General features: G+C 50.6%; 2 protein-coding genes across 2 annotated transcripts in view; one reads left to right on the top strand and one right to left on the bottom strand.

Moving 5' to 3' along the window:
• The window catches only part of ARHGAP32 (Rho GTPase activating protein 32), a 106,597-nt gene extending 83,072 nt beyond the window's left edge, over nucleotides 1-23,525 (top strand). Inside the window, 16 exon segments of the mRNA XM_006098869.3 lie at nucleotides 481-630; nucleotides 6,679-6,781; nucleotides 8,120-8,264; nucleotides 8,723-8,805; nucleotides 10,068-10,175; nucleotides 10,599-10,744; nucleotides 11,823-12,018; nucleotides 12,844-12,989; nucleotides 13,591-13,662; nucleotides 15,957-16,413; nucleotides 16,415-16,570; nucleotides 16,606-16,889; nucleotides 17,548-18,506; nucleotides 19,694-19,840; nucleotides 19,842-19,916; nucleotides 19,918-23,525. Coding sequence (XP_006098931.1) covers nucleotides 481-630; nucleotides 6,679-6,781; nucleotides 8,120-8,264; nucleotides 8,723-8,805; nucleotides 10,068-10,175; nucleotides 10,599-10,744; nucleotides 11,823-12,018; nucleotides 12,844-12,989; nucleotides 13,591-13,662; nucleotides 15,957-16,413; nucleotides 16,415-16,570; nucleotides 16,606-16,889; nucleotides 17,548-18,506; nucleotides 19,694-19,840; nucleotides 19,842-19,916; nucleotides 19,918-21,942 — 5,252 coding nt within the window. The 3' untranslated portion in view covers nucleotides 21,943-23,525.
• Nucleotides 23,526-46,698: 23,173 nt separating this feature from the next.
• On the bottom strand, nucleotides 46,699-51,797 carry KCNJ5 (potassium voltage-gated channel subfamily J member 5). Its single transcript, XM_023762551.1, has 2 exons — nucleotides 50,795-51,797; nucleotides 46,699-47,125 (listed from the first exon to the last, which is right to left on the bottom strand). Exons 1-2 carry the CDS (start codon nucleotides 51,729-51,731, stop codon nucleotides 46,803-46,805), a joined length of 1,260 nt encoding a protein of 419 aa, XP_023618319.1. The 5' UTR covers nucleotides 51,732-51,797; the 3' UTR covers nucleotides 46,699-46,802.
• Between the last annotated feature and the right edge of the window lie 18,882 nt (nucleotides 51,798-70,679).

Here is a 70,679-nt window from a genome sequence, read left to right as displayed (position 1 = left end):
GTTTTAATTTCCAGATTATAAATGCCATGACAATTTCTAACCACCAAGTAAAATATTTTAGAAATTGACTAGAAAGTAAAACCACATTCACAACGTTTCCAGGCTCAGTTATTATGAAGGTCTCCAAAGTGACATATTAGAGTAAAGCTCAGATACCAGTCATAATCCTGGGGCATCCGTAGGTATGCATTGGGGAAATGCCTGGTTTACCATTTGATTTAGAAGTCACGGATTACAAGACTTACAGTTGCTCACAGTCCCATCAAGTAAAATCACAGACTGGTGAGAAGACAGTGCAAAATTGTGATTTTATAAATAACTGTTTCCTAAACTTGTGCTGAAAATTTCCATAGAATATAAAGTGTACTTTAATACATGATTTTGCAGTCAACCTGTTAAGACCTCCATTTCTTTTCATACTAAGTAAAAATGTAGCCTCTTGCCACACTAAGATGTTTTTCCCTTATCCCTGTTTTTTAGTGTCTAAGAAGCACGGCAAGCTCATCACTTTCTTACGCACATTCATGAAGTCTCGACCAACAAAACAGAAGCTGAAGCAGCGGGGGATCTTGAAAGAGAGGGTGTTTGGTTGTGACCTGGGGGAGCACCTTCTCAATTCTGGTTTTGAAGGTAAACATACATTCTCTACTCTTATCATTCTAGTTTCTAACCTCTGCATATTGATTTTCTAGAACCAATTGTGCAATAGATTAGGCAAGTAACTTCTGTTCCATTTAAGTTCGGCAGCAGGTATTGAACATTCTTGGGTCCTTATCTTAGTTCTGGGGTTGCTGAGAATAAAGACGGGTCTAAGGATGTACTTTGAATCAGATTACTTCTGATCTGTTTAGGAAGAGCAAGACATTCGCAGAAAGCACGGTCTGTTGGCATTATTTTTATATCTGTCCAGATAGCTTTCTCAGCCAGATTTCCCCTCCCACATTTTATTCTAAAATATTTACTTAATTTCTTGTTTGAAAAATATAGCCATAGTTTTGAGGCTATAAAATACCAAGCCCAGTCTTCCAACTTTTATAGCTAAAATTTTTAATTTCGTTCCCTGTAAATCAAGTTCTGACTCAAGCTTTTAGTGGGTGGTGAATGGATAGAGGGGAATGAATAGATAAGAAGAAAGAAAAATGGGGTTTTCTTTTGATTTAAAAAAAATGCACTTCCCTCTACCAGTTCTTGTAGAGATGCTAGAGCAGTGGTTCTCAACCTTCTGGCCCTTTAAATACAGTTCCTCATGTTGTGACCCAACCATAAATTGTTTTCGTTGCTACTTCATAACTGTAATGTTACTACTGTTATGAATCGTAATGTAAATATCTGATATGCAGGATGGTCTTAGGCGACCCCTGTGAAAGGGTCGTTTGACTGCCAAAGGGGTCGCGACCCACAGGTTGAGAACTGCTGTGCTAGAGTATTAAAGTAGTATCCAAAGTACCTATAATGTTGATAAGTACCAGAAATAGATGATTTATAAAATTCTAAATCCTGATGGAAAATACCCATTGTACTTTTTAAGACCACTGATGAAAAGTAGGGTAAATATCAATACAGTAAACAAAATACAGAAAAGTGTTTATGCTCATCTGTAGTCATGAAAATGTATTTTCAAGCCATTTTGAGATATCATTTTATATTGACAAACATTATTAATATAATAAAGCTGCTTTTCTAAATTATGATCATATTAACTGTAATCAAGTGGACAGGTATATATTTCTCCAGCAAAATGTGTTTATTCAGGAACAAGAAAGAATTGCAATTTAGGACATGTAGTCTAACCGAGAACCATGCCCAAGTCCAGGGAAACAAAGGAGAGAATGCCTTTTTAATGGATTGGGGGCGGGGCTATTGTAAACCTAGTGCCCATTGGAGGATACTGAAAGTACGAAGTATAGTGACTTTGCATTGGCTGAGTTTTGGCAATCTCCCATTGGCTGAGCTGTTCCTGGGAAAGGAGGAGTCTTCTTCCTCCTGCTGAGGTGATCAAGTATCACTTCCTGTGACAAAAAATCACTTTCTGTTGGAGGTGAAAGGTATGTTTCTTGTTGGGGTCAGGAGTGTGTGTTAAGTGACAGGTGCATAAAAGTTCTCTCTTCTAGCCTCCTGACTGACTTTTAAATAAGATTTCTGTTTATTAATTTTCACAATATCCAATACCAGTAAGGCAGCAGCAATTTTATCAATAGACAAAAGCTGCTGGTTTCGGGTAGCTTGGTGTATTATTAATTTTTTGAAAAACATTTTGGTACTTCACAGCAAGAAACTTTTTTTTATAGTGTTCTTTTCATGTAGCAGTTCCCCTTAGGGATTTATCCTAAGGTTATATTTCAATATAAACAAAAATATTCATTATAGCAGTAAGTATGAGAGCAAAAAACTTGAGTACTCACTTTTGAACCATAAATTGAAGGTGTTAAAATTGTAAATTTGAGTACAGTGTGGAAATTTGAAAAATCGATAAATATATATATATAAAGGCCTGTCCGACCGTCCGACCAGTAGCTATGATGCGCAATGAACACCAGGAGGCAGATGCTCAATGCAGGAGCTACCGAGCTGCGGTGACTTGGCAGCTGCGGTTCTCAGGTAATGCACCCAGAACCAGAGAAGAGGGAGCCCAATTCCAGGGTGCATTACCCGAGAACTGCCCTCTTGCAATCCAGAACCCCTCAGGGGATGTTGGAGAGCCGGTTTTGGCCCAATCCCCACAGGCCAGGCCAAGGGACCCCACCAGTATTCATGCTCCAAGCCTCTAGTGTTATATATAAACAGTAAGTTTACCTTTTTTTTAAAAAAAATATATTTTATTGATTTTTTACAGAGAGAAAGGGAGAGAGATAGAGAGTTAGAAACATCGGTAAGACAGAAACATCGATCAGCTGCCTCCTACACACTCCCCACTGGGTATGTGGCCGCAACCAAGGTACATGCCCTTGACCGGAATCGAACCTGGGGCCCTTGAGTCTGCAGGCCGACGCTCTATCCACTGAGCCAAACCGGTTAGGGCAAGTTTACCTTTTTAAATGTATGGATACTTAGAAGATATATAAAATGAATATAATTGTGGTGGCATATTAAATGTGGAAACTTTGTAATTTTTTTTCTTAGTTTTCCTGCCTTTTTAATTAAAAAGAAGAAAAAATACTAGTAGAATGTTAGAAATTAATTTAATAGTCATGGAAGAGAATTCTGCTATAGGCTGATCCAGAGGAGAAAGTCTGTTCAAGTGATTAGAAAAACAAAAAAGAAAACAAAGTTAATTTGTGACATTAGAGTGTAATTGTAATTTAATAAATCTTGAAGACTGAGGTCACATACATTCTAGCTCAGTGGTCGGCAAACTGCGGCCCCTTGAGTGTGGCTCTTCCACAAAATATCATGTGCAGGCGCGCACGTACAGTGTGATTGAAACTTTGTGGCCACACTCAAGGGGCCAAAGAGCCACATGTGGCTCACGAGCCGCAGTTTGCCAACCACTGTTCTAGCTGGTATTTTAGAATAATTTCCTCTTTATTGGGGATGATGACAATGATGAATAAATATTCATATGACGGAAATAATTTGAATATTTAATAAAGACTAAACACAGAGAGAAACCTTTGAAGTTTATCAACTAAAATTTTAATTAGGAAAGAAAATGGTTTTTAATATTAAATTGATTTATTAATTTGTCTTTGATTTAATAAATGTGTGAGGAATTAAAGTTAAGATTTTGAGACTTTATATGTACTGTATATAGTCTATAACTAGTCATAACATAAGTGCATAGATAGATAGAGAGAGAGAGACTATTTCAAAGCTTAAATTAAAACAAGGAGAATTGAATATATATCATATGTAACTAGAGGCCCGGTGCATGAAATTCATGCACTGCGGGGGGGGGGGGGTGTCCCTCCCCGGCCTGCACCCTCTTGCAGTCCAGGAGCCTTGGGGGATGTCCAACTGACAGCTTAAGCCCATTCCCGCTGGCAGTCAGATATCCTTAGTGCTGCTGCGGAAGCAGGAGAGGCTCCCCCCACCGCTGCTCCACTCGCTAGCCATGAGCCCGGCTTCTGGCTGAGCAGTGCTCCCCCTGTGGTAGTGTACTGACCACCAGGGGGCAGCTCCTACATTGAGCGTCTACCCGCTGGTGGTCAGTGCACATCATAGTGACCAGTCTTTCTGCCGTTCGGTCAATTTGCATATTAGTCTTTTATTAAATAGGATATTTAAAGTCTAAGTGAAAACAGAATAACCCTGAGGAGGAAGAATGATATGTTGATATTTTGTATATGTAATTGTGAGGAGAGAGGAGATACAACTATGGATAGCTATATAATATGTATGATCATTCTTCCTCATGATTACCCTATTAGTTGGGACTTTAAAATATATAAAATATAAAACATAAATATATAAAATAGATTATGCACCAGATTTTTCTAAGAAGGAAGCCCATATCCGTAGAATGTTTTGCTACGTGACTCATTCTCTGGATTGTATTCCTAGTGAATAATCGACTTTATGGAGAGCTTATCCTGTTAACACTTTCTGAACTTTTGAGCACCTCCCTGTGGGATCAAGAGAAAAGCCTGACCTGTTTCTCCTGTAGCAGGGTGTTGTAAGAATTCGAGTAGGAGCCTGACAAGGTCTTTCAAAAATTCTTTTTTTGTGATCCCTGGTGTCAGAATTCACTCAGGATGATCTTACAGTTTCAGCTCCCACAAACCACAATACTTATAATTGAGTTAATTAAAGGTTATGGCACAGTTACTCACAGAACCGGTTTTTTAAAAAAAAATCTCCCCACATGGTACTTTTTTTGGATAGATCAAACTAATTTGTCATTTACTGTTGCACCCTGAGTGATGGAGTCAGATGTTTTTTTGTTTCTTTTTCTTTTTGTATTTCTTTTTGTTGTTGTTCAAGCTTGCTTGAATGTGATCGTTAATATGAGGGAGTGTTTTCCAGTTTGTTTGCCATGCTCATTAGCTTTCACACATCGATTCAGCACGTTTTAGTTGTACTTAGAAGTTTCTGGTGTGTTTTCATTCTTAATAAGTACGATAGGAGAGGATGGTTGCCAACATTTAAGAAGGCAGCAAACAGGTTTAATAACTATAGTGTTCATTCATTCCGTAACTGTGATAAAATCTATTCTAGTGGAACAGTTTTCAAACGTCATCAGTTTCGAATAGGACTTGTTTTATTTGCTGCACATATCTGAAACTGAATTTCCTTACAGTGAAATTTCAAATGAGATTTCTTTAAACAAAAAAGCAAGAACTTGGTAGGACGCTCGGTAAAATGATATTTGGCACAAAATATAAAATCTATTTTAAAACTCAAGGTGAGGAAACTCTGTAGTCTGAACTTACTTCTGTGTTTGAGTTTTTTTCCAACGATTTTTTACAATAGTTAGAAAAAACAAACAGGAATTTTATAATCAGAGCACACTTGGGGGGAAAAAACAAACAAACAAGATCCAAATAACTCTGAAATTAATTCCTTAGTTAATCATATTTCCCCAACAAAAAGTCACGATGCATTTTCTAATAACGCTGCACAGATGCTGCTGGAAGCCGCCACCCCGAGATGAAACAACTTTTTCATAGGATTTCCATGAGATTTAAGTGAGGGTGTCCATTATAAAGCATGTAGCCTGGCACATATTACATATTCAGTAATATAGCTGCTTAAAAAACTCATTTAAAGCTAAGGAGCTTGTTTCAGGAAAACCAAGGAAAAGTCTGCAGGTATAATCATGATGTACAGCAAGTCCTGGAATAACATCATTTCTTTCAGCATCATTTTGTTATAATGTGGGTGAGATGCCAGTGTAGGAACTCTTGTTTGGATCAATCAGCCTATGGTAAAACTGATTCCATTATATGTCATTTCACTTACAGTTTCAGAATCCTTAACAACGTTAAGTGAGGACTTACTGTGTACTATACGTGCAATACATTACCTAAAAGTATCTTCTTAAATATCATTTCATTCACCACTCCTGTGTGTTTCATCCCTAGTATAGTCGTTCATTGCAACCAAATAGTGTTCGTCCAAGCACTGCTTTTCAGGGATTTGAACTAAAACTATCAAATGAAAGTTACTAAAAATTTACCAGTCTGTATTGCAAAACAAAGTTCAATTTCAGCTGCTGTACATGTTTGAATGGTTATAAAAAGAGCTTTATCATATAGTTGGAACGTCCTTTTTTACAGTGTAGGCCCCAAATAGTTGGCCATTTGTGTCAGATATTCAGTGAAGTAACCAGACAGACCCCATCTTTTCTTTCAACTTATTGTTGGGGTGCACTTTATAAGGAGCTGATAATATTAAGTCAAAAGGTCAGTATTTATAATGTAAAGATAGGCAGGAAATTAAGGTCTTATCTACTTGAAATTGCCTTGACCTTTGTGTTATGTTGGTGTTTTATTTATTAGATAAAAATAGAATTAGCATTAACTATGAAAAGATTAAAAAAAACTCTTAAAAGTGAAAAATTGCAGTTATCTGTTGAGACATGAAATTAAGTAAACATGCCCTCTTCATTTTTTTGTAGTAGATTAAAATTCCACCCCTATAACTTTAACTCGCATTTTATTTTGCTGATGAGAACTAAGGTATTCTCATTTTCTGTGGAGTCCTTCCCATCTAACCCACGTCTTTAACATTACTCTTCAGTCCCCCAGGTTCTTCAGAGCTGTACGGCATTCATCGAGAGATATGGCATTGTGGACGGAATATATCGCCTCTCTGGTGTTGCCTCCAATATCCAGAGGCTACGGTAAAACCTGCTATGGCATTTCCTTTTTCATTCCTATTGTAATTCATTAAAATGAAATTCAGAATTAAATCTCTTACATTGATAACCATAATTCAATAAGATAGTTTAGAAAAAATAGGCAACTCTAACGTATTGTTCTCTGTGTGTATTTTCCTAAATGCCATTTACAGTATCAGAACACCATGCCCCCTTCACCTTGTCAGTCCTTGTGTTTTCCCTTTACAATAGTTGATGATTTTCGCTATTGAACTTGAACCCATGACAACCATGGCAGATGAAGTTTACATTATCAGAATAGAATTAATAGAATTAGTCTTTCATTCCTAATTAAAATTGACGAGGGAAACTTTCTGATCTCCTTGGATACCTGTTCTGTATTCTATGCTCAGGTGTGCACGTGTTACGTATTTCACATCCGCTCTCATCATCTTCCCCAAAATCACGGTGTCCTTTACACCAGCAATAGAGATTTTATTTTTGCTCAATCTCTTAGCTTCTGGTCTATTCTTAATGTGTTATTTTTCTTTCATTTTCACTGTGGTGCATGGAAATGCCGTTTACTCTACGGGGGTTTTAATATCCTAATTGACCGCAGAGCTCACCTCTGTTTTCAGGAATACATATTGGAAAGTACTTCACCTGATTCTGGTACTAAGACAGTTTCAGTCTTTCACGTGCAGCAAACCTCATATTCACTAATAAATCCACAAACACTAATCCTCTGGGTTGATGAGTGGTCTCGTGCCTGTAGATTAATATTAATTAACCTCCTGGAGAGTGAGCGTAACCTGCCCTCGCTTTCTGAACGCAACTTTTATTCCATTCACTTCATTGCTACGGATTTTACCGTCTGTTACAATGTGGTGTTGGCTGGGGATTGGTTGATGTTGTCTCTGGCTTTCTTATCCGTCTTTAATAAACCACTCCTGGGCCATACTTCCTGTAGCTGAGGGGTTTCTGGGCACGGTTATTCATGGACCAGCTGCCACTCAGTCCTAGTCTCCAGAATTGCCAAAATCTCACAGATTCAAACCATGAGGAACTGAGTCCCGTTTTTAGATCTGTGTATTAAGAGCTGCTCATTCATAAGCATTTCAGAGATCGTTGTCCATCTTTATATTAAAGCTATGCCCTTAATTTTCACATAGAAAAACACTTATGATCAAACATCCAATTACTGCTGGAAAAAAAACAATTCACTGAGGTAAAAATATCAATTCACATTTATCCATACATTTATATTTATTTGTCTATATATTTTATTTGGGTTCGTGCTTTCCCAAATATTCTTGCTTTTCCTTTAATAAAATAATTTTGTCACTCTGCTGTCTTTGTTAGCCATGAATTTGACTCTGAACATGTCCCCGACTTGACAAAAGAACCCTATGTTCAGGACATCCATTCCGTGGGCTCCCTCTGCAAGCTGTATTTCCGAGAGCTTCCAAACCCTCTGCTCACCTACCAGCTGTATGAGAAATTTTCAGTGAGTACCAGTCACTTTTTAAATCAAGTCCTCTTTGGAGTTTTGTTCAAAATGTGTCAAAATTGTTTTGGCCAGGTAAGAAATAGTTCCATGCCTAAAAATGACTCCTTTAAAGGAAAAAACAACAACAACAAAACAGTCATTGCTACTGGTTCCTAGTTTTGGCTGATTTCACATTTTCATTCTTTTTGTTTCTGACTTTGAGCCACTACTCTTATCACACTTAATGTTGGTGACCATAAAGTTTTTTAAAAAATTATCTTTTAATAGATTTCAATGTCCACATAGTATGGGGGGAGGTTTACTTCCTTGATGCTACATGGTGTTTCCTCATCGCTCAGCGCCAAAGAGTAGATAGAATGATTTACCTGAGAGTGAAAAAAGCTAAATTGTAAGTGGAGAACTTTGATTTTTACCAACAAAGTCCACTGGTTGATGTCGCATTATGATGGTTGCAGGATGCTGTCTCAGCAGCAACAGATGAAGAAAGGCTGATCAAGATTCATGACGTCATCCAGCAGCTGCCCCCGCCACACTACAGGTAAACCCCGTGCAGAATTCCAGCCACGTGTTTTCATCCTTTGGGCTGCTGACTGGAGTTGCAACTATTTATTTATTATTTATTTATTTTTATATTTTTATTGATTTCAGAGAGGAAGGGAGAGGGGGAAAGAGAAACATGAATGATGAGAGTAAATCATTGATTGCCTGCTCTTGCACATCCCACTGGGGATTGAGCCTGCAACCCAGGCATGTGCCCTGACTATGGCCTCCTGGTTCACAGATCAAAGTTCAACCACTGAGCCACGCCATTTGTCCATACATTTATATTTATTTGTCTGTGTATCCCCAGGGCCTGGCACAGTACTTGGCATGCAGTAGGCTTTAATAAATGTTGAATGAACGAATACATGAATGAGCAAATGGGTGGTTGACTAAACCTGTCTCTTTGTGTGTGTTTGTTTTGCGATACTGAGAAATATTGCTGAAGGTACTGGGATGTCTGGCCACAAGTGTGCAGACTTGTGAATTGCTTGAATCCAAAATATGGACTCACTGCTGGGTGCCTGTTTGCTGGTTTCCTTTTTTGCAACCCTCCTTTTTTTTAAAAAAAAAAAAACTATATATATATATATAGCTTTTAGAGAGGAAGGGAGAGGGAGAGAGAGATAGAAACATCAATGATGAAAGGGAATCATTGATCGGCTGCCTCCCGCCCACCCCACCCTGGGGTTTGAGCCCACAACCTAGGCATGTGCCCTAACCGGGAATCAAACCATGACCTCCTGGTTCATAGGTCAACACATTCACTGAGCCACGCTGGCTGGACCCTCCTTTGTTTTTCAAAATGTGTCCAAGCCACACAGAGCATGTCTGCTGCAACTAGAGCAGCATAACTTCACGGAATCGTTTGTCTAGAAGCCAGAGGGGAGGGTTCATGTCCCTGGTGTCTTGAAACCAGGTGTCTGGCAGCAGGAGCAAGTACGCTAACGGTTTTTTAAAAACTCAGGCTGTTTTCTCAGAGCCAGTCCTGTCAGAAGCATGTTTCTCACCTTAGACGTTTTCCGTAGAATCAGTAGATGTGGTTATTACATCTAGGTATAAAATTCATACTGATCTTCTGACAGTTCTGTGGTAATAATGTTTAAACCTAGTAAACAGCACACAATTTGCTGGGGTTTGTATGGTTCTGTTTCCATTTTGCCATCGAACATTACGAGTTCGTGGAGTTGTTATGCTCTGTACCGCTACATGATGGGTTTTAGAGTTGTTGTTGTTAAAGTGTTGTGTTTCGTTTTCCAGGACACTGGAGTTCCTCATGAGACACTTGTCACTTCTCGCTGACTATTGTTCCATCACAAATATGCATGCAAAAAACCTAGCAATTGTTTGGGCTCCAAACCTGCTCAGGTAAGTTGCATTTGACATTTGACCTTAAGTAGATCCAATCACCTTGTTAAAGTCTAATTCATCAGTGTTCCTTAAGGACACCCTCCCTGTTCAAGTAAAACTGATCTGTTGTTTTTATGCGCATCTCCCCAAAACAGGCCAGTGGCACTTAGCTGAGGCCTGTGAAAGTATTTTTCTTACTCTGGTTGGTGTGGGATTTACCAAAGGACTTGTATGCATACATATAAGCATAACCAATGGACACAGACACCAGGGGGGTGAGGGCATGAGTGCGGGGATGGGGGAGGTAAGGGGGGATAAGGACACATGTAATACCTTAATCAATAAAGAAAAATTTTTAAAAAAAGGATTTACATGTTTTAAAAAATGCCCTTTAAGACTGCTATGTCTGTGACTCTGATGGCAATCTTGTCTGCCCCACAGATCGAAACAGATCGAGTCCGCCTGCTTCAGCGGCACAGCGGCCTTCATGGAAGTGAGGATTCAGTCTGTGGTCGTCGAGTTCATCCTCAACCACGTGGACGTCCTCTTCAGTGGGAAAATCAGCGAGGTCATTCAGGAGGGGGCAGGTGCGGCTCGGCCAGAGTGCGTTCCTGGCAGGAACGTGCACCTACACTTCCAGAGCCATGGAAATGGCACTTCTTTCTTTCTTTCTTTTTTTTTTGTAATATATTTTTATTGATTTCAGAGAGGAAGGGAGAGGGAGAGAGAGATAGAAACATCAGTGATGAGAGAGAATCATTGATAGATAGGCTGTTTCCTGCATGCCCTCTACTGGGGATCGAGCCTGCAACCCGGGACCCTTCAGTCCACAGGCCGACCTATCCACTGAGCCAAACCAGCTAGGGTGAAGCCTACATTTTTTATCTCAGTTTCATGACTCCGTCTTTGGTAGAAAGCAGTTAATTTATGGCCATTTCCCTAAAATGCACAATTTAATAGTTATTTTCTGGGTACTTTGTTAATGCTACATATTAGACCTTTTGGGAGCTACATTCATGACACATTAAAAAGATATGCCGTGTTACTTATTATTGGTGGATGTAAAGGTGTAAGATGGAGCAGCAGCAGAAAAATTCTTTCCAGACCTAAAAATACTGAGTGATACCAGGCAAGGCCACATTACTTAAGAATTCTAAGTGTGTGTGTGTGTGTGTGTGTGTGTGTGTGTGTGTGTGATTGGTAACAACCTGGTATGTCACCTTCTATTCCTCACTTAGTATAAAGCCCTATTATTTTTTTCTAAAATATATGTTTATTGATTTTTTACAGAGAGGAAGGGAGAGGGATAGAGAGTTAGAAACATCGATGAGAGAGGAACATCGATGAGTTGCCTCTTGCACACTCCCCACTGGGGATGTGCCCGCAACCAAGGTACATGCCCTTGACCAGAATCGAACCTGGGACCCTTGAGTCCGCAGGCCGGCGCTCTATCTGCTGAGCCAAACTGGTCAGGGCAAAGCCCTATTATTTTTGCCACTTAAAAAACAGAATGAAGAAAATTTGAAACAAGACAGGTAGGTAGGTAGATGGATAGACAGATAAGCAGGTTGATAGCCACACACTCACACATTTACATCCACCACCCCCCCCCCCCCCCCTGGAGAAACGTTTGACTGTCTTTATTGTTTTTCTTTCTTTCCAAAGCTTCTCTATCCAGGCCCAAGTCCCTGCTCATTTCCTCTCCGTCCACCAAGCTGCTGACATTGGAGGAAGCCCAGGCAAGAACCCAAGCTCAGATCAATTCTCCTCTGGTGACTGAAAACAAATACATCGAAGTAGGAGAAGGACCTGCCGCGCTACAGGGGAAGTTTCACACCATCATCGATTTCCCGCTGGAAAGGTAGCGTTCATTAAATCCTCGTCAGTGTGATCTCAAGCTGTGTGTCCTCTTGGTTTTACCTTTGCCTTTGTATTTTTCCTATCACTCTATTCCTGCAGTGGCTCTGGGCCAGTCCCAGGCAGTCCTGTGCTCTTCTGACTGTGGGTGAGACTTCCTAGGGAATGAGAGACATGTTTCTCAAGAAGCATTGCAACACCACGTCGTTTTAAAAAGAAGAGAGTCCGTTGTACAGGAAAAATGGTTAGGAAAAAGGATACAGTTCATTGGCCGGCTTTATAACATGAAGGCAGTTCACTAAACGTCTTAGAGTTGTAACTTGCTTAGCTGTGAAATGAGAATGTAGTACCCGCTTCATATGATTTTATCATGTAAGTGCGATATTACATAGAAGGCAGTTAGCACAGTGCCTGGCATCCCATGTATGTCAGTTACTACTCTTAATCCTTTTCTTCGTGTTTGGCTTCATTCACTTTGCTCACACCTAAAATCACTTTCCCTAACTCTAGTTTTGGAGTGTTAATATTTCCTAGTCCCAAATATGTCTTACTCTTATTTCCCAGCTTGTGAGGGTAGTTCTCAGTGTGGCAGTCTGTGTGATAACTACCCTGTGAAACTAATCACTGGTATGGACACCCATACAGTCAGTTTCCACTCCACGCTCAGCTGCACCGCACGCTGCCCTGAGTCGTGTGCCGTGTGCCATGTGCCGGTGGGTGTGTGCTCAGCTGTGCTCTCCTGCTCCGGTTCTTCCCATCACTTGCTCATTTTCTCTAAGTAAAGGGAGCCCCTTGGATATCTCAATGCGGAAGTGTTTCTCTCTCACAGGAGGAGGCCTCAGAACAAAATGAAAAAGTCCCCTGTGGGCAGCTGGCGCTCCTTTTTCAACTTGGGGAAATCGTCGTCTGTTTCCAAGCGGAAGCTGCAGCGCAATGAGAGTGAGCCCTCGGAGATGAAGGCCATGGCTCTGAAAGGTCAGCGCCCTTCCCCGCCCCTGTCCCCGTGCTCCGCCGAGGGCAGCTGGCCCGCCGACAGGTCACCTCCTCCTGCTGCCACGGCGTCTCTTTTCTTTCTCTGGACCCACACCCGGCACGCTACAATGGGAGGTGCTGTCTACTGGAGGCTGAGATCACGGTGTCAGCAGGGCCGTGGTTAGGTGTGAACCCTGACCCCTTGGCTTGTGTTGGCGTCACTCCAGTCTCCGCCTCAGTCTTCAGAGAGCATTTTCCTCTGTCTCTCTGGGTCTGCTCTTAAAGGGACACCACACCAGTCATTGGGTTTAGGACCTACCCTCAATCCAGTATGGCAGCACACTCCTCTTTAGGAAGTATAAAAGGAGATGTTTTTAAATGCGTCTCTATTCTCAAGTTCTTAATCCTTTAGAAAAGAGATTTTTCCTATAGGCAACCACTTGAGAACAACAATACATTAGGTAGCATGATGCTAAATTGAGTATGGTTGTCAAAATGTACAACTAATCGCTCTTGGAAGTTTAAGTGTGTGTAGAGAAAAACACTGCTCCTTTTCACTGTAATAATGACTAAAACGTCACACTGTTTGGTTTTGATTCTGTAGGTGGCCGGGCAGAGGGAACCCTCCGATCAGCGAAGAGTGAAGAGTCTCTTACTTCTCTCCATGCAGTCGATGGTAAGAGGAAAAGCACCAGTCGTTTTATTCTATATTTCAGAAAAGAACATAACAAGCAAGTGTATTTTGTAAATACATGCTTAGCAAAGAGGCCGTAGAGCATCACTTCTTAAGAATATTAGTATCTATTTAGTATTTTCCATTGATGTTTTAATATAGTACCAGTCTCTAATTTCTTCACTTTTGACATAATTGCTATTCAATTTGCATAAGAATGAGCGAATTGGTTTAAGTTAACCATTTCTATTTATTAATGCCCAGTGAAAAATTATATTATTAGTATTTCTTAGATTTCACAGTGAGAACACAGTGTTACAAAGGGTACAATTAAGCAGTTTTGATATTCAGACTAGAAGACTTTTGTCTTGAAAATGGCTAACTTAATGTTAAATTTCATAGATCAGATCAGTTATGGAGGATAATCTTATCAGGAGAAGGCAACGTAAAGTGAATCTGCTTAAAATGGGGACCGGAGTTGTATGCTAAATAATGCAGAAAGGGTGGATTGTAACTTGAAAAGCAAAACTAAAAGGTTATGAACATAAGTTTTAGCTTCTGTCTAAAGTCGGGTTACAGTTGCCACTAATTTTCAGAATGAACAAAGCACTGCTTCATTGTTGACTTGCAGGGAAATAAAACTTTTGACAAAACCACGTAATGGCAAGTAGGACATCCTTGACGTCATCTTTGGCTTCTAATCCTTTAGAAAAGAGTTTGTAAAGAAGGCGGCAGGTTGTAAAGACGGCCCTTTTAAGGAAATAATCAAGAGCCACCCTGATTGCCCAGGGGTTTTCCTTAGTCAGTTGATGCTCAATTCGTGCTCTTTGGAGGTATCCTGGGATGTCCTATCAGCCTTCTCATCTTCCTTTACTAACTGCCCCTCACTGGCCAGTGACTGTGCTGTGATTCAACAAGTCCTCACATGTCACTGTAGTTGAGTGTCCCACATCGTGTGGGTTTTGCAGGATTTTCCATTTCACTTTAGTTAAGAGAATGCTTCACAGAGCAGTGTAGAGGACTGGGTAGATGCTAGGATTAAGCAGAAGATAATTTTCAAGGAGGGATTCATTTTACACGTGGCCAGAGCATTAGTGAATGTTTTTATTACGACAGTTTCTGCCTCTCGGTGGTACATGCTCACTCCGGCAGCTCTCAGCATTGTAATCGAATGCTGAGATAGAGGACTTCTGTCAGGAGGGTGCTTGGCAATGGCATCAAACTGTGTGATCTGCAAAGGCCTCCACCACTTTCGAGGACTGACTGCCTGAGAGACTTAGAGCCCGCTCTGAAGGGAGGGAAAAGGAAATTATTTTTGTTTAAGTATCTGAAAGGAATCCCTTACTAAATAGATGTTAATACTTTATAGGATTGTAGGGATTTTTTAAACTGAGAAGTTCATTTTTAGAAATTTGGGGGTTATGAGAATTTTTCCCTCTAAACAAAAACCTCTTTTGCTGCTATGTATCCAAAGTACTATTTAAAGTGAATGATTCCACCTGGCCGGTGTGGCTCAGTGGTTGAACATTGACCTAGGAACCAGGAGGGCACGGTTCGATTCCATGTCAGGGCCACGTGCCCGGGTTTCAGGCTTGATCCCCAGTAGGGGGCATGCAGGAGGCAGCCCATCAGCTCATCATTAATGTTTCTATCTCTCTCTCCCTCTCCCTTCCTCTTTGAAATCCATAATATGTATATATATATGTATATGTATATATATTTAAATATATTTTATTGACTGTTTATAGAGAGGAAGGGAAAGGGATAGAGAGTTAGAAACATCGACCAGCTGCCTCCTGCACACTCCCTACTGGGTATGTGCCCACAACCAAGGTACATGCCCTTGACCAGAATCGAACCTGGGACCCCTGAGTCCGCAGGCCAACGCTCTATCCACTGAGCCAAACCGGTCAAGGCCATAAAATATATTTTAAAATAATAAAAATAAAGTGATTGATTTTGCCTCTCAAGTCCTGTGTGAGGTCAGTGATAAAATAAGACAAAAAGAAATAAAAAACTCCCCTAAAGTCACAACAAAAGTCAGTGTTGGACGAGTGGGTAGAACCTGGCAGCTCTGAGCCCTTTTCCGATGGAAATCGACAGCTGCTGCCTTCTCCCTCCCATCATGTCAGAGGTGCGTGTCCTTGAGCATTTGGCTTGGGGGCCCCATCTGTGAGCCCCAAGAGACAGTTCCCATAAGAAAAGGAGACCTTTCCTTTCCCCGTGTGTCCTCGGTAGGTGAGCAGTGGGGGTGCCCCTGTGACGTTCACACTGAGAGACTCTCGTCCGTTCCCCAGGTGACTCCAAGCTGTTCCGGCCCAGGAGACCGCGGTCCAGCAGTGACGCCCTGAGCGCCTCTTTCAACGGAGAAATGCTGGGGAACCGCTGCAATTCCTACGACAACCTGCCCCACGACAACGAGAGCGAGGAGGACGTGGGGCTGCTCCACATCCCAGCCCTGGTGTCCCCCCCTTCGGCCGAGGATGTGGACCTGAGCCCGCCGGACATGGGCGTGGCCGGCCTGGATTTCGACCCCATGTCGTTTCAGTGCAGCCCCCCGAAGGCCGAGGCTGAGGGCCCGGAGGGCGGCGCTGCCTTTTTAGACTCCCCCACGGGATACCCCAAGGATAAGCCAAGTGCAAATAAGAGGGACTCGGAAGCCGGCGGCAGCCGGGCCCAGACCCCGGGCAGCACTGCCAGTTCTGAGCCCATGTCTCCTCTGCGGGAGACCCCGAGCCCCTTCTTCACCTTGGACCAAGCCGTCCTCCTTCACGGAGAAGGTTGTCTACGCGTTCTCGCCAAAAATCGGACGGAAATTAGGCAAATCACAAATCGGACGGAAATTAGGCAAATCACCTTCTCTGAACATATCTGAGCCCATTTCAGTGACCCTCCCCCCCCGTCCACCACAGCCTCCGCCACGGCCTCCGCCACGGCCTCCACCACGGCCTCCACCACAGCCTCCGCCACGGCAGCCCAGACCCGATCTCCCGCCTGGCACACGGGTGTGGACGAAAGTGCCGTCGGAACTAGATCCCCTCCCCAGGTAGGAAAGATGAAGGCAAACGAGAGGGAGGCCCTGGAAGGATGTGAGCCTGGAGTCCAGCCCCCAGGCCTGGCGGTGGCGGTGGCAGCGGCCGCAGAGGTAGAGGCGCCGGGACAGGAGAAGGAGGAGCCGTGCATGTCCGACGGTCAGAGTAAGGCTGTACCTTCTGGACAGGCTCAGACAGGTACCGTTTGCTTTCCTCCACTCTTTCTTTAAGCTGAGCAGGATCTTCATGTCCCTGTGCCGCCTGTGCCTTGTCAGGGAGAGATTCACTTCACACCTGCCCTTTAGTCAAAGAGAATGCGGTTCCGGGTGGTGCTGAGTGCTCCAAGCCTTACACTAAACTCAAACAAGACCCGCGAAGGGCCGGTGGTCCTGTGTCCGACTCCATAGAGTCCGCGGGTCTCTTTGGACAGTCAGAATCCATGGATATTTTTTGCACAACTTCGTAGCTCTTGATTCTGTTTTCTCTTCTGGTAAAATGCCTGTATTTTAGCCTTCCACGTTAACCAGCCAGCCTCCACCGGCAAAACCATCCTAAGCCATCCGCAAGCACGTGGAGCTTGTGTTCTAAGCCATCTTGCCTGAGCCACGTGGGGGACCTGCTTGTTGTAGCAGCTCACGAGGAGGGGCAGGCCTCACCCCCTCTCGGTGTTAGTGTTCCTCCGAACCAGATGTTTCTGCGGCAGATGTTGCATGTGGGACGGAAGATCGTGGATTGCCATTTTGAAATATGGAAGGCCCCTGTTTTTTAGGGCCCCAACGGGGAGTGTTGGCTTTCCGTAGATGGGATAACACAAGCGGCCTTTTCACTCTCATTTTTTCTCCCAATTTCCCACCAGGAGCAGTTACCCATGACCCCCCTCAGGAGGCCATGCCTGTCAGTTCAGTGTCTCTTATCCCACCGCCACCGCCTCCGAAAAACGTCGCCCGCCTGTTGGCGCTGGCGTTAGCCGAGTCCGCACAGCAAGCCTCGACGCAGTCGCTGAAGAGACCAGGCGCTTGCCAATCCGCTCCGGTGAACTATGGAGACGCGGCCCTGGCTGCAGCCGAAGAGCAGCTGCCTGTTTACCATCCTCACATGACTCTGGACAAAGCCTGTGTCCCAGCCGATGGGCCCGCAGAGCACTTCCTCCTCCCGAACCACGCATCCGGGAGCGGCCACCAGCTCCTGCCCGACCCGGCCGCCGCCGGGCACCAAGCCCACGCCAGCGCCCCCGAGCCCGGGCAGCAGCCCCGCCAGGCCGACTTCCAGCCCCATCGAGCCTGTGCACCTGGGGACCCAGACCAGGCCAGAACCACTGCAGGTCCCTTAACAGACTCACAGTCTGACGAGCACATCAGTTTCCGGGAAGACCAGCCCGGGAAGACCACCGGGCCGACCGTCTCCTTCGCGGATCAGGACCAGACTCAAGTTCACTTCTACAGCGGAGATCAGCCACCGTCTTATCTCGGTGCAAGTGTGGATCAGCCCCATCAGCCCTCACAACTCACTGACACATCTCCCACACCCTCTAGAGACAAACCCTGCCCTCCTCCTGGGTCCCCCGAGGAGCCTGTCAGCACAGCCGGCCTGGCTTATGTGGCAGCGGCGGCGGCGGCTGACACAGGCGCCTGGGAAGCCTGCTGGGACCCCGCGGAGCAGCCCACCGCAGCGGATTTTGCCGCCGCCACCCTCCAGCGTCCGCACAGAACCCACCGGCCCCTTCCCCCACCTCCTTCCCAGAGACCAGCAGAGCCGTCACCAGCTGTGGGGCAGGTGCCAGCAACGGCCTGCGCAGGGTTAAATAATTCCCACAAGGTAAGAAGCGGGGAAGGAAATGCACTTTGCAAAGGTCTGTCCTTTTTCAGCAGGGGGTGGTCTTGGAGTCAGACACGGTCTCTGTTTTCCAGTCCTCGGGCGGGTTTTCATGAAGCTTTTCCCCTTGGAGGTTGGTATCTGCCTTTTCCTCGTTGCTGGTTTTTCTCAGGAAGGAGCAGTTACACAACGACCGTGGCCTAACCACGTCTGCCCGCTGCTGCTGCCTCCCGCCAGCCTCCGGGTAGTTTCTTCAGAGCGATACCAGAGGTGATAGTGAGTCAGACGGGGCTTCGGGTATCAGGGCTGCCCTGGTTCTCCCGGCCCCGGCCCTGACTCATCGTGACCTCGGGCAAGTCATTGAACCTCGCCCGCCGGTTATTCCCGTCTGCCCGATACGGGCGCTTGAGTCTCAGGAGGTGTGTAAGGCGTCCTGCCTTGCAGACTTTTTAGAAGAGTGAGGTTATTTTCTCAACACGAAGCAGCAGGTTCTGCAGTCGAGCGAGCACTCATTTCGATGAGAGAATGTTGTACGCAAAATGCTAAGGTTTCCTCCTAATTTTCTCATATTAAAAAAAAAAAAATGCCCCAGGTGTATTGTGATCACCTTGAACTATTGTCTAGTCTTCCCTGGAGGACGCTATGTCTACAGCTGCATCTCAAGGCGGGGTGTTTGCAGCCCTGGCGTCTGCGGCCACCCCAGGGCGGGTCGAAGGCAGAGGGGGGCGGTACCTGCTGGAGTTCAGTGCCCCCTGGGGCTTACAGCGCCTCACTTCAAACATCTCTCCAGAGAGAACCCCTCTCTTTGTTCAGCAAAGTGTTCCTGCTGCTGGTGAGCCTGAGCTGGGCAGAGTCAGCATCTGTTTTTAAGCGTGGCTGTTACTTGATTAAACCTCTGTTTTGGTCTGCACATTAAGACAACGTCACAGGCAACCTCATCTCACCTTCATACCCATCACCAGCTAGAACAGTCCTCACGATGGAGGTGGCCGCTCCGCCAGGTGGCCCCGCGGGCCGTTTCCTGGTTGTGGGGACAGGGTGGCCTGCTGTCCTGGCCAGCACGACCGTGTGGCTGGGGGAGTTTCAAGCTGCTCTCCGCTAGCCTCAGCTTGTGAGTTACCAGTGTGATGGTGCTGACTCCACAGAGGGGAGCACAGGAGAAAACTCACGCTGTCCTCATTTTTCCGTAGGTCCCAGGAGTTGTGCCCACTCCGGAGAGGCCGCCACAACCCAGGGCCGCAGACGACCCTCCTCCCGGCCTTGTCGGTGACGGCGGGGCTGCCGCTCCGTGTCCCGCCTCTGCCCCCACTGTGTGTCCTGCTGTCCAGCCGGGCCTCCCCCGAAAAGCTGCGGGAAGGTCCCCGTGCGCCCCCACTGCACCTGCGTGCGGAGTCTGCCCCCGTACATGGCTCCCTGTGGCTTCCCGGCCCCAGTGCCCCCCACCCGGACGATGGAGAGTAAAGTCGCGGCCGCCATCCACTGCGGTGGTGCGGAGGCAGCCGGCGGCGCCAGTTACCATCCCTTCGCCTCGGCCGCCGGGGATGATGTCTTGCCTTTGCCACTTCCCGCCCCGCAGCCGAAGCACGCGCCTCAGAAAGCCGCTTACGCCACCTTCACGAGGCCCGACGTCACCCCTGAGCCCTTCGGTCCGGAAAACTGTGTGCATTTCAATATGACTCCAAACTGCCAGTACCGCGCCCAGAGCGTGCCGCCCCATCACAGCGGCCTGGAGCCGCACCACGCCTACGGGGCCCGGTCCGAGCCGCCAGCCTCCGTGGGTCCCCGTTACAACACCTACGTGGCCCCCGGGAGAAGCGCGTCCGGACACCACTCCAAGCCGTGCAGCCGGGTCGAGTACGTGTCTTCTCTGAGCTCATCTGTTCGGGGCGGTTGCTACCCAGAAGACCCGTACCCCACCATCCGGAGGGTGCAGTCTCTCCACACCCCCCCGGCTGCCATGATCCGCTCCGTCCCCATCTCCCGGACGGAGGTCCCCCCCGACGACGAGCCGGCCTACTGCCCGAGGCCCCTGTACCAGTACAAGCCATACCCGGCCTCCCAGGCCCGCTCGGACTACCACGTCACGCAGCTGCAGCCTTACTTTGAGAACGGCCGGGTGCACTACCGGTACAGCCCCTACTCCAGCTCCTCCGGCTCCTACTACAGCCCCGACGGCGCCCTGTGCGACGTGGACGCCTACGGCACCGTGCAGCTGCGGCCCCTGCACCGCCTGCCCAGCCGCGACTTCGCCTTCCACAACCCTCGGCTGCAGGGGAAGAGCCTGTATGGGTACCCCGGGCTGCCGCCCCGGCCCCGGGCCACCGTGACCGGCTATTTCTCCGGTAATGACCACGGTGTCATCGGCATGCCCCCGGCCGCCGACGGGAAGCACACTTACACCTCGTGGGACTTCGAGGACATGGAGAAGTACCGCATGCAGTCCATCCGCAGGGAGAGCCGGGCCCGGCAGAAGGTGAAGGGGCCCGTCATGTCCCAGTACGACAACATGGGCCCGGCCCTGCAGGACGAGCTGGGCGGGCTCTATGTCATCCACCTGCGCAGCAAATCCGATCCTGGGAAAACTGGACTTCTCTCCGTGGCCGAGGGGAAGGAGGCCCGGCCCCCGGGGAAGGCCCTCAGCCCCGAGGGCGGCGACCCCTTCTACAGGAAGCACCCGGAGGCCGAGCTGGACAGGGCCCATTACCACGGAGGGCACGGTGGGCACGGCAACGGGCAGCCGGAGAAACCGTCCCTCCCGCAGAAGCAGAGCAGCCTCAGGAACCGCAAGCTCCACGACCCGGGCTGCGGCCTCCCGGAGCACAGGGCACACCAGGAAGCAAGCCATAGGCACCTGTGCGAGCCGAAGAGCGGGCCCCCTCACCCCCAGGGGGCCGGCCACTTAGATTATGGGGCCAAGGGGAGTCCGGACGCCTGTGAGCCCGCCAGCTACCATAACTCGGGAGGGAAGTACATGACCGTGGGCCCCGAGTCCTTGCGACTGAACCACAAAGAGGCGAGGCTCTGCAAAGAGCTGGAGAGGCCTCGGGCCAGGCAGCCCCCCGCCCCAGACAAACACCCCCGAGACTGCTACCCGGAGGACGAGCCGCTCGGCCAGGCCTCGGTCCCACCCCCGAAGCCGGAGCGGAGTCACAGCCTGAAGCTCCATCACACCCAGAGCGGGGAGCTGTGCCAGTACCCAGCGCACGGCCGGCGCCAGGGCAGCCTGGCCACCGTGTCCCAGTACGACAACCTGGAGGGCTACCACTCCCCGCCCCAGCTCCAGCGAGGAGGCTTCGCGGGAGGAGCCATGGGGGCCTACCTGCCCCCCGGCTTCGCCCACCCGCAGAGCAGGACCTACGCCACCGCGCTGGGGCAGGGCGCCTTCCTGCCCGCGGAGCTGTCCCTGCAGCACCCCGAAACCCAGGTCCACGCGGAATGAGCCCCGAGAGCAATAGAGTTGAAGCAGCCTCTGCTGGACAGTGGACTGTTCTATTTTTTTCAGTAACCAAAAAGATTTAAAAAAAAGGAAAAGAAAAAAGCTACAAACCCCCCAACCACATTCAAAAACAAAACATAGTAAGAAAAATCAATCGCCACCCTTCTCCCCTTCCTGTTCCATTTTCCGCCTCTAAGGACTCGCTTGGTCACTAGACGAGATCTGAGTGGTTGTAAAGCACGGTGGTGACAACCTCGGAGAGAGCCTGTCGCCACCTCACGCGCATCCGTACGAGCCTGAGGACTGCCTGGACTTGCATTTGAATGTGGCTTTGTCCTTCCCGGTGTCGGCCGTATATTTCAGAGCAGTTGCCATCCGTTTCCTTTTGCATTCCTCCCGACGCCTCCAGGGCCCGTGTCGCTGGCTCAGGCTGGCACCCAGCTGTCATGTCATTCTCCCCGTCTCGTGTTAAATTCCAACAGAGAAAAAACCCCTGATCCTTAAGCTAAGTCAGTTGAACATTTGCAGATTCTGACTAAAACATACAGGAAGTAAGACTAAGCGTGTAGTAGAGTCATCGTAAAGAGTCAAACCATGTAGGCCCAGGCTGCCCCATGTCCTGCGCATCCTTATTCCTCAGAGGTGTTTCTCAGCTCCAGGAACAGGCTCAGATCCCAGGGGAAGGCATGGTCAAAGGCAGAGTCAGACATTCTCAGGCGGGCACCAGGGGGCGCTGTTAGCACCAGAGAGCTCTGTCCCTGCTTCCAGTGTGCCCTCCGCCTTCAGTTAAGAAGAGTTAGTGACTTATAACCCTAGTAAAACATTTTACACCATTTGTTTCCCTAAAGCAACTTTTTTTTTCCATTAAAAATGGAAACGACCCCCAGCATGGTTTGACTTAAACACGCAATTGATCATGATGGCAAACTTACACGTTAAGTTCTGTTTCTGACTGCAGGTTTCCTGGGGATCCTTACAGTAGCTATGTCGTACCTGTTCGTAAACCTGCAATAACGGTGCAGTACACAGCCCCGTTTCACCGCGGGCATCCCGGGCGGGTACGTTTCTGCCCTGAGGAATGGCGTGCTGTTTGCTCACCCCCTCTGCTATCACAGTCTACTGTAACTGCCATCGACACCAGCATTTCCGGTACCATTCTGATAACTCTGGGCATGTTACATGTGCCCGGCACCCACAACTTTCTTTTGAGAGTTGCACTCATTCCCGATTCGAGTTGGACTAGGCACCTCTCCAGCCCAACGCAATTCCATTTTCTCAACTCACCCCGATCGCGCGTGCCAGGCGAGCAAGGCAGTCCTGCCTTTACCAGGACGCGTTTCGATTGTCATTTCATTCCAGGACTCTTAGTAACACTTGATTTTTATACATTCACACCTGGGGGCTTTCATTCCATTCACTGGATGGTCGCTGCTCTGGCTTTTATAAAACTTGGAATTAACTTGTATTTAGAGCAAAGGAAGAAATCTTTTAAGAGGCTAAATTTATGCTGCTATGATTGCTGTGAATTTGTATAAAGATTAGGAGTCATGCCAGTTCCTTTTTTATTTAATAAAAATAAAAAAAAACACACGTGTGACTGCATTTTAAGGGTTTATATTTAGGCCAAGAAATAAAGTTTTAAGAATGACACATTTATTTATATGTGAACATACTCTGTAAGGTTTTCCTTTGTTGCCCCAGAATTGATCAGAGGGATTCCGTCAGGATCCTGGTAGAAGAAACCCTGGGATCGATCTGTGAAGAGGCCTGTGGGCCGCGGGCCTTCCCCTTAAAGGTGCAGACCCGCCTGGCCCAGCGTCCGTTAGGCAACCTGGCCGGCTCCCGCTCGGTACACGAACCGCGGGTGCTGTGACAGGAGTTTGGTCTTTGGTGAATAGACGGCACTGATTTTAATTTTATTTTTTACTTTAACCATCTTTTTATCAAGTAGACAGCCTATTGCCCTTTGTGATCACACGGCCCCGTGTTCTCCCGGCAGCATGGCCATGGGAGAGAGCTGCTGTGGCGAGGACATAGATGGCTTTAATGACAGGTTTTTCCCCTTAATATTTGGTAAAGTGTCATCCTGGTAAAACATTTCACACCATTTGTTCTCCTAAAGCAATATATATATATATATATTATTTTTAGTAAAAAAGAAAAAGGATTTAGAAGGCTGTGAGTCCAGAGGGGCGTGGCTGAAAATCCCTCCGTCCAGTCTTAATATTCGTGGATTTGTGGTCACACACAATTTCTCCTGCGACCGAAGTCTTTTATAAACACTACGGTCGATTCCTCAAAGCAGTTATTTTACTCGTGTCCTATGGGCTCAGAAATAATCAGGTAAATATTTTGATGACAAAAAAATGACTCAAATTACCGGTATGAGTGTGAAACACGAACGCTAGGTACAGTCTAGCGTTGTTTCACTTCCTGTGTGTAGAAACAGCCTTAACTTCGGAGTTGGTTATTTAAGGGACGTTGCCTGTGTCTTTCCCTTTCTAATACCGTCGGGTAGAAATCGGATGGCAAATCACTGTGAGCCGGGTTACCTCAGTATAGTCCGCCTGTGCGACTTCCCAGATAGTGTCCTTTCCAACTGTCGTGGAGCATTCTGATCAAGGAAATGGAGCTGCCTTATGCATCAAACCCAAATTTCTATTGGGATTCTCATAATCCTCTCTCCAGGTTTTATCTTTGGCAAGATCCTGATGCCAGTGTGTGTGGTTGGATCGAAATCAATATTCCCCGGGTGTCTGGCCAGAGACGTTGCTAACAGCCCCAGAGGCGCCATTCTCTTGTCACTAAATTTCATCTGAGCCTTATTGCTTACTGTCTTCAGTTTCCTTTTAAAACGCCATCCCTGGACGGCCCCACGGGGAGGCCTGCACATGTTTGTAATGACAGAGAGCATTTTTAGAAAACAGTTAGGGTCAGGTTGAAAATTCTAGGGCTCACCTGGACAGAGTGTGGAGGGGGTGGAGAGGCGGTTCACACATCGGAGGCGGCAGCGGATGCACACAATGTGAATTTGAAATCTGCCCCTTCTGCTAACGAGGGAGCCTGCCAAGGCCACACGTCGGTCCCCTGCCCTGCCCACCACCCATCCAGTATCGGCCAAGCGTTACCTGAGCAGGGTGTGTAAGGAAGTGATGATGAAAGCAAGCGTATGTCAGGAGGTTACTTCCCAGTGGTTAGAGGCATGTGACTGTCAGTGCTGTGTGTGCCGGAAACGCCGGGGATGGTGTGTTAACTGTGCAAGACACGCAGTGTGCGCGGGCTCTGCCTTGTCCTATGCCTACTGTTAAGTGTTCAGAGATTAAAATGGTTGTTTGACAGTGTAGATTCTGAGGTAGCAAAACCTGATTTTTCAACCATGACCTGCATGTGAGAAGCATCCTAGGACGTCGTAGACCACCCTTTTGAGTTCCTTAATTTTAATTTATATAGTGGTTTTTTTTTATGTTTTAATATTTTTGTGAACCCGTGTAAATTGTTACTGCATATACGGCTTGTGTATTTTTGTAAATAGTTTTGTGATTTATTTCTCAATCCATATGTAAATATTTAGAGTCTCATTTCTTTAAAACTCATTTGAAGCTGAGTTGTGGGTTTGGGGTTTTTTGGTTTGGGGGGGTGGGGTGCGGGGAGGGAGAGAAGGGTTTTTGTACTATGATCATCCAGACGGAGAATTCTGTGGTTTCAAGCAAATGTCCCACTTGAACGCAATTCAAATATCAACAAAATTATTTCAGGTTAAAACAGACTTCTTTGTGTGTGCTTCCTTTTTAACCTAATACGGATGATAACAAACTAGATGGGGTGATTGACGGGGGTGATTAGTGTTTGGATGACAGATGACTGTTCCGAAAGGGCTGTTATTTGGCAGAGAGGGTTAATGCCTCCTGTGTGTACCTGTTTGCCACAGGATGCTGTCTGGCCAGGTTTTCCCGGGTCAAACAGGATCTTGGAGCTGAGAGGACTCAATCTCACTGGGCTGCCCTGGGGAACCCTGGCACTCCTACCGCCGCCTGGCTCAGAGCTGGCCGTCCCCAGGAAGCAGTTGGCTTCATAGCTCAGGATCCTCCAGACGGGATTCTGAATAACAGGCATGTGTCTAGATTCCCACAGAGCATCTTGGATCCTGATTGCTTATCAGAGTGCAGTGACCAGAAAAGAACCACCTCTTCCACTTGCTCCCCGCTGGCCAGCTGATTGGTGGCCAATCCACATAAGGTGCGTGAGTCGGGCAAGTGCAGGGAGTAGCCCAGCTGCCCGGCGGGCTCCTGAGCGCATTCCTGTGCCAGGTTCTCAAAAAGGAAACATTTCCGTATCAACCAGGATTTTTGGAAGGGAAAACACACACACCTCTTCGATAGGAAGCCATGGAAACCCTCGTTTTCTTACCGGAGGTCATAAATTACAAACCGTTCTTTGTTCTGAAAGTATTAGAGTGTTTCCCTTTTTGCCAGAAATGGGGGATATTGCCTGTGGTCCAGGTGACCCTGGGCAGCCAGCCCTGCTTGCATGCCTGCACCCCACACTCCTGACCGTAAGCAAAGACGTAACATCCGCCCTCGGTAAACACTCCCAGACCTGACCGTGTCCCTGTGAAAACTGCTCAGATGGGACTGAAGAAAAGACGTGGGTGACATTCCCACTGTGTCTTCTACTGAATTTTCTGGGCCTCGTTTCCATTGCCAACTATTTCATCACCAAATCCATCACACCTGATGAGAGTGTAGTCCATGCCTCTAAAAGTGCATCCTTGAGTGATTGGCGACAGGTGCAGTGGTGGAGTTGGCGATTTTAATCATCTGGTGCTATGTGGAAAGGCACATTTTGAAGTAGCACCGACTCCCCATCACAGTCCAACTTCCTGCACTGACTCCCCAACATTGATCGACTCTTGTTTCTCTTAATTCATGGGTGAGGCCAGGGTGCAGAGGTTAAAGTCTGCCACTGTCACACAGGTAGAGTGCTGGAGCCAAGTCCAACCGAGCCTGCTGGACCCCAGTTCCCGCTCTAATAAGAGACAGCTTGCCAATGGACAGTTGCATGTGACTGCCGCTTACTCATTCTAAAACGCTTGCTGAATTCAACCTTCCACAAGGATTCCTAAAACTCTTACTAAGCCACGGCTTTTCCATCTTTAAAAGGGAAATAATAATAGTACCTGCTGCGAAGGGTAGCTTGGAGGACTAAGTGAGATAATCCATGTTTCTAAAGGGCTCCTCTGGAGAGCAAGTGCCCGTTCAAGGTAGCCAGGACTTGTACTTTGAAATGGTGCAAGACTGCACAGCAGTTAAAGAAAAGGGTTAGATGATGCTTAGGCAGTTATATCACCAAGGATTTAGTCGGTCGGGTCAACCTTCCCGCAAAGCTGAAGTTTAACACAGTTGAGGTACTTTTTGCAGGAAGAACCTTGGCAAGGAGAGATGCGAGACATGGTTCAGGGGTTGACATGAGACTTCCCAGTGGGACGCAGCATGACTCAGCATAGGGAAGCCCCTGCTTTCTGAAAACATGTTGCAGGTGCCCAGCTGGTGTGGCTCAGTGGTTGAGCGTCGACTTAGGAACCAAGAGGTCACTGGCCGGATTCCAGGTCAGGGCACATGCCCGGGCTGCGGGCTCAATCCCTACTAGGGGGAGTGCAGGAGGCAGCTGATCAAAGATGTTTCTCTCTCATCGAAGTTTCTCTATCCCTCTCCCTTCCTCTCTAAAAATCATTAAAAACGTTTTTCAAAAAATAAATAAAAATACGCTGCAGTTACTCAGCGGAAACCTTTATGTGGATAGCATTGAGGACAGCACTGAGCGATGCCCACGCTCCGGGTTAGAGATGTTCTTTCCATTTCGTTCCATTGTCCTGCTGACTGCGGCTCAGGGCCATGGGCATTGAGCCTCTGAGAGACCCTTCTCTGCTGATGCAGTTGCTCCCTGCAGGTGCGCCTCCTTGTGTTGTCCACCGGCCTTTGGGTTCATGCACACAGCCCGGCAGGAGCAGGAGCAGGAGCAGGAGCAGGAGCAGGGCTCTGAGTTGCTGCAGACCAGGAGGGGAGAAACGGATAGCATTTCGCAAGTTACTAGAGAGATCACTCTCCTCTCCATTGGTAAACTTACGGTAACTAGTCAGGGCCTTCCCATTATCCTTAAACACACACTTTTTTCCTGATTCACGATCTGTTCAAGCAAAACGCTTATCCCGGAGGAGAGAGTGTGGTGATTGCATTGATAATAACTACCAGTGCTAACCGTACTAACTTATTCACCAATTATTCAGGCTATTCTAAGTGTGTTACATACATGAATAGGAACTCAGTCTTCCTAACAATTATGCAAAGTAGCATGATTGCTTTTGTTGCCGTTGTACAGATAAACCGAGGCCCAGGAAGTTGAAGGTATGTGCTTGAGTTCATATCTCAGGGATTCAGGCCCACCTCACCCCACTCCTACCCCCCGCTGTGTTCACTTCTTTTATTAAGTGGGGGCCAGAGAATGCGGCGCTGTATGTGCCATTTCCAGGGTGTGGGGTTACCGATGATGTTAACGGATGAAAAGGTCATATAGGCAGGTGGTGAGTTAGACAGGGAAGAGGGGCCTGCTGATGTGTGGGGGAAGGGAGAGGAGAGAGAGAGAAACATCAATGAACTTGGCAGGGATGAGAGCCAGAGGGCACCGTGTACTGAGGATGGCAAGACCTTTGCTACAAAGATCATGAGGTCCAGGCCCAGCCCTCTGAGTCCGGAGCCTGCGGTTTTGCTTTCTGCTCTGCTGCTGCCCAGAGTGGACCTTCAAAGGCCGTGAACCCCTAAAATAAGGGCAAGGAGGACCCTATTCTTCTGAGGGAAGTCGATTCCTCCCGATCAGAACAGGCTGGGTTCATGCTGTAGTAACATCACCAAAATGCCAACCCAAATGTCAGTACCTTAACACACACATGGAAGGTGTCTCCTGCTCAATCCGAGTCTGCAGCAGGTGCAGGGGACTCCGGGGTACCCGTCTTCCGTGCGGCCTCGGCAGAGGGTGGCTCCCCATCCGTCAGGTACGGCATCTGGAACACGTCCCTGGGACGCTGTGGCGAGCGGGGGAGCACTGGACAGCCTTGTGCATCTTGTAGCCCAGAAGTGATACGTGTTGTCCCTGCTCAGAGCGCACGAGCCGGACCTGGTCCCGAGGCCCTGCCCCACCGCAGGGAAGGGGCACGAGCAGTGCGGGCTGCCGAGTGCCTGGGAGGAGAGCTGACCTGGGTGGCGGAGGCTGCATTGACGGCTGCCACGCCCCTTAGCTCCTTCCACACACCTTAATTATTGAAAATCATGTCCTAGCGTGGGAGACTGCTAGCCCCCCAGAGACAAAATCAAGGACCAACAAATAGTTCTGTGGAGTGGGGGAGAGGGGGAATAATCCAGGGCAGTGGAGGGCTGGCAGATGCCTGGCGAGGGGTCACTTTTGGGTGTTCTACACGGTGGCAGGACATTGACCCTGCACCCAAATGTTTCTGATCACCATTTGGAGAAAGGCTTCGGAATGGAAAAGAGAGATGGAGGAAGGCCTGCGAGGGGCAGGGGTGCCCGGGAGTGCTGCTTGAGTCAATACTCCACACTCCCCTTTCCCGTCACTCCGGCCTCATTGGGATCCTCATTCCTCTGCAAATGCCAACTATGCTCTGCTCCGTACACTCCACCTCAGCCTTCCCACTGACAGTCCTCCCCCACGAGGCTCGGGTCTTGGGCGTTTACCCGGCCTGCTCCTCGCTTTTAGCCTTTGCCCAGACGTCAACAACTTAGGAAAGGCTTCTCTTTATTTTTATTTTTAAATATTTTTATTGATTTCAGAGAGGAAGGGAGAGGAGAGAGAGAAACATCAATGATGAGAGCGAATCATTGATCAGCTGCCTCCTGCACACCCGACATGGGCGCCCAGCCTGCAACCCAGGCACGTGACCTGACCGGGAATTGCACCGTGACCTCCTGGTTCATAGGTTGATGCTCAACCACTGAGCCACACCGGCCAGGCTGAAAAGACTTCTCTTGACCACCTTCTGAAGCAGCGGCTCCCCTCGCTCTCCATCCACTTCCTCTGTGATGTGTAATGTCCGTGTCTCCTCTAGGACATGAACGCCAAGAGGACAGGACTAGGTCAGTTTACTGGAATACCCTATGCCCTACACAGCGCTCTAGCATAACGTGTGCGCCGGTACTTGTTGAATTAATGAACAAGGGGGTCTCTTATCCGGGTAACGATGGGAAGCAGGGGCTGGGAGACCCTGGGCTTGGGCGCTGGAATAGAGCGGGTTATCTTCCTTCAGCGGGTGGATGAAGCCAGCACCGCTTGTTCGGTCTGCTGTCCTGTGTGACAAGCACTTCGGGACACTGGTGTTGGTCGCTGGCCCCCAAAGGGAAGCAAGTAGGCTTAGCATATCTACATTCACCAGCTAGCGCGACTAGGCACTGCTGGGATTAGTCAGAATTTCTTGTTAAAGGAGGTCAGTTTTGAAAAGTGTTTGGAAAGGAGTGAAGGAGAGTTCCTGGGAGGAAAGGAATGGAGATCCATGTGTCCAGGAGCGACTTTCTTCCCACACTCAGACCCACCCCCCCAGAGCATGTGAGGGTGGGGGCCTGACAAGATGCAATGTACCTTTTTCTTCCAGAGAAGACAAACATAAGGCTGGGATAGTTTTCAGCAAATATACGCAGTAATCTGGGTACCAAGGGCTGGTGGAATGCAGGGAAACCTAAATGAATCAGTCCCTGCATCATCTCCTTCTCTAAGTGATACGAGTTTTAAAGGAAGTCGATGAAAGTGTAGGAAATGAACTCACTGATGTTACCCAGACCCCTCAGGGTAAAGTGTCTGGGACTCTAAGACCCCCGGAGCCTCGAGAACTCGGAAGGTCATTGCCACGGCTCTGGGCTTCATGGTGGCCTGGTCCTTCTTTCCCTCGCTGGTCCACTTGATGCCACTTAGCTAGTGTGTTACACTGATCATGTGGGGAGCGGTTCTCTCCCTACCAGAGTTTATGATTATGAGGGTGCCAGAGGCAGTCTGGACTCTTTTGATTTTTATGAACATTTACTTAAGAATAAACTAACTAGTCCGGCCGGTGTGGCTCAGTGGTTGAGCATTGACCTTTGAACCAGGAGGTCACGGTTCGATTCCCAGTCAGGGCACATGCCCGGGTTGTGGCCTGGATTCCCAGTGTAGGGCGTGAAGGAGGTGGCCAATCATTGATTCTCTCTCATCATCGATGCTTCTGTCTCCCTTTCCCTTCCTCTCTGAAATCAATAAAAATATATATTTAAAACAAAAGAATAAACTAACCGATTAAAACATGTAGAGTAGCTTCCTAGGGGCTAGGCAAAAGCATCCAATGTTGGACTAAAAAATTATTTTTCGACACTTCAAATGAGTAGTCCAGGATAGCATGCTAATACCATGAACTCCTATTTTAAGGTAATCTTTTTGGCTATCTGGGATGTTTCCTTTTAAAAATTTTATTTATTTATTTATTTAATATATTTTATTTATTTTTTTCAGAGAGGAAGGGAGAGAGATAGAGAGTCAGAAACATCGATAAGAGAGAAACATCAATCAGCTGCCTCCTGCACACCCCCTACTGGGGATGAGCCCGCAACCAAGGTACATGCCCTTGACTGGAATCGAACCTGGGACCCCTCAGTCTGTAGGCCGACGCTCTATCCACTGAGCCAAACCGGTTAGGGCAAAAAAAATTTTTTTATTTATTGACTTGAAAAAGAGAGAGAGAAACATTGGTTTGTTGTCCCACTTATTTACATACTCACTGGTTGCTTCTTGTATTGCCCTGACCAGAGATCGAGCCCCCAACCTGGGCATACGAGGACAACGCTCTAACCAACTGAGCTACCCGGCCAGGGCAACTGGGATGTTTCCACCTTGCAAAGATGGACGCATTTGTCCCCTATCTTAGAGAATGTGACGCTTGTCCAAAGACCTCCTTAGCACCTGGGAAGGCACCTGCTCACCTGCTCCGGCTCCTCCTGGGTGACTCAGCAACATATTCAGCTAATCTGTGACCCATTGCAGTGACTAGAGGAGGCGTGGGAGGGAGTGATACGCAGGAGAGTCAACCTAAATATATGCAGCGCTCTCAGAGGGAAAGAACTTAGACTTGTTCTCCTGGATCCTAAATGGTGGACACAAAGGGTAACGCTGAGCAAGGCATGGTAGGCGGGACTGAGTCATTGGGTGTGTAATTGGAGTAAACTTTGGAGCTCCGCCCACCGCTGAGGTCCTGTTGTATTTGTGAAATCCTAAGGAGTCATGGCCTGTGGGTCATTTCGGAGCTACCTGCTGTACTGCTGAGCCAGTGCGCCGTTCCTCCCTCTCCCCGTCCCGGCATCTGCCCCATCCAAACTCTCCCAATAGCACTTACAATTAAATCCAAACTCTTTGATCTAGCAACCTAGCCCTGACTTCTCTCTGTTGCCTCTCTCTCTGTGTCTCTCTTTCTCTCTTGTTAGAATTCAGACGACGCTGGCCATTTCTTTCCCCTTTATACCAAGCCCGTTCCCATCACAGGTTCCTTGTACAAGCTGTTCTCTCTGCCTAGAATGTTCTAATGGGAGACCCATCTCTTCATTAAGATCTCACCACTTCCTTGAGGACCCATCCTGAGGTGGCCACACAAACGCATCACCCTCTTCATTCTGTAAATAGCACTTCCCACTCAGACATTCTTTTTACTTATTGGTTTATCTATGAATTGTCTCTATTTCTTCACTAGTTTGTGTGCTCCATGAGAGGTTAGCACATGGTATGTCCTCAAATAGGTTTGCTGAATGAGTGAATGACGGTTAAGAAAGAAAGAGTCGGGAAGGGGAGGGGCTGGATGAAAAAGGGTGAAGGGATTAAGAATTACAAATAGGTAGTTGCAGCATGGCCACAGAGATGTAAATCCCAGCTTAGGGAATATGGTTAATAATATATTACTATGTCTGGGGCCAGGTGGGTACTTGTAATATCGGGGTGACCACTCTGTAACGTAACTGATCGTCTAACTGCTATGCTGCACACCTGAAATTAATACAGAATAATATTGAATGTAAGCTGTAACTGATAAAATAAAAAAAGGAAGAAAGAGGTCATTGGCAACAATAACTTTGAGGAAACTTTATTTTGCTAAGCTCAGCCATACAGGTAACCATGCCAACTACCTAGAAATTAGTTTATTTTGAAGCAGCCACCAGGTGGTGCTGTTGACACACTTTTTATTCTCAAGGCTCTGCTTATGGGCAGGTTCACTGGGGCCTCCCTGTGAGTCCATGGGCTGCTGCTTCCTCACCTCCTCACCCCACCTCACAGAGCAGTGTCCCCGCGGTGATCTGGCTGCCAATGTGGGGAACTGATCGAAGGAGCTACTTTTTGGAGGCAGCACAGAAAGAAGAAGGTGAGGTTTGAACTGTGACACGCAGCACCTGGACAAAAGTGCCATCTGCCCAAGGAACTCTAGTGGGGCTTTGCTTTCCTGCTAAGGGAGGCTATGTGTTGCTAAATAGCTATTTATTGCTATTTTAAGGAAATAGTATAACATATTTAGAATGCGGTGTCTCTATTTCCATATGCAAAGTCTAGGCAGGACTTTGGGACCTCGGTGAAGGTCCCACATTGGATGCATGTCAGAATTCCCTGAAGAGGTTTTTAAAAATACAGCTTTTCACCTGGCCGGTGTGGTTCAGTGGTTGAGCGTTGATCTATGAACCAAGAAGTCCTGGGCAACATGCCTGGGTTTGGAGCTCGATCCCCAGTAGGGGGCAGGCAGGAGGCTACCAGGCTGCTGGGGGACAGAGACTCCCTCCACACCTGCTGCTCCCAGGCTGCTGGGGGCCAGAGACTCCCTCCCCACCTGCTGCTCCCAGGCTGCTGGGGGAAGGATGGGGGCAGAGCCGCTCATGGGCAGAGCTCAGACTCCTCTCCATCCCCCACTCTTTGGGATACAAAGAAGAAAACATATTTGGACAAAAGCCACTCATTGCATAATTATAACTTTTGCTTTGGGAATGAGACAAGGAAGTATGAATTACATCTCTCAGAATGAGATTTTGAGAAGCAAACGGGAGTGTTCCTCAGGGTAAGATGCCTGATCTGGTTTGATGAAGAGCCTGGGGTTTCTCCTCGGCGCGTGCTCATCACACCAGGCTTCCTTCTCTACAGAGAAACACAGGCACAGCCGGTGAGAAAGTCCCCGGACCAGAACACGGAGCTCCACAATGGGAGACTCTTGCAAGGAATGTGCACGCCTGCGTCTACCTCTGAACGTTGGAAAGGTATTAGGAATAGAAACGAAGATCCTGCCTGTGACCAGAGCTTTAGTGGATGATGCTTCATTCCGAAGCTGACGTCTCCCTTCCCGGCAGGGGCTGGAATCCCACGGGGTAACTACGAAGTAGAGTCCGGCCATGGGGAGCTGTGTCCATACAAGAAGCCGGACTCACCGTCACCTTGGGCCATCTCTCCTGGTCGCCTGAGCCAGGATCTTGCACTTCCCCACCGGGCGGACTCCCTCTGGGTTTGGTGGTCTCTTGATTAAATTGGGAAGGAACTTCATAAGGTTGCAGGAGGGATTTTAAGAAATGATACACGTAGCTTAGTGTTCACCAAACTGGCTGCCCTGGCCAATGTGTCTGCCGGGAAATGGGGCGCATAGGAAAGGATGGGCTCTCTGTTCCTTTTACCCTGAAGCGTGTGGTCCCATTATCTCAGCTTCTGGCCTGGAGCGCAAGACCCCTGCTGCTCCGTGCGCCTCCGGAGGGGCCTGGTGGCCTTCGCTGGCCTCTTCCCTGGGCACCTTGGTGTGCAGAGCAGCCTCGGAAAGAGCCAGTCACGGATGCTCAGGCAGGCCTGCCAGGAGCCAGGCTCAGGGGTAGGGAGTTGGGGGGAGTAGGCCCTGGCTCCAGATGGAACTGCTCCGGAGACTCGTGTGAGAGAGGGAACAAGGCGGTGGGGCTCCAGGCAGCGGGGAGGACACACAGGGGGCCACTGGAGGCCAGGAGGCGCCAGCTGCCCTGGACCGGGGAGCAGAGGACTAAAAGGAGGTAGAGGGAGCAAGAAGTGGGAGGTGGAGGCGTGGCTACCATCCCCCCTCACCCACTCGGGCCCAGGACAGTGTCCTGTCAGGCTCTCATCTGTGACAGGACCCCGTCTGTCCCCGTCCCTGAATCTGAGAGCTTTCAATGGAAGTTCTCAGGGTGGATCGGCTCGCTCTTCCCCGGGCCCAGGCACTTCTCTATTCATCAGGGACCCCGACTTTCTTTTTCTTCCAGGAATATTTCAAAAGACAGATAACATATGCTTTTCTGACACGTGTTTTGATATCACAGAAGCTTAAGCAAATCATGCCGTGCCTTGGGTGAAAGAGCCTGTGTATTGTGCGTACACTGAGCACAATGGAAAAAAAAAAATGCTGTCATTATAATCCCAGACCTTGGAATGGAACAGGTGGTGCCTGTGTGAGGAGCGTGCGTCGCCCGGGGTTAGGGACAAGGGGACTGCTGTGAATCCTGCCCTAAGGGGAAGGATTTCAGCGGCTGAGAGCTGAGCAGGCCGGTCCCTGCCCCCAGCTCCCTCTGACTCTATCTGGCTGCCTCCCAGGGTTTGTGGGCATCCGTGGGGCTCCCCTTCTCCCCCACCCCGGCCGGTGCAGGTGCCAGGCGCAGGTGGGACACCCCTCCTGAGGGGCGTCCTGGGAGGCGCCTGACCAGTGACCCAGACAGGGGAGCAGTGGCGTCCTGTGGGGGACCTTAGCAGTGGGCCGTGTCTTCCACCTGTTCCTCCAGATCTGCTCCTCCCTCTCCCCAAAGGCCTGGGCCCCCGACATATGGGGCTGATGGAGGGCCCGTGTTTCAGTGAGAAGAGGAGGAAGGTACCCAGTGATTGGCTCTCTCCGTTCCACTCTCCTTTGCTCTGATGACCTTGGAGAGCCTTTTGTTCCTCCTGTCCTAGTTCAGTTGCCATGGGAACCAGAGTGGCAGCGTCACCCCGCTGCCGAGGTGCCATGCCCCCAGGATGCCATGAATACCAAGGGGAGAAACCATCAGAGAAGGAAAAACCCATCCCCGAAATCACCCTGCAGGGTACTTCCTGACTCAGCTCCCCTGTTCTCCGAAGTTTTAGGTGCTCGGTTTTTGTCCCCACGTTCACAGAGGCTGAGGGCACAGGCGCTCTCTTCCACTCAGCCACCTGTGGTCCCTGGCGACTGCCCAGTACCTGGTGTGTGAAATCTGCTTACTGAGTGAATTCACGGGCCGGCTGCGAGCAAATGACGACATTTGATGTCCTCTCAGTAAATCCGAGTAACCTCAGGGATCTCTGAGTTCTGGCCTCTCCTCAAATTTGCCGTCTGACAAAGTGACTTCCTGACGGAGTCATGAACCGCTGTAGATATATTTTACTTGAACTTTTCACAAAAGCTGATGGTCCGTTGAGTGGCCACTTGCAGCCAAGCTGACTGACAGCCGCGGAGCTTTCTGGAATGGGCTGTGGGCTGTTCGGCAGGACCCCAGGCGGTGGGACAGATTTGGAATGAGCAGTCTCCTAACTTTGTTGTTATAGAGCTGTTCAGAGCGTGGACTTGGGAGCCAGTCTGCCTGGGTTCAAATCCTAGTTCCGCCACTTCGGAGCTGCATGAACCCAGTCTCAGTGTCCTCATCTGTAAAATGGGCCGATAACAGATTCTATCTTATAGATTGGCTGTGAGTATTAAATAAGTGAATGCACGTGAAATGCTCAGAACAGTATCTGCCCAGAGTAAGTCCTAGACAGCTTATTATTACTATTATTATCCTGTGTTATTCATTTTAAGGTACGTTTTCCCCCATTTTGACATCTCTGGAATCTGAAGGTGTGTTTTTTTTCTGTCTTCTTGGTACATAAAATACACTGTGCGTTACAACGGATGGTATTTTAGATTCAATTAAAGTCATTATTATTGTTATCCTATCTGTGGTGCATCTGGTCAATAACAAGGACTCCACATATTTTGGAGAGACTGATTCTCAGCGCCTATGTGTCTCTCCAAGCCTTCCTTTCCTGGAGTCACAGTGCCATTGTGGTCACCAGTGTGGGCTCAGCCATGATCAGAACAGCTCAGTCAGGCAGACAAACAGCCACTGATGCTGGACATGCCATCATCTTGCTTCCTTCTTTTTAGCCGCCAAGCCAGACGCTTCAACCGGCTCTTCCATGGTAGATAGACAGGCTGTTTCAGTTTGCATCATTCTGACTACAGAGGGGGTTTTGTGTCTGTATTAGAGTTCTCCAGAGAAACAGAACCAATAGAATATAGAATGTATACGTATATGTATATGTATATGTATTTAATATCTATACATATAAAAGCCTAAGCAACCATTCGACCATTTGACTGGTAGCTTTGATGCGCATTGACCACCAGGGGGCAGACACTCAATGCACAGGCATGGAAACATGGAACAGACTGATGAATCTGAGAGGGAAGGGGGAGAGTGGAGGGCAGGAAGAGATTAACCAAAGATCTTATATGCATACTAGAGTCCCATGCATGGATTCATGCACCGGTGGGTTACCTCGGCCTGGCCTGCAGGGATCAGATCAAATCCATGCACCAGGCCTCCGACATCCCCCGAGGGGTCCTGGATTGCGAGAGGGTGCAGGCCAGGCCAAGGGACCCCACCAATGCACAAATCCGTGCACTGGGCCTCTAGTATACATATAAACATATGCATACTATATATGTACATATTTAAGGAATTGGATCGCGTGATCACATGCCTGGCAAGTCCAAAATCTGCAGAATGCGTTAGCAGGCTGGAGACCCTCGAGTGAGATGCTGCAGTTCAAATGTAAAGGCTGTTGTTGCGGTTTGCTTCTTGTTCAGGGAGGCAGTCTTCTGTTCTGTTCAGGCCTTCAGCTGATTGGATGAGGCCCACCACATTATAGAGGGCAATCCGATGTACTCAAAGTCCACCAATTTAAATGTTAATCTCATCCAAAACACCCTCACAGAAACATCCAGAGTAATCTTTGACTAAATATCTGGGTACCATAGCCCAACCTGGTTGACATGCAAATTCACTGGTTGACATGCAAATTCACTGTCACAGGGCCTTATGGGAAGGTTCCTGGGGTGAAGGCGTTGCATTAGTTGAAGACCATCCTTACCTTGGGGAGACTCCTCCCCTTCCCTGTGAAGTCCTGCTGTGCTGAGCCAAAGGTCACAACAGTATTTTGTATTTTCCCCACAGCAACCCTGCATGATAAGCAGGGATATTTTCATTTTTCAAATGAAGAAACAGAAATCAGAGGTTAAATGACTTATCAGTAGATAACTCTGAAAAGCTAGGTTTAACTGTCTTTAGGTCCTGCTTGTTGAGGATAACATTATTATTGCTATTGTTTCATTATTATATTTAACACTATGTTTTCAGGCACTGTTCTAAGCACTTTTCAAATATTAACTTTATTTTTTTTTAAATCCTCACCCGAGGATATTTTTCCATTGATTTTTAGAGAGAGTGGAAGAGAGAGGGAAAGACAGAGAAAAATATTGATGTGAGAAAAACATATCGATTGGTTGCCTCCTGCACGAGCCCCAACCAGTGTCCTGGCCAGGGAGGAGCCTGTAATTGAGGTACTTGCCCTTGACCGGAATGGAATATGAGACCCTTCAGTCTGCAGTCCGACTCTCTACCCACTGAGCCAAACTGGCCAGGGCAAATATTAACTTTTTAACTCAATATCCCAACCATCCCCTAGAATGCTGAAGACCGAAGTGATAAACAACTTATTTGAAGGTGAGAAATGCCTACACTCAACATTGCCTGGGCATGGCCACCCAGGAGAGCTCTGTGCTGCCTGGGGTTAGTTATCCCTCTCCCACCTGCTAACCTTCCTCTATTTTTACTGAGCACTGATTAACGCCTGTCAGGGTCTGCAGGCCCCTCCATGGTGTACACACCTCATCAGTTCTCAGCACCTTCTAATGGCCCCTGAGATTAGCTCCCATGTTTGTGAGGAGAGGATGACACATACAGGAACCAGGGATGCTGTCAACACCCCAGGCTCTCCCAGGTACCCCATCCTGAGCTTCTGTTTTGCGCCTTTTCTTAATTGCCAGTAGCTCAGCCCTACCATCATGAGAATCATTGATTGGCTGCCTCCTGCATGCCCCCTCCTGGGGATTGAGCCTGCAACCCAGGCATGTGCCCTTGGCCAGAATCAACCTGGGACCCTTCAGTCCACGGGCTGACGCTCTATCCACAGAGCCAAACCAGCTAGGGCTCTACTACCTTTCAATAGGACATTTTAAATGTATACATCATTAATACTGGTTTGATGATAAATCATCGATTTTTATAGATGACATTTGAATTTTGAGTCTTTTCTTTGAATAATTTTTCATGAATATACCCATGTATTTTTACCTGATTCTTTCCTGTAGTAACCAACAACATGGGCATCTGTCTGCACCAATAAAACATTAAGATAATTAGCCAATGAGACTGGTCAGAACAATCCATTTGGAACCCTCCATCCAACTTGGCTCTGGGCTCCCAAAGGGCAGGGACCATATACCATTCAATTCTGTTTCCCTGGCTCCTGGCAGGATGCTCAGAACAGAGCAGGTGCTCATCCATAAGTGAGTAAATTGTTTTAAGTGCGGCCTAAAAGGGTGGCCTTTAAGGACTTCTGGACACAACCTAAGCTCACTTTCCTGAACTCTTCCATCCAGAAAAGGTTTTATTTCATTTTTTTAATCCTCACCCAAGGGTATGTTTTTATTGATCTTAGAGAGAGAGGAAGGGAGAGGAAGCGAGAGGGGGAGAAACGTCGATGGGAGAGAGAAACATCAGTCGGTTGCCTCCTGTCCGTGCTGCGATCGGGGATTGAATCCACAACCTTTTGGGTGTAGGGGACGATGCTCCAACCAACTGGGCAACCCGGCCAGAGCTCTATTTCATTTTTAAAATACAACCTTATTTCATATGCAGAGGAGGAGGGAATCGCGCGTTTAACCTCACTGGGGACTGCTATCCTTGCAGGAGCTGGAGGAGGAAAGGCAGCGGAGTGGGAGGCATTGGGCGGCGGGAGGCGGGCAGAAATGAAATTCCCTTCCTGATGGACATGTTCGCGGCTTTGAAAAGAGCCTGCTTCTCCCTGGTGGATGCTGCTGGGAAGTGTGGCCTTGAGAAGGGCCTGCTGCCTCTTCGAAGCAAACGTGAGCTGCCAAGGTCAGCGCTGAGCCTCAGGAAGGCTTTCCGGGGAAGCTGAGCCGCCGATGCCGCATGGCAACCAGCGTGGGTGGCTCGGGGAGGCTGTTGCCAGGCACCGGTGGGAAAGGCCCCAGGTGGACATGGGTGTGGTCGGTGGCACTGCTCAGGGCCCTCGGCAATCCGATCAGCATCTGATGTGTAATAGATGTGAAATGATACTTACAACGAACTTGCTCAGAAGGGCTCAGAAAGACTCCTGGTGCAGGACTTGGAACTATTTGTAAAGGAGTATTTAGAATTAGCCGGGGCTTTTCAGTCTTGGAGGCCAAGGTTGGGTGCAGCCAGACTGAGCGGCTCAGACAGAATCCCAGTGATAACCTGTGGCCGCTGGGGACCAAAAGCGCCATGCATCTGAGCCCACACCCTGTCGCCGTAGAAAGGCATAGGGTCACGGCTCCCATAACATCCTTTCCACTGCTTCCCACTGTACTGGGAACAGAGTCCACACGCACCATATCTCCCAGGCAGGCAGGGCCTGAACCCCTCGCTTCCCCACCCCCAGCACTGCGGCCTCTCCAGCCTTTTCCTCCCCCTCCTTCCAGCTCAGAGCGTTTATAATAGTTCCCTTGCACAGGATCGATCACTCCCGCCACTTTGCCTGATCAGCTCTTTCCTGCTCATAGTTCACGCCTCAGCTCGAGGCCCCTCCTGGGAGGGACAGTCCCTCCTTGGTGCTCTTGACCTCCATGCCCTCTTGTTTCCTTCCCATCCCTGCTGCAAACTCTCACCCTCTCATTGTCTGTGTCCTTTCCCACCTCTTCTCACTCCCCACCTGACTGTAACTTCCACTGGAGAGAGAATATCTGTCTGGATCAGTGGTTCTCAACCTTCCGAATGCCATGACCCTTTAATACAGTTCCTCATGTTGTGGTGACCCCCGATTTCATTGTCACAAATTGAACATAATTAAAGCACAGTGATTAATCACAAAAACAATATGTAATTATATATGTGTTTTCCGATGGTCTTAGGCAACCCCTGTGAAAGGGTCGTTCGGCCCCCAAAGGGGTCGCGACCCACAGGTTGAGAACCGCTGGTCTGGATCGTGGCTGAGTCCCTGGCGCCCGTTCCTGCTTCCAGCCCATAGGAGGCGCTCACCAAGCGGTGGTCCGGTGAAGGAGTGTGTAGGGAAACGGAGGCCCTGCAGAGTCCCAGACGCTTTGGACACTGTGCGGAGTCGGCCCGGGCTTTCCGACACGGTGAGCCGCTGTCAGGATCCCTCCCCAGGGTCCAGCGGGCCTGGAGGAGGGAATGACAGGTGGACGGTGGTGGGACTGACGGCCAGGTTCTCCCGCTGCTGTGGTCCCACTGGGGTTCTGGAGGACAAGAGCGGATCCCTTGCAGGAGTCTCTCTTTTCACATGACCGGCCTGAGGATCCCTGAACATGGGCATGTCCCCTGGGCAGAATCCCACCCTGGTGCTCACTGGGTAGAGGACGGAGGGTCCTGAGTGGGAAGCACAGGGCGGCAGGCAGCCACGTTTCCACCCTCAGGGTGCAGTCTGGGTTCAGCAAGCACTTCCCTCTTGCCCATCTGCTCCGTGGAGCGGACTCAGCTGGGCTGTCCTTCAGCGAGTGGACAGATGGTGGTGAATTCCCCACCGACCCGCCGATGGCTTCCTCAGGTTCACGGAGAACAGGCTCCCGCTGTGAGGTTCCCATCACACGGCTGACGGCAGCCTCCTCCACCAGCGCGTTTATCTAAGAGGCAACGTGGACTGTGACAATGACAGTCAGTGTCTGCACATCGAGGGATCCTAACTGCATGTGCCTGTCACTACTTTCTTACTTCCAGCAACCTCACCCCCTCCGCCCTCGACTTGGCCACGCAGAAGTGAGGCTCAGTGCGTAGGCTGATGTGCCCACTCTCACCGAGCCCTCCTCTGTGGTGTAGGCTTTGTGCCTCCACTATGGGAGGCCAGGTCGCTTTCGTAGCAGCTCTGAGGAAAGGTAAGCAGTCCCCTTGGAAAACCTCAACAGGATTTCTGTTTCTGAAACTCCTTCCTAGACATTTATTTGCCGTAAAGGAGTGAACACACTTTCTGGCTGGCATCTCGCAGGGCCCACAGGGACACCCAGGGAGTGTCTCTGGCCAGTCCTCTGACTGGCACAGGCCGAGTCTGGACCTCCTGGGCCAGGGCAGGTTTGCTGAGGGGAATGTTCAGGTTCTTGCTTTTTATTACAAACTAGAGGCCCGGTGCACGACATTCGTGCACTGGAGGGGTGGGAGGGGTGGGGTCCCTCAGCCTGGCCTTCGCCCTCTCGCAGTCTGAGACCCCTCGGGGTATGTCCGCCTGCTGGCTTAGGCCCGCTCCCCTGTGGGAGCTCACTGATCACCAGGGGGCAGCTCCTGTGTTGAGCGTCTGCCCCCTGGTGGTCAGTGCATGTCACAGCGACCAGTCAGTCGTTCCACCGTTCAGTTAATTTGCATATTAGGGTTCTATTATACAGGATGTGTGTCTAGTTCCCCTTCCCCACATTGCGACCCAGGCTTGGCCAGCAAATGTGTCCATTGAAGGGCCACTTCTTGCCCGCTGTCCCAGAGCCTCCTGGCTGTAGCTTATGATTCTATGTTATATCACACCATGGAGGCAGCTCCACCCTCAGTGTCCCCACTGCTGGTATAGAGGCCCTGCACCTGCTTGGGCCCAGGCCACAGGCACTAACCTGCTTATGCCTTGCTGTAGGCGGAATGTGTGTCCCCCCAAATTGAAACCCTGACCCCTATGTGATGGTATTAGGGGTGGGTCCTTTGCTGTGAGTAGGATTCACAAATCCTACCCAGGGAGAAAGACTTGACCTAGGAGGCAGCTTAAGGAGATGCCATTAGCAACAGCCAAGCCGAGCTTACCTGGCTTCTCCCCGGAGCAGTGTGTCCCCATCTTATCTCTCCCCACAGCTCATTCATGCTCTAGGAATCTCCTACCAAGGAGGACCCGCTGGTGGATAGAGGCTGCGGCTCTCCCGCACAGCGCGGCACACAAGCCGGCCATCTGGGGAGGCGGGGCGTCCGACTCCTGCTGCCTGAGCTCGGCCAGATGCCCCAGACGTGGGTGCTGTGCAGGACGGTGCCCATCTGTGTTTGTTTGGGAGGCGCGTGGCACCCGCCATTATCTGTGTGGCCTTGAGCAAACTAATTAACTTCTCTGGACCTCAGCTGTCTCATTGGTAACAAGGGTTTCTAAGGGCCTCTCTGCAGTGTTTTGAGATTGAAATGCAATCACCCAGGTGAAGTGGCCCGCCCACGGCTGGGCACATAGCAGTGCTCGGGAATGGTGCATGGGCAGAGGTGTTTGATTCAGGGCATGTTCCTGAAAGACCGCAGGCCAGCTGTTTTTGTTGGGGACAACGTCAATACAAAAAAAAAAAAAAGAATCAAGTTTCTATGGCTCCCAATTCCCAAGAGACGCAAGGCCTGCTGGGAAGCGAGGCATGGGCTAAGTCATGTGCAAGAAGGTGCCCAGTTGTCACAGATCATGGGCAGGGAGGGTTCCCCCCAGACTGACCAGGGCTCTTTCTCCTCCATCAAGGTCAATGCTGAGGCCATGGTCTCAAAGCAGCAGAAGGCAATGACAGAGGTGGGCTCTGACCGCCCAGCCAGGACGGCGTCGGAATCCTGGGCAATGCCCACCCCACCCTGGCCCGGGAACAGAGTCCCTTCGGTAGTGGTGTCAACACCTGTCAGGTGTCAGGTGGATGGGAGAGGACTAGGGGGCACTTACCTTCTTCTGAGGTCCCCAGGCCTTCCCCTCACGGGGGATGTTTGTTCTCAGAGAGGAGGGACAAGGATATTGGGGTCCCAGTGCTCTCAGGGTCTGACCAGGGACCTAACGCTTGGGATGTGGGAGATGTTGAGGCCTGTGGGAATGACCGTGGCCCCACCTCACAGCCTGGCCCAGCTCTCTGTGGCCGGCAGAAGTGATGGGTGGACCCTGAGCCATGCAATGCGGGGCCGCGACCCCCAGTGGCTGGTGTGCAGGCACGTGCTTTAAAGTGAACCCCTGGTGCCCTGGCCTTCCGACCACATTTAGTACCTAGTCCGTGTCTGCTCGAGAGCTTCCGTAAAACCATCTGGAGAACTTGTCAAGCTTCAGTTGGAGCAACTGCTATGAAGAAGGATCTCCCAGGGGTATGAACGGCAGGCCTGCATGTGTGTCTCTAGGAGAGGAAGCAGCTAACGGGCCCACTTGGATGAATGTGTGACTAAGCCAGGCAGGGAGCCTGGGAATAGGATCCAGTTGATCCCTTCCTCTCCTGGCAGAGAGCCGTGGTTTGGGTTCCTGGAGAGAGCCGTGGTCTGGGTTCCTGGAGGCCCATGCGGAGACCGACACCTGGAGGCATCTCCTTGGCCAGGTGGAGAGGTGAACCAGGCCCAGGCCCAGGCCCAGACCCAGGCCAGCGACAAGGCTCCTTTCTCCATCGTTTCCGGTCCTTGCTTCGCTGCCTCACTGCAGGCACTGGGCGGGGTGATGAAGGCGGGTGGGAGGCCTGGCTGCGGGCAACCGTCCTGCTGTGTAAGCGCTGGCCCTGGTGGGCCTGGGGTGAGTTCCTGCCACAGCTCCCCTCCAATCTTAGGAATGGGCTCCTGCTTGATTCCTAACTGCATGCCTGCTCCCCCTGGGCCTGCAGGCTGCCTGCTTCCACCCCCCAGGGCAGGTTCCAGCCCATCCCAACACCTGCTTCCCCAAGAAGGGTACCTGGAACCCTGGCTCAGCGCCATGCCCCTGGGGAAGACCCCCACTATGTGCCCAAGCACAGGGCTCCCGCTGCCCTGAGGGTGGCAGCCAGGAGCACCAGTCCCCATCTCAGGCTGCCTGCCTGCCTCCGCCCTCACCTGCCCCAGGACCAAACACAGTTCTCTTTGCTGGGCCTCAACTTTCGGCCTCAGGCAGCTTCGCTCTGACTCCCAGGGAGGGGGCTTCACGTTTGGTGCTGGATTATGCTTCTATTTCCAAAGGCCAGTGGAGAGCTGTGTAGACTGTGGGTGTGGCCTCCATACTCTAAGGCTGGGGGCCCTTTGAAATCTCTCTCCTGGTCTAGGTCAGCAAATCAGAAGTCTGTCTGCCTCAACACATACCGACAGTGCTCCATCCATCGACATGACCATCTGCACTGTCGGTCTGTCCATCCACCCGCCTGTCCTCTTTCTGAGCCATCTCTACCGGAGAAGAGAAACCCTCCAAAGCTGTCGGTTTCAAGGCTCTTTTCTCTCTAAAGTTCACCCGCTCCTTCTCCCACTGATGCCCCTCACCCCATGTTTGCAAAATGGGAGGAGGCAGCCCTCCCCTCCCCCTTCCCTGGGTGCCATCCCTGCTCCCCCCACCCCGCCGCCTTCTACGACCCCTGCCCCCTGGAGGGCAGGCCCGAGGTTTCTTGGCACCAGCAGCTGAGAGTGGGTCCCTCCTGGGCTTAAAGGTGCAGCTGCCCCTGCAGTCACCTCTCATTTTTGCCTCCCATCCCCCTAATTCGCTGGTTAACAAAGATGTGCTGTGCCCTGAAGTCAGACACCTCAGTCAATGATGGGTGCTGATGCTTTTACTTAAAAATGCTGCTTGCTTGCTTTTCTCTCTGCTGTCCTTCCCTCTCCCCCATTCCTGGGGCCCGGCAGAAGTGATGGGTGGACCCTGAGTGGGACCTTGGTGGGACCCCGACGGGCTCATCTGGCCCTCTGAACCCCGGCTTCCTTTCTCCCTGGAGCTGCCACAGGCTCTCTGAGAGGTAAAAGAAAACCAAAGCGAAGGGCAGAAGTACTTTGAGATTCTTGGGCGTCTGGATTCTCCCTTTGATGGGAGGTGCAGGCCACAGTGTGATTGGGGGTGGCCGCGAGGAAGCCGAGACACTGTCCAGGTGCTCAGAGGAGCTCTGTGGCCCAGGCCACCCTCTGAGAGTCACGCTAAGGAGGTGACGGATCCAGCAGGCGGCCTTGGACGCGCAGAGCTCAGCGGAGGAAACACACACCCTTCACGGATCACGAGACACCATCAAGGCCCTGTTCTCTGCAGCGCGCAATAGTGGTTACAGGTCTCAGATCAGCAAGGCAGTCCCTGCATGACTTGGACCCACCCTGATGCATGAAGTCTGTGACCTCCATCTAGGATGGGTGTTTGAGCCTCTAAGAGGGCAGAACCTCTCCTCCCTGAATCCATGACGAGCCTTAGGCTGGTAGGAATGAGGGGATGGGGTGACTGCCCTCTCTAGGTGTCCACCCTAGCAGGGGGCTGCCAGTGGGTCTGTGAGGCCCGAGGAGGGAGGTGACTCGGGCCAGCTCACAGAGGTGTGTGAGGGCAGAGGCCACACTGAAACTTTCATTGTGGGGAATCCCGCCCTGGCCTGGTCCTTAGCCAGTGCCCACAGAGGCTGGGAGAGAAGAGGCAGCTTTGCCTCGGGGGCCCAGGCAGCAGGCCACCTGTCTGGAGAGGCCCTGAGCTGGGAGGGTCTGAGGATGGAGATACTACTCCTCCCCACAGAGTCCCCCAAACATGGCACTCAGCAAGTCCACCCCAGCCCAGCCCTGGCGCTGCAGCATCTGAGCTCATAGAAGCCAGTGAGGGAGGCTGCGGGGAGAGGGCAGCCCTTACACCAAGCCCCTGGTCTCCCGGGACCCATTCAGCCCCTCCAGCTGGTCCTCTCCATCCTGCTCAGCCTCAGCATCCAGCTCTGCTTTCGCACAGCTTCCCGGCAGGGGGGTGCTGGGGAGGCACGGGAAAAGCCGGCCTTCCTGCTTCATTTCCGCCAGCTCCTTGGCACAGCAGCTGGGCGTGTTGGTCTCATAGGTGTCATGGAAGGTGTTGTAGTCCACCTCATAGAAGCCCTTTTCCAAGGTGAGGACTGGCGTGAACCGGTGGCCCCAGAGCACCTCTGTATCCATGTAGGAGCTCCGTGCTTGGCAAGTCATGCCTGCAGAACAGAGGGTACATGTATTAGGACTGGCCACAGCCATGCATGCAGCCAACCATGCAGTTATCATCCATCTATTCATTCATTCACCCATCATTCATCTATCCATCCATCCATCATCCATCCATCCATCCAACCATCTAATTACCCATCCATCTATTCACCCAATCACCCATCATTCATATATCCATCCATCCAACCACCTAATTATCCATCCATCTATTCACCCAATCACCCATCATTATCTATCCACCCATCACCCATCCAGCCACCCACCACCACTTGATCATTCATCGAGCATTTGCTGAACATCTACTTTGTGCTAAGCTAAATACGCTACTTTGTGCACACCTGAAGGAGCTCAAGGTGTGAGACAGAAAGTAACAAATTAAATGCAAGATTCTGGCAGGGGTTCCTGGAGACTGGAATGGATAATTCTGGAATAGTCGGAGCTATGGACATGACTCCTGAAAACAGCATTGAGGTCTAGAAGACTGAGACGAAAAGAGGCGGGGAAAGAGCTAGAACAAAGACATATCCAGAGTGATTCAGAGGGAGTGCATGCGGAGAAGCAGACAGGCATTTAGGACACATGGGGATTGTTTTGAGTAGACACATATGGGCAGAAAACTCTCTCTTCCCTTCTCTCTCTCTCTCTCTCTCTCTCTCTCTCACACACACACACACACACACACACACACACACACACAGCTGGCTCCTTGATGGGAGCATGCTCCAATGCCTCTGTTCCCTGTCCACTGGGCCTGGCAAGCCCATGTTATTTTGGGGTGTCACTTGCTCTCAGGAGAGGGGAAGAGGGAGGGGAACTGTGTTTCATGGGCCAGGAAGCCTCTGTGCTCAGGGCAGGAAGAAGGCCCCACTCTGATACGGAGTCTTCTGCCCACGGAAGGGACGAGCCAGTGCTCTCTGCGGACTGGAGGAGAAGCCCGCAGCTTGGCCTTTGGCGGGAGGGGGTCTCAACGAACCCTCGCAGGTCAGAGGCTGCTTCCCAGCAGTCTGTGCTCCATGCTGGGCCACCCCAGTGCACGCTGCCCACCGCGGGCTCCGGCATCTGGGCTGCTCTCTGCCCTGGGGGTGCGGGAGGGGCCTGCCTGGGTCAGGCCTTGCCATTTAGTCGTTGCCCCTGGTTGTCCAACCCCCAGGGTCAGCAGAGCTGTGGGGCCCAAGCTGGTACCAAGCAGCCTACCAGCTGTCAGGTCAGCTGTCACAGATTCTGGGCCTCAGGAAAGACAGCGGGCAGGGCCTCCGCAGCGCCTGTGGGTCCAGCCTCTGCGGCTCTGCCTGGTCTTCTGTCCCCATCCTGGGTGGACAGGGGGTGACCCTGCAGCTAGAGATCCCACCTGTGGCCCTCGTGGTCCTCTCCCAATGCATTTGGAAATGGCAGGAGCCTCCCCCCCCACTCCGCCCCCGGTGCCAGGCACGATGCTGTAGATGTTTTTTCATTTAATCGTTCAATCCCCCAATGACCCTGTGAGATTGGAATCCTCATTGTCTCAGAGGCAGATGATAGCAGAGTTGTGCTGGGCAAACCCGGGCCTGAATCACAGCCCACACCGGGCTCTGTACGTGTGGCCATCAAGCCATAAAAGTCGTTGATTGGGTCAGATATGGGTGGCCTCCCTCCTTCATCTCCCTGGCCTCCCTGCAGCCTCAAGGACAGCAGCAAGGGGAGCCCAGGTCATGGCAGGGGAGAAGGTCCCCAGAAAGGTCGAGTCAACTGCAGGCCACTGACTTTGAAGGAGGCCAGATGACCACAGTCAGCTGTGCAGGCTCCAAACCCACTCCCTCTGCTTCAGGTGGCAGTGAGGGTGGCCAGGGGGGTGGCCAGGGCAATGCCTGCCTTCCCATTTGTCCCCATGGGTCTGATCTGACCCCTCATTCGTGGCCTTGGAGTTGAGCTCCTCCTGCAAAAACTCAGCCTGTGTTCTGACCCTGAGCCCCGCACCAAGGGCAGCACAACCTGTGAGCCCCAGCCTGGAGGAGGCTGCTTCTGGCACCCTGACTGCCCTCAGTCCCAGGGGCTCCTGCAGCTGCTGCCACATGCTGCCTGGCCCGGCTCGGCCCAGCAGATGGCCAAGCGGCCTGGCTGCACCGGCCCCTGGGACCCATTAGCATCCCCAGCCACGTCCCACTGGCTCCGCAGGGGAGCTCTGTGGCTGCCCCCGCCTGGCTCGCCCACCCAGCAGCCAGCTTTCTGGAAGGTGCGGACGGCTTGTTTGGCCACCGGTGTGACAGGCCCCTAACATTTGGGGCAGCGTGGTATGGTGGACCAGGCGTTAGATCTGTAAGTGAAGGCCGGAGTGTGACCACCTCGTCTGCTGGAAGCTGCCCCCTGCAGATGAAGCCAGCCCTGCGGTGTTGTTGCAAAAATGAGAAAAATGTTTCTACAAGTGAGTTTTCTACAAGTGCTCCGTCTACTGAGTGAAAAAAGGAGAAAGTAGTAAGAGGAGTGAGGGGAGGTGACTAAGGAGCAGGTGCAGGTTTGGCCAGAAGGCCCCTCATCCAAGGGATCCGGCCACGGTGGGTGTGGGGCTTGGACTCCTCCAACCAGGACTCCCCAGACCCCCACGCAGAGCTCCGTGTGGCTGAGGAATGAGGACACTCGGCGGCTGCCAGCTGCCTATCAGAGTCAACAGCTAAGCAGGGCAGTGCCAGGCTGTCTGTGGAGAGGGCATGGCTTGGGCATACATGGATGCGGAGAGTTCTCTGCACACCCAGTGTTCACTGAGCCGGAAGCTGGGGGCAGGCTCCTGGGGGCAGGGGGAGGAGCTAGAAGAGCCCCCTCCCACAGGTCTGGGACCTAGGTGTCTCTTCAAAAACAGGACTCTGAGCCGGGCCTGCATAGCTCAGTGGTTGAGTGTGGACCTATGAACCAGGAGGTCACAGTTCTATTCCCGGTCAGAGCACATGTCCGGATTGCGGGCTGGATCCCCAGTGTGGGGTGTGCAGGAGGCAGCCGATCAATGATTCTCTCTCATCATTGATGTTTCTATCTCTCTCTCCCTCTCCTTTCCTCTCTGAAACCAATAAAAATATATTAAAGAAGAAAAAAAAAGATTCTGAGACTTGGGAAATCCCTGAGTCTGGGAAATGCAGCTCACTTTCCTCTCTTCACCAAGCAATTCACAGCATGGAAAGACACCATCAAGTCCCTTTGTTAGGAACCAGATCTCCTTTGTTTAACCCCGTGATCCCCAAAGTCATTTGATCACACTGCTCCTCTCGGGTAGACACCTGGGCCAGGCTGGGAAGAGGCAGGCGGATTAGCCTGTGGGAAACTCGTGACAACGTTGGGGTCCCTGCTTCGGTGTGAATCTTGACTCTACAACTTGGTAGCACCTCTCCTGCACGAATCTTAACCCTACAACCTGGACAAATAATAACTCCCCTGCCTGTGCCTGTGTCCTAACCTGGGACCCACGGAACAATCTTACGTGTTGAAAGTTCAGAGCCTGGCCTGAACGTTGGGAGGGTTCGATGAACCCCAGCTGTTGTTATTACTTGACCTTGAGCAACAAGGTCACACTTTCGGGAGCGGCTGGCGGACTCTGCCAGCTCAGGATTCTCAGGCAGGAACCTCCACCCTCTGCAATCCCAGTGGCCTACGCTCCTGGGCGTGGGGCGGCCAAGGAAGATGAAGTGTCTTACCTGTGGCCTCCACCATCCCTTCCAGAATGACCACGATTTCAAACTCCTCTTGACCCAGCTGGGCCCGGGACATCTCCCAGAAAGGGCTCTTCTCGTTGATCTCGTGGGAGATGATGAGCGGCGACACGAGGAAGAGGCGGTCGTCCCCGGTGTCGAAGCCCACGTTGATGTCGGTCTGGTTCAGGGGGATGAACTCCCCCTCCTTGGTCTGCCGGGACTTGATGAGCTTGGCCCGGATGGAGGCCTCCACGATGTGGGAGTTCCTGAGGTCCCCCACGCGGAACATGAGGCAGAGCTTCTCGTCCCGAATGGAGATGACCGCGTGGTTGGAGAACATGAGCGTCTCGGCTCTCTTCTTGGGCTGGCTGATCTTGACAAACATGCAGCCCACCATGAAGGCGTTGACGATGGAGCCCAGGATGGCCTGCACCATCAGGAGGATGATGCCCTCCGGGCACTTCTCCGTGATCACCCGAAAGCCGTACCCGATGGTGGTTTCCGTCTCGATGGAGAACAGGAAGGCCGACACGAAGCCACTGAGGTTTTCGACACAGGGAATCCACTCTTTGTCCCCAACGTGGTCCAGGTCGCCCCGGATGTAGGCGATGAGCCACCACAGGAAGCCGAAGAAGAGCCAGGTGATGGTGTAGACCATGGTGAAGACCAGCAGGTTGAAGCGCCACTTGAGGTCCACCAGCGTGGTGAAGAGGTCGCTCAGGTACCGGTAGGTCTCCTGGACGTTGCCATGGTGCACGTTGCACTTGCCGGTCTTTTCCATGTAGCGCTGGCGTGGCTTCTTGCCCTCGGCCAGCAGGCGGGTGTGGTCCGTGGCGATGGGCACGTAATCGCGAGCCTGTTTGGGGATCTTCCTGGGGTCTCTGGGAGTGACTCCAATCTCCATGTTCTGGTTCATGGCATTCCTGGAATCCCCAGCCATCGCTGGGACACCTGAGTTAAAAATAAAGACATCATCATGAAGTGGACTATTCTGATTCTTAGAGACACCGGACTTCAAGGTCACTCCCACCTCTGAGCTCACCAAGGCCTCTCTTCTATGTGCAGTCGACCAGACTGTGGGATTCTCAAGGGAAGGGAACATGTTTTCTTAATGATTGACTTGTATCCCTGGTGACTAGTACAGGGTCATTGAGGTATAATAGAGGGTCAATAGGTGTTTGTTGAAGGAATCAATGAACAGTTCCTAGGTGCAAAGTAGGCATGATGTGGTTAAGGGAGTTAAAGAAATCTGGGAGCGATTTAAAAAATTACAATTGCAACAACTTACTAAATTCTCCCCAGAGCCCACATATTATACATGGACTGTCATTTGTATCCACAACAACCCATCGGAGTAGGATCCCGTACTCTCTGTCATAAATACTGTATTGTTTGCTTACACATCATGTTCATTTCTAATAGTCTCTTTCCCTCCATTAGAATGTAAGCTCCGTGGTTGCCAGAGGCAGGAGGGAGGGGGAGGGAGGGAGTGAAATGGGTGAAGGGTTCACCCGGCTGGTGGCTGGCATGGCTCAGTGGTTGAGCGTCAACCAGAAACTAAGAGGTGGCTGGTTCAATTCCTGGTCAGAGCAGATGCCTGGTCAGGGCACATGACTGGGTTGCAGGCTCAATCCCCAGTGGGGACCTTGCAGGAGGCAGCTAATCAATCACTTCCTCTCTCTCATCGATGTTTCTATCTCTCTATTCCTTTCCCTTTCCCTCTCAAAACCAATATATATATACACACACATATGTATATATGTATGTATACATATATATATTTAAAGAAATGGGTGAAGGATTCAAAAGGCACAAACTTCAGTTATAAGGTAGGTCCAGAGGGTGCAGTGTCCAGCATGGTGACTATAGGTAACAACGCTGCATCGTCTACTGGAAAGTTGCTGAGAGAGTAGCTCTTAGATGTTCTCACATAAGAGAAAATACTGTAACTGTGTGCTGAAGTGCTAAGGACAGTACCTAGACTTTCCCGTGGTGATGATTTTGCATTGCATACACATATCAAATCATTATATTGTTCACCTAAAACTAATGCCATGTTCTATGTCAGTTGTATCTCAAAAATAAATTTTTTAAAAGGCTGTAAAACATTTTTGGAGTGTGAGCCGCGCTTGAAAGAAACACCCAGAAGCTGTGGTACTGGCTCTGATTTTCTGATGTTCTGCTCACACCATGTAAGATGCTAGAAGATTATCTCAGATCTTCACAACAAAGCTATCAGACTGGTGCTGTTATTCTCTCTCCAACCTTCCGATGAGAAAGTGAAGTTCAGGCAGAGAGTGGCTGAGTGAGGGCTGGGTTCTGGTTTTCACTCGCCAGCACCCACCATATGTGGCCCGCAGAGTGGATGTTCTATGGCTCCCGCGTAGACTGATGAGCTGCTCCCTCCAGAAAGTTCTATGACCTTCTGATCCTGGGAGAAGCTGCAGGAATCCATTTATTGTCTTCACTAGCTGAGACCCCCAAAAGCTAGTAACCTTTGAAGTCCTAGCAAAGGTCAGGGCTGTGCACCACCCAGTTAATCTAGACACCACCCACTTAATCTAGATAATGGTAGCTGAAGCATCATCCCCCACCTTAGTTCACTGAATTCCTTAGATACTTGTGTAGATCCCTGTTGATTATTATTGATCAGATATTCTGCCTATTTCTGGAAATTGTCTACCGATGAGCTAATCCATGTGTCATTCAAACCATCTTACCCTAGGGCTACCCCAGATCAAATAAAAGGTTGGAGCGGCCTGAGCGTCGGAGGAAGTCCTTCTGGACTTGCCCGCCTGGTCCCCCAATATTTCAAAATTATCTCGTGTCATTTTTCTCTCATTTGTGTGCAGCTCCTCTTTTCAGATCCCAAACCCTGATCCACGCAGGACGTGGAAGGAAACACACGACATCTGTCACCAACAAGAAGCCACCTTGGGGACCGGGACTGCTATCATTCAGTCCTTCTTCCTCTTTATAAGCAAGCTTTTTTTTTCTTTTTTTATTTTTATTTCCTGGGATCTCGCCTTCCCCAGAAACTGCATCCCCAATAGAACAACCCGGATGAATGTCCCCTAACCACAGAGCCAGCTGCCTCGGGTGACGCTGGCAGCCCTTTCCTCTGCTGATGAGCGATGGCAGAAGTTCCAGATATCTCACTGAGGGGCACAGGAAGGGCTGTTTGTGTCGGACATCTGTTGTCCACTCTGCACAGGGCCACCTGCTCCTGCTCCTGGACACGACAGTCACCAAGGCAAATGAGGGATGCGCTCGGTGCTGTTTGCAGGATCCCAGCGTGAGTTTGCTCTGCCCCCAGGCAGGAGACTTTTACGGAAAACCCGATGGGAGATGTCCAGAAACAGTGAGACCTGCCAGGAATCCCAAGGCCCCGTGCGCCCCTGGGACCTCAGCGGCTGGACCCAGATGAGGCCTGAGGGGAGCACTGCTGGGGCTCCCCAAGCCTCTGAAACTGGGCAGGCAGGCGCAGTGCCCCCCAGAGGAGTCCGTGGCCGGGGCACCTGGGAAAGCGTGCTCTGCTCTCCTGCCCTCAGCTCTTTGGGGAAAACAGCTTTCTGCTGATTTTCTGCACTGTTTCCTCTTTATTTTTAAACACACTGTCATATATTCTTGGAGGAGGAGGAGGCCTTGTGCTGTCCTGGAAGCAGAGAAAGGTTTTCTAGGGCACTCGGCCCAGATGGGAAGCCGCCGGTGTCCAGCAGATGGGAAAGGGGGCTCCCTCCAGTCCGGTCCTGGGGCGCGTTCCCCCAGGGGCTGGGCTTATCTGCAGAAGCGGCTCCTCGCTTAGCCCAGGTGAGATCTGAGTCTTGCTCAGCTGCTCTTGAAAGAAACACCCAGAAGCTGTGGTAGTCGGTCTCATTTCTTGATGACGTCAGACTTGCTCTGGGATCCAAAGACATGGTCCCTACCTGCCTCGGCCTCAGTTTACTGCTATAAAACGCAAATACTGCCCTAACCGGTTTGGCTCAGTGGATAGACGTCAGTTCTGTGGACTGAAGGGTCTCAGGTTTGATTCTGGTCAAGGGCATATGCCTTGGTTGCGGGCACATCCCCAGTAGTGGGTGTGCAGGAGGCAGCGGATCGATGTTTCTGTCTCATCGATGTTTCTAACTCTCTATCCCTCTCCATTCCTCTCTGTAAAAAATCAATAAAATATTAAAGAAAACAAAGAGTGTGAATACTATTTTCTGCCCGTCCATCCCTGGGGGCCATTATGGAGATCCAGGGAGAGAATGCCTGAATATGAACCTAAATGTAAATATAAATGTAAATGCATATGCATCAGTTCTCCTTGAATTGAAACGTAATACAATATTCCATTAACCCCATTTTAAAGAGGAAGAAAGAGGCCTAAGCATCGGAGAATGGAAAGCACCCCACCCGCTACCCCGATTTGCAGGGCAAGCTTGGAGCTGAAAGGCTTGGAGCCTCTACTACCCAGATTTCTTCAAAGAAAGAGCAAGTGCAATACCCATTTTAGAAACCTTAGCCTCCAGGGCTGTGGCCCATCAAGTCAAAAGACTATTCAGGGGCAGTGAGATTCTTTTTATTGAGATATAACTGGCATATCATATTGCATTATGAGATGTTCAGGAGCCATTGTATTAATTTATGCATCTGTTCAGCAAGCATTAGCTGAGCCACTACTACAGTCCATCTCCTGTGCTAAGAGCTGGAGATAAAGCACTGACTAAGATAAACGCAGATGCAGGCCCGTGTAGTTGATATTCTAGCCCTGCCCCTTTGAACCCAGAGGTCTGTGGGCACTGCCTGTGGAGGGAGGAGCAGGGAGAAAGGCCTGGCTGGGTACCACACCCACGCTCCGCAGGACCAGGGAGAGGCACCCATTCGAGCAAATCCTGTTAAACCTCATCAAGCCCCGCCCTGCTCTTCATCTTCAGTCCTTCCCGTGTCCCCAAGTGGGAAGCTGTGTAGAGACATGATTAAAGCTCTGGGGAAAAATGTCCAACAAAGTGGTTTAATCTCTTTGATATAAAAATACAAGGGAATCAAAAGAGGCAACGTCAAAGGAAGTCGTGTTTTAAGAGATATATTAACGAATGTCACGTCCATTGCAATGGCCGTCAGTGTGAAGAATTCCAACCTTTCCTTCCCCAGTGAAGGAAACTCTGTCGAGGACGCTCTAGCCCAGTGATGGCGAACCTTTTGAGCTCGGTGTGTCAGCATTTTGAAAAACCCTAACTTAACTCTGGTGCCGTGTCACAGATAGAAATGTTTTAATATTTGCAACCATAGTAAAACAAAGACTTATATTTTTGATATTTATTTTATATATTTAAATGCCACTTAACAAAGAAAAATCAACCAAAAAAATGAGTTCACGTGTCACCTCTGACACACGTGTCATAGGTTCGCCTTCACTGCTCTAGAAAGTCGGGAGTTTGACAGGCGCTGCCCTTGGGCGTCAGCAGGGTTTCCTGAACAGGACACTGGGCTGGGAGGCTTGTCTCAGACTCAGTTTCCCTATCGTGGAGATGGGAAGTGCCGGCATCCCCGTTCCCTCCTACACTGGGTCCAAGTCTGCATCCCCTGAGATGTGGGATACGGGGTGAGGTTGGAGGAAGAGTGGATATACTCAGATCTCACACTGAGCTATTTGTATGCGGTTCTATAGGAATCTCCATGGCTGTACTGGTTGTTAAGACATGAAAATCCTCCAAACAGGTTGGTGAGTAGGCTGCCCAATGCCCTCAGAGGTCCTCTAGGTGAGCAGGAAGCCTTAAAGGTGTGATCACAAAATAACCGATGAAGGACATAGAAACAGAGGCGTGGATACATGGAACAGACCAACAGCTGTCCAGGGGGGTGGGGGAGGGGCGGCTGGATGAAATAAGGTGAAGAGATTAGCCAAAGAACATATATGCATAACCCATAGACACAGACAACAATGAGATTTAAAGTTTGAAAACCCATTGGAAACTGTGGCACAGATTCATTCAGTTGGTCAATCAGTGAAACCCCCATTGGAGAGCTGTTGTCAGTGAATGCTGTGTGGGCGCTGTGCTGGGTGGGTGCTGGGTGCTGGGTGGACGCTGTGCCGGGTGCTGGGGGCGGCAGGAGTGGGGCAGCGCTGCACCAGCCTCCCCTCACTTTCCATCACAGCATCTTGTTAAATGCAGACTCTGATTCAGTAGTTCGGGGGTTCCCAGTGTGGACCCCCCTAAACCTCAGGGCGCCTGCACGGTGGCCTCCCCAACTCAGAGAACACACAGGAAGGTCAGAATGTAAAAATTCCTAAGCAAAAGCGCGTCCCGGCAGGCAGTCACGTCCTTGGCCTGTAGCTTCCTGGACAAGGATCATTCTTCGCCTGAAGGGAGCCTGTCTGTTGTCCTGTGCAGCTAAGGGATCAGACCTCTGAATCTCAGAGAAATCCCCTTTTCCAGACCTCCCAGGGCACAACCACTGGCACCTGAGCAGAGACCACAGAGCCCTCACTGTTCTCTCGTTCCCCGAATGCCATCTCCACCTGCGGTCAATGTTAACCATTAACTGCCCCTCACCCCGGGTGTAAAGGAAGGATGGGCTCTCCATTTGCCTTTTTAGCTGATCCCAGCTGATTCCCTGCTTTGCTTTCTCCCGCCCCCTTCATCTACCACCACGGATACCATGTAACCCCCTACATCCCCTCCTTTTATTCTAATGTATAAAATAAGCTGTAAAACTGTCCTTCTCTGGAGCATTTTTTCAATCCACTGAGATTTTGCTTCCTGGCAATTGTCATCAATCTGGCTCAAATGAACTCATAAAAACTCTACCGGTTTGGACATTTCTTATGTCAACTCCTGAGCCTGCAGTTTTTCAAGGAACTTCCGGTGATGTGGATGCCGCTGGTCCTCAGTCCAGGCCCGCCCTAATCAGCTGGCAGCTGGGCCCTCGCTGAGGCCTGTGACCCAGGCCGGACAACCTGACCCCAGGCTAACAGGCAGCCTGGGCCAAGGACTGTGGCTCTATTTTCTGCCTTTGAGGAGCTCATGTTATGGCTGGTAACACACAGGCAACAGTCAGTGCAACACAGAGTGACAGAGACCCAGGAGCAGCTCTAAGCTCTGCATGCCCAGGGTGGGCCGGAGGAGCCTGGGTGGTAAGGAGGAGCCTGGGTGGGCAGGGTGGGCAGGAGCCGGGGAGCCTGGTGTAGGAGGCTGAGAGGAGCCTTCCTGCCCTGAGAACCTGGGAGCAGACAGCATCACCCCAGAGGCTCATTTATGGGGCACCCAGTGTGTCCTCCCCGCTGGGTGCTGTCCATGCACTGTCTCCTTTAACACTTACATGGAGGAAGTCCTACTGGTGGCCTCCTTTACAGACCACAAAGGCAGTGACTTAGTGACTTGCCTAAGGCCACTCCCTTATTAAGCGGCAGGACCTGACTCCACAGCCTCCCATGGCAGCACCGCTGCCTCTGAGGTGGCTCCTCGTCCACCCTCGGGGTTTGACCGGCTCGTCAATGGTTCCGAGCCTCTGGGCTCAGGCCCTGACACACGTGGCCAGGAGGCAGCCGGATGACACGTGCTGATCTGTGCCAGGAAACCAGTCTATGATTTACTGCTCTGTGCCTCGTGGCCAGGCTGCGCAGCAGGGCTGGGGCCACCACCTTCTCCCTGCTGGGGCCGCCCCCTTGCTCCTGCTGGGGGCACCCCTTCCTCTTGCTGGGGCTGAATCCTCCCCCACCTCCTGCTTTCAGCCAGAGCTAACAGCCACCTCTTAGTGCTCACAGCTGCTCCTGGATTTTTCTAACTCCAGCAATATTTGCGCCCCCAGGTCCCTAATTGCTCCAAGGAGACAGGGTGTCCACATGTCCCACTGAACATCTATTGTCCTGGAATAATCAGAGAGTCCCATTAACTCCCAGGAGTGTCTCTGTTTAACAATATGGCCCCTTACAAGGAAGAGACCACTAACTGACAGCCGCCAATTTCATTCCTAACAACTCGTGGCTGGATTTGACTCCATCTAAGGCAGTGGTTCTCAACCTTCTGGCCCTTTAAATACAGTTCCTCATGTTGTGACCCAACCATAAAATGATTTTCGTTGCTACTTCATAACTGTAATGTTGCTACTGTTATGAATCGTCATGTAAATATCTGATATGCAGGATGGTCTTAGGTGACCCCTGTGAAAGGGTCGTTCAACTGCCAAAGGGGTCGTGACCCACAGGTTGAGAACCGCTGATCTAAGGTGTGTTTGCCTTGGTCGGGAGTGGGGTGAACATCGTTACTCGTGAATGTTTTAGCTGAGTGGGGTGTGCAGTGTAGTCACCAGACCCATGAGGTTGGTACCGAGCTCTGCCGCCTACAGAGGCCGAGGAGGGAGGCCAGTGACTGGAGTGGCTTCTTCTTGCAACACAGACACCACAGGTGCTTGCTGATTGAATGAGACACTTTTCCTACTTTTATTCAAATGTGAGGTTTTGATAGAGAAAAAGATTTTAAACGGTATAATTCTCTTTATTTTAGGAAAAGCAATTATATGAACACATGGTAAATGCACCCAAAACTTGCTCTGCGTTTGGGGCACACAGTAGGGAGTGGTGGGGACTGAGATGAGCTGAACACACATGAAGTCTAGAGAAGGAAGCTCTAGCCATGCAAGGATGTGGAGCTGGTGCTGCAAGATCTCCCGCTTTCTTTTTCCAGAAAAGCTAGAAATGACTTTTAAACATGAAATTCCTTTTTGAAAAAAAAAATGTTGACAACGAACTCATTTGTTTTTGAAACAGCGAGCTAGCCCAAGAAAATATATCCGTGAGTCAGATTCAATCGGTCAGCTGCCAATTTACACTCTGGGAGGGGCCTTTCCTCACAGGCACACGCCGGGCTGTACTTTGAGTTTGGCCGAGCGTGGTGTTAAGAGTCGTGGCGACGTCGATACATTCTCCCCCAGCTTTCCTGTTTGCACTAATGAGTCTGCCACAAACAGCCCGTCAGAGTTCTCAGTACAAAGGAAGCCAGGAGGCCAATCGGGGACTCACACACCATAGCAGAGAGGGGGGCCATGGGCTGCACTCTAATCCCCACCATCCTGGTTCCCAGGTCCTAACCAGCCTGTCTCTGCGTCCACAGCCTTGTCCCCTCTCCCTTCGTCCCTCCATCATGCAGGTGGCTGCCATGACCCCAGAGCATCGGCTGCCTGGCTGCCTTATTGTCTCCAGCTGCACCCCATGCAGACTCGCTGCTGAGGGCGGTCTGGGGTAACCAATCGGGCCTCCAGGCCACTGCTGGTGGAGGTGGTATCAGTGCCGAGAGATTGCTGGCTATAAATACCTCAGAGAAGGTGGAGGGGGCCCCTCTCTACAGGAGGGGGGGCAGGCCACCTCCAGGGCCGTTTCTGGCTCAGATGTAATGGATGCTGAGTGCCAGCGACGAGGGCATCCTGGGGAGACAGGGCTGTGGGGCTGTGTGAGGGGTGGAGGGAGACCACGTGGGCTGGTTTTATGCCCAGGATGCTCCTGGCCGTCGGGGGCTCACGAGAGCTCGGGAATGTACCCTCCTGTCAGCTCTGCTCCAAGCCGAGCGCCCGGGAAAGGGGGTTCAGTGGAGGTCTGCCCTGGGCCTGGTGACTTGGGCAGCCCCTCTCTGGATGGCAGGAGGGTCTCCTGGCTGTGTGAGGGGGGTGGGCTAGGAGCAGGGCCAGGGGCTTTCGGTGGGACCTGGAGCAGGGACAACGTGGATGAACAGACTGTCAGATGGGACACTTCTCCAGGATGCCCCTGCTCACCATGTCCTCCTGCTGAGCTGCTGAGGCCTCTGCAAGGGGCTGCTGGGTAAGGCAGGTGACAAAGTCCCGGGGACCAGGGCTCTGATGCTGAGAATGACCTTCTCTGGAGCCTCACAGGTCTCCCCTCCTCGGGCCTCCGTCCTGGGGCTGCCTCTGTCCCTCCAAGGGCAGCCCTTGAACCTGGTCCTCAGTGAAGTCAGGGTGAGGATAGGGGTACAGGACTTAGGTCACAAGCTCAGAGGGACCATGTGTCCCATCTGCGCCACTTTGCCTATGCCCCTTGCACTCTGCTTTTGGTTTGAACATATGTTCCGTGCGTGTCCTGCAGCGGGCTCACGGGGTTTCTTTGCACAGTGTCACCGGAGGTGACGTTTCTGTGTGTGCGGTTTTGCCCTGGCTGTCTTACATGTGCTAATTCACGTATTCATCTCAGCTTCCCTGTGCAGTGAGCACATGTGCGCACTGTACAGACAAGGAGACCGAGACTCGGAGGAGGCAGGGACTGGGCCCAGGTCACATGGCTTGTGAACACACGGGCCTGGCTGCTGCTGCGGCCAGGTTCCCCCACCCTCCCGCTCGATGCCCATCAAAGTCCATGAAACAGCTAGACCCGTGGTCCTAAATGTAAACCTGGACTCTCCCTGGCCCTGAACCGCCTCCCCCCCCCACCCCCCCGGCACAGGTCCCTACCCGGTCTCCATCCATTATAAGAAATGGAATGTCCACAGGAATCATACAGTCAATGAAATAGCTGCCTTTTGATCAGGAAGAGCCTACCCTACCACATACCAGTATAATGCACTTAGCCCCTTACCTGAATTGTTACAGGGTAAGAGCAGGTATGAGGCATGAAATAATCCCAGTGTTACTATCACATGGATTCATTAATGAATGATCATGGTCATTTGCATCTCTGTGGGTCCTCTCAGAACTCACGGGTTGGCTCATGAGAATCCTATACGATTAGTCCCATCTTTCAGTTGGATCCTGTGGCTGGTCCAGGGCACACAGGTGCTGGCCAGCTCCCAAGATGATGACATTCTGGACACAGACACACTGAATGTGCGCAGTCTTACGTAAGGCAGACACTGAGAGATTGAACAAGAGGTCCAGCAGGGGGTCCTGGCTTTCAACTGGACAGTCAAGGGGGCCAGTCGGTGCCACCAAGGGCTCCAGAAAGTGAGCCTGGGGCCTTCGGAGCCTCAGGCAGCCCGGAGAAGGGGCAGATAATTGGGAGCTCATTAAATTGCATCCTCGGAGGATCCTCCACCACATTCTAAGGAAGCAATAACTGTGTGCATTGTCTTTGGTGTCTGAAGAGAAACGTGTGCGCGGTTAGAAGTGCCGTGGGCTAAGCCCCTGCTTGCTTTGTCATTAAAGAAACAACAGCACTGAGAGTTCACTGGAAAGATAAAAAGGAAAAAGAGAGGAGGATTAAATGGTGTTTCGAGGCAGGGCTTTTAAAGGAAGACAGAAATCCTGTCTGAAATGGGAGCAGACGGATCCAGCCTTTGCTTCAGGAACTCAAATCTTTGGAGAAAAGAAGATGGAGATAAAATGATCGTTTTGACGCCATTTAAAAGATGCATTGGAGTATATCTAAATGAGTCCCAATATATTCAGTAATTTCTAAAAGGCCAAAATTAGGCCTAATGCAAGGTATGGAGTGTGGAAGTGAAAGGCTTAATCACATGTGAGTACCTTTCAAGCTAATTTCATGTGTAGCTAATTATTGAGCCAATGCATCTATGGAAGAGCAGTTATGAGGTATGAAAAAATACCAGTATTACTATTACATGGAATCATAGCTATATTCATGTGTAGCTAATTATTGAGCCAATGCACTTCTGACTAAAGCTCTCGACTGTGTGGCGCACATTTGCTTTAGGTGGAATATTTCATTTCCCTCCCTGACAGGCTGCTGTGGGCCACTCTTGGGCATTACACCTACTCAACTTAACACTTAGCCATGGCTTACAGGCCATGAGGCAGACTCACTCTCCCAAGCCCTTGTAGAAGATGTGTAAAAAAATGATGAATAAAAGAGCATGGAGCCCTAGCTGGTTTGGCTCAGTGGATAGAGCATCTGCCTGCGGACTCAAGGGTCCCAGGTTCGATTCCGGCCAAGGGCATGTACCTTGGTTGCGGGCACATCCCCAGTGGGGAGTGTGCAGGAGGCGGCTGATCAATGTTGCTCTCTCATCGATGTTTCTAACTCTCTATCCCTCTCCCTTCCTCTCTGTAAAAAAATCAATAAAATAATTTTTTTTTAAAAAGAGCATGGAAATCTAATTTATTTCCCATTTCCCCCCCAGGTTTATACCTGTTTATCCAGTACTTTTCCTTTTAAGCCTGTTATGTCTTTGGAAGTGAGCTGCACAGTGATGCTACATTCTCTTCATTGTAACCCTGTGCTGTGAGTATGTATTCTGCGTTAAATAATAAAGGAGATGAATAATTAAATCAAAATGAAAAACCACTTGTTTCCTCTCCACGGCCCAAGGGACACATTTCCTGGGCTGGTGCCAATTTATCAATGACAATTAGGGAATTAGAGATGGGAGTAGTGCAGAGAAGACAGGATGGAGAAAGCAAGAGGGTGTGAACATGAATATGCTTATACGCAAGTAAAAAAGATGGGAGGTGGTAGAAGGTCAGTGAGCCAGTGAGAAAGGACCAGAGACGTGAGGCATCATGGGTAAGATTCTAATCGTGATAGCTGAAATCTCCGGGGGTCACCATATACCAGATTGCATTTTCAATGCTTTTCATGCATTAAGTCATTTCATCATTTCAGAAAAGGTATGAGATCTGTCCTGTTTTTCTCATTTCATAGATGAAGAACCTGAGGCACAAGACATGGTGAGTAAACTGCTCGCGTTGTTTATCTGGATTTGAACCCAGGGTGACCCGCCATGAGGTCCAACTCCGAGTTTGAGAAAAACAAGGAAAAGAGAATGTCCCCAAAGGACTCAATGCACAGTGAATGAGACAAATATCCTGGGAGAATGAATGAAACCGGAAAAGCCAGTGAGATAAGAGAAGAACAGAGTGAAGAGAATTAGAATAAGGGGTTGAGAATGAAAGAAGGTTAGGAAAACAATGAAAAGACAGTGAAGAGAAGTGAAAGTGAATGTGGGCATCAGAATGAGAGTTGGGAAGAAGAAAAGAAGCGAATAGGTAAGAGAATCAGTCAAAGGGAAATAAGTCATTGAACACTTCCGGTCAGCCACTTCTCATTTGCTGTCTTATTGGACCTTTTCCATGCCATTTAACGGTAGTAGTAGTATTATACCCATTTTACAGAAAGTAAAATGAAGGTCTGAGAAACTAAGTGATATGCAAAGCGGACACAGTTCGTCATGGCAGATCAAAAAGAACTGCTGTAAACCATACATGCTGATGAAAGAAATCAAAGAGTATCTAACTAAATGGAGAAACAAACTGTGTTTCTAGATGGGAAGACACAAGCCAGTAAAGATGTTAATTCTCCCGAAATTGATATATAGATTTAATGTAATTCCAATAAAAAATTCACATGAGCTTTTTTTTGTAGCTATAGATAAGATTATTCTAAAATCTATATGAAAGTCAAAGGCACTAGAATAGGTAAAACGATTTTGAAAAAGAATAAATGGATGAAAGCAGGCTACTCGATTTTAAAGCATTCTATAGCTACAGTGATCAAGACTCTATGGTATTGGCAAAGGGACAGATATATAGATCAATGAAACAGAACAGAGAACCCAGAAATAGACCTTCACAGATATGCTCAATTGATTTTTGACAAAAGTGCAAAGGGAATTCAGTGGAAGAAAGACAGTCTTTTCAACACATGGTACCAGAGGATGGACAAAGAAAGTGAACCCTGACCCTTTACGCCTCAGACTTTATATAAAAGTTAACTCAGAGTGGATCGTGGACTTAAATGTAAAGAATGCAACGATGAAACTTCTAGGGAAAAATATGGGAGAAACTCTATGAGATCAACAGCAGGCAAAGAGTTCTTAGGCTGAAAACCTGACCCGTAAAAGAAAAAACTGATAAATTTGGGCCTCATCAAAATGAAAAACATTTGCTCCGTAAAAGGCCCTGTTAGGAAGATGATAAGATGCAGAGGAGTGGCCCCGACAAGCAGGTCACAGCGGATGAGTGTGAGCGACTGGGCGCTTGTCATGATCGCTCCTGTCCCTCCCCCTCCATGTCCCTTGTCACCCCCACCCCAGCCTCTGGCCACCAGATGGGTTGACCCTTGGTGACTAGGAGGTGCTGTTGCCACCTGCCACGGCCTTTGCCCCGGGCCCACTCGGGTCTGGAATGATAATGGAACCCACGTTGGCACACGGTTGGGTTCCCCAGGGTCATGTGCTGAGGGTCTGGTTCTGACATTTAACTTAACTCGGCTGTTGGCAAGGGCGGCTGCCAGCTGGGCTCCAGGGACGAGAATAGCTCCCTTATCAGAATGTCAAGGTGGGAGGAACAAGATAAGCTGTGCTGAGCCGGCAGGGCCCCCACGCCGTCCCTTGTCCCTGGGCAGCAGGGTCTGGGAAGGGGAAGCTGTCCCCTCTGGTCTTCTAGAGAAAGCCACTGCACAGGTGTCTTAGAAAAATACAGCCAAGTATTTTCTTCCCAAATGTCTCCCTCTAATTCTTTGCATCTGCACTCAAGTTCTTCTTATCTCGTCTTTAGGAAAAACAGAAAAATTCCTTCATGGCTGACTGTCTCAATAAACATCTGACGAGGGGCCCTCTTAGAAGCACTGCTGGCTCCCAAAGGCCTGCCTGTCGCTCTGACCTGTGGAAAGGGCACCTGCCAGCTACAGAATGGATGCCTGGGCCTCTCCCTCCTCTCTATCGTCGGTCCCCCCCCCCCCCCCCAGCCTAAATATTCCACCAGTATTGCTCAGAAAATGCAAGCTTTTTTTTTTTTAAATCCTCACCCCAGGATATGTTTCCATTGATTTTTAGAGCAAGTGGAAGGGAGAGTGGAAGGGAAGAGACACAGAGAGAGAAACATCTATGTGTTGTCTCTCACACATGCCCCAACCAGGGCCAGAGCTCAAGCCTGCAACTGAGGTACGTGCCCTTGACCAGGAATCGAACCAGGGACCTTTCAGTCCACGGGCCAATGCTCTATCCACTGAGCCAAACCGGCTAGGGCAGAAGATGCACGCTTTTGATAACATTCTCCTAAGCGGAAGGCATAACCCGGCTCGAATGATCACATTCCAAGGTTTTCAAAACGGAATGATTCCTGGCACATTGTAGGTGATCAAATCAATGGCTGACAAACTGATTTCAAACCAAAATATAGACGTAGACGTGGCTTTGAAGTACGTGATGCTCAGTGCACCCTTGGCGACGTTGCCCACAGGTGTGGAGAGGCAGGTCACTTTAAGAGCAAATGAAATGTGGAAAATGGACTCTCCGTTCTCTCAAGGGTTAGCTGCATCCCTTCGGACAGAGGCCCAGGGGGCGCTGGCAGGGGCCCTGGAGGGCGCCTGCTGCATACTCTGCGGGGCAGTGAGGCTGAGGGGGTGTGTGGCAGGGTCCACGAGGCCTCTGCTGGACCACAGCGGACAGAGCTCTGCGCCTCTGAGGATGTGCCCACAGGCTCAGGGGCATCCATGCTGGGGATGCCACGGGGACCCCACTTCAGCGCCAGAGAAGGCGGCGCCTCCCCTCCCCTAGCTGGATGGCGCCAGGCTTTCTCTGCTTAAACGTGTTACTTAATTATGAGACACACTGTGAGGATGCAGCACTGAACAGCGGCTTTTCGAGAAGACAAGATCCCCTGTGGCTACGGGAGCCCCTCTCTGTCCGGGAGGTGGTGAATCTAGACCAGGGCTGGGGAGGGGCGGGCACTGTGCGGGGTAGGGTGGGCAGGACAGCTCTCTCTGGGATCGCTCCCTTCCGACGGCGGCCCTGCTGCTTCTAATAATTCAGGCCGCTGTAATGCGTTACTATCAATCTCATATGAATGAGCAGCGGCTGACAAGTCATAAACACTTGGTAATGCCCCGCACCCCTGATTCCTCCCAAGGTGAAAGAATGCCCATCTTTTTCCAGCCTTAGCTTGTCCATCTCTACCCTGGGAACTTAGTTTCAGAGTTTGGGTCCAGGATGCTGGGGGTTGGGATGGGGTGAGGTAGAGGGAGGAACAGCGGGAAGAGCAGTGGCTGGGAAAAGAAGACAGGATCCCATGGCAAACACACAGCGAGCGTCTGATAAGTGACAGTCCCTTGCTATTATTGCCGAGAAGCACACGCCCTGTGCCCTTGTGCCCACGGCAGGCCTGGCCTTCCGCCTCTAAGCAGCGATGCCATCCCAGGTCACAGCGGGAGTTTGGGGTCCTCGTGCAGCTGCCCCAGCTCTATGTGTCAGCCCCATCCATCGCGTGCCACCTCTGACACGCGTGTCATAGGTTCGCCATCACTGCCCTAACTGCCTCTCTAACCCTTAGGCCAGGGCCCGTGCTGGACCGTGGATCGGCTCTGGGTTTGAAGCCGGAGGACAGGGTGTGGAGTGCTCAGGACCCTCTCGGCTTCCGTGTCATCCACCAAGCCCGTGCAATAACTGACCTCTACCCCAGGACGAGACCCCGATGAAATCACGTGCGTGTGTCCAGCCCGGGACGCGGTGCCATAAATATGAGCTTTTCCCCCCAGCCCCTCCCACGTGGGAAGCGCTTTGTGAGCCAGAGTGCCCTGGGGCGCAGAGCTTCCTGGTGAAAACGGGTCTGTTTCGGAGTGAGACCCAGGTGGGAGTCTCTCTGTAAGTTGCAAACATCCCAAAGTTACTCGGCCTCCCCTGAGCCACGGGGAGTCCTCCCCCGGAGACCGAGGGTGATCATTTCTGTTCCATTCAAAGGATCAAAAGAGAGCAAGGTACTTGGCACAGCCCGACCCAAATCAAACACGGACGTGCCCACGGGTGTTGCCAGACTGGTCTTCCCTGACCCGATGCCGGGGGTGAGCCCTGGACCTTTGAGGCTCAGATACGGTCTGGGGAGCCCGTGCTACATAGGCCCAGGAAGAGAGGCCTGTCTGAGGGAGGCCCAGCCCAGGGGACCCCTGGGTTTTGGAAAATGGAAATAAGGGCCATGCCCTGCCCTGTTCCCTCCCGCTGTTCCCTCTCCCTGCACTTGGACCCTGACCCCTGGCCTTGGGGCACCATCGGAAAGATGTTTAAAGAGAGACTGGGAGGCACGCAGGAAGTGACCGGGCACAAAGGGGCACACACAGCAAGGCCATGCAATCAGTTTGGCCAGACTTGAAAGCAAGCAAGATGAAGCTGAGGATCTAAGGCTGAGAGAGCTCACCCCCACCCTAGCCCACTGCACCCCCATCTGAAGGAAGAGTGGCCTCCCCTCCTGGGGGGTGATGCCCACCTGCCCCCTGCCCTGGCCTCTAACGGGCAGGAACCCCTGCTCCAGGGCCAGGACAGAGATGGACAGAGCAGTGGACAGCCTTACAGTCCTCTGAGGGCCAACTCCCAGCCAGACTTCAAGGCTGAACTTTGGACCCACCCTAAACCCTGGACCCACCCTAAACCCTCCCTCGTTCCCATCAGCTCCCCCCACAGGCTGGTTCCCGGTCAAAGCTAGTGGCTTGGGGCACCGGCTCCCCACGCGCTGCTGGGGGAGGAATGGAGGAGCAAAGGAAGAGAACTTACTTGTTGCGGTGGCTGCTTCCAAGTGGCACTGATGCTAACTTCTGGGGTGTCCCCTAGAGGCGGGGCAGGGGCGGGCGGGGCCCTGGAGGGGGCTCTGCAGCCCCAGCCATCACCACAGCCTGGGTCGCTGCCTGAGCCTCTCCCTGCCGGGTCCTGCTGGCAGAGGCTTGCAAGCCATCCTGTCCCTTCCCCGCCAGCCCCTCGGTCACTCCCTCCTCCGGCAGGGACTGGAGGCTCCTCTCTCTCTTTCTCTCTCTCTCTCCCCCCTCCCTTTCTCCTTCCCTCCCCTCCACTCTCTCTCCCCTGTTCTCCTCCCCTTCTGCCTCCTGTATGAACGGACTTCTGAGTAATAACCGATTTAAAGGGCCACACGCACCGCAGCGGGGTGGGGGTGGAGGATGGGGACCAGCTTCCCACGTGACCAGGGGATACCGTCAGTTCTGAATGACTCGGAACCGGCCAGGTGGAGGGAGAGCCCGAGGGGCGGGCGGGCGGGTCTTCGCTCCCTCCCCCGGCTCGCGCCACGTCCCGCTGCACTCGCGGGGGTACTGGGTGTGCCCCTGCTCCTGCAGACGCCCAGGGCGGAGGTTCCCATGTGTGCATGCGTGTGCGCCCGCGTGTGCATGCGTGTGCGCCCGCGTGTGCATGTGTGTGAGCGTCCGCGTGTGCATGTGTGCGCGCGAGTGTGTGCATGAGCATAAGCGCTCGCGGTTGCCGGTGTGAGCGCGCGGTGGAGCCGACCGAGGGAGGGAAGGACTAGGAGGGCAGGGATGGTGGGTCGGAGCCTGGGAGGGGCTGCTCAGTGCTCCGCGGGGCTTGGAGAGAAAGACTGGAACGTGTAGCCGCGTTTCTTTAGCTGGAACCGAGCAGCAGGGAGAATTGCCTCGGGGAAGTCGGGGGAGCCACAGCCTGGACGCTCTTGCTCTTGCGGGTGGAGGGAGGGTCTGGGGCGCCCAGACTGCTGGCTGGAGGGGGAGCCGGCCCAGAGACAGGAAACAGGTCTGCTGGTGCCTGCGGGGTCTCTCTGCTCCCCCCGCCCCCTTGCCCTGGCCGCTCTCTCCAGCGACAGGTGGCCCGAGGCTGGGCTGGAATAGCGGGAAGTGCTCCCTCCGCTCACAGCTCCGCACGGCGCAGAGGGAGAGTCCTAGCTGAATGCTCAGCCGGCTGGGCAGGGCCACTCCCTCCCTCCGGATTCCTGCCGAGGCCAGGAAAGAAGAAGACAAGCATTTTTTCATGAATTCGAGCTGCTTGGCGGCTGCAGACGCCACAGCCCTGCAAAGGGATAGGCTTCTCTGAGGACTGGTGCACTCAGTGGCCCTTCCTAGCTGATGGTGTTCCCTAGGGCCCTGCACTGTCTATTGTCAACTTTCTGGGTTCAACGCCCCTGAGTGTGTCTCCCCTGGGTGGGGAGGTGTGTGTGGGGGGGGGCAGGCACAGCTGATGCAGCCTGTGAGACCAGTGTCCCCCAGATCGAAGGCTCCACCAGGCAGGGGCTATGCCTGTTTCTTTCTCTGCTGTGGCCCTGCACCGGACACAGGTGCTCCATGAATATTTATCAAGTGAACACTGTCAACAACAAGAAAAGGCGGATGAAGTTCCAAAGGGACAGACGCTGGTCACTGGGATGGGTGCACCAAGCCTGTAAGCACAGCAGCCTACAGCTACAGGGAGGCTAGTCTCACGGTGCCACCTCAGGGCCCCCCCTTTCACCCCCATACTAAACCTGAGGAGCTCAGGAGGCCTGCACACTCAGAGACGGAAAGCAACCACACAGGATGGTCCGAACATAGAGATTCCCAACTAGAAGCAGGTCATGGCGGGTAGTCCAGTCCTGGGCCTGTAGCTTCCTTGAAAAGGATCAATCTTTAAGGGAAGGGAGCGGTGATTGCCCTGTGCATCTAAGGTACCAGACCTCTGAATCTCAGAAAAATCCCCTTTTCCAGACCCCCCCCCCCCCGACCCCCCATTCCGGGCACAACCACTGGCACCTGAGCAGAGACCACAGAGCCCTCATTGTTCTCTTGTTTCCCAAATGCCATCTCCACCTGCTGTCAATGTTAACCATTAACTGCCCCACACCCATGGGTGTAAAAGAAGGATGGGTTTCCATCTGCCTTTTTATCTGATTCCCTGCTTTGCTTTCTCCCGCCCCCTTCATCTACCACCCATGGATACCATGTAACCCCCTACATCCCCTCCTTTGATTCTAACGTATAAAAGAAGCTGTAAAACTGCCATTCTCCGCAGCATATTTCCAATCCGTTGAGATTTTGTTTCCCAGCAAATGTTGTCAGTTTCGCTCAAATAAGCTCATAAAAATTCACTATGCGTTTGGAGACTCCTTAGGTCGGTACCAGCGTGCACACAGCCCCCTGCCCAGGCACCCTCCCCGGGTCAAGGGCGAGGCCCTGTCAGGGTTTGCCTCCTCGACCCCCCTCCCTCTCTCTGTAGAGGGCTGGATGGAT

This window comes from Myotis lucifugus, unplaced genomic scaffold (genome assembly GCF_000147115.1).
Source record: "Myotis lucifugus unplaced genomic scaffold, Myoluc2.0 scaffold_250, whole genome shotgun sequence".
NCBI classification, from domain to species: domain Eukaryota; kingdom Metazoa; phylum Chordata; class Mammalia; order Chiroptera; family Vespertilionidae; genus Myotis; species Myotis lucifugus.
The sequence above is the reverse complement of the archived record's forward strand: the minus strand, read 5'-3'. Positions and strand labels throughout refer to the sequence as shown.

What these genes read in the sequence shown, in the direction of transcription:
- KCNJ5 (XM_023762551.1), bottom strand. Translation starts at nt 51,731, where the DNA reads ATGGCTGGGGATTCCAGGAATGCCATGAACCAGAACATGGAGATTGGA. An exon ending in AGGGATGGTGGAGGCCACAG is followed by an intron (nt 47,126 to 50,794) that starts GTAAGACACTTC and finishes TCTGTTCTGCAG; the next exon opens with GCATGACTTGCCAAGCACGG.